Source organism: Seriola dumerili, unplaced genomic scaffold (genome assembly GCF_002260705.1).
Source record: "Seriola dumerili isolate Sdu_G_001 unplaced genomic scaffold, Sdu_1.0 BDQW01000068.1, whole genome shotgun sequence".
In the NCBI taxonomy this organism is placed as follows: Eukaryota; Metazoa; Chordata; class Actinopteri; order Carangiformes; family Carangidae; genus Seriola; species Seriola dumerili.
Window position 1 is genome coordinate 9,070,892 of NW_019174323.1, and position 50,665 is coordinate 9,121,556.

The 50,665-nt window shown below is 40.5% G+C and overlaps 2 protein-coding genes across 2 annotated transcripts in view; both read left to right on the plus strand.

Annotated features, from left to right (window-relative positions):
- med1 (mediator complex subunit 1) overlaps window positions 1-3,525 on the plus strand; it is an 11,150-nt gene extending 7,625 nt beyond the window's left edge. Inside the window, exon 16 of the mRNA XM_022743366.1 lies at window positions 1-3,525. This exon is cut by the window's left edge and continues 1,230 nt beyond it. Coding sequence (XP_022599087.1) covers window positions 1-2,671 — 2,671 coding nt within the window. The 3' untranslated portion in view covers window positions 2,672-3,525.
- A 15,027-nt stretch (window positions 3,526-18,552) lies between these two features.
- LOC111220151 (SH3 and cysteine-rich domain-containing protein 2-like) lies at window positions 18,553-42,207 on the plus strand. Its single transcript, XM_022743139.1, has 11 exons — window positions 18,553-18,943; window positions 30,421-30,796; window positions 32,202-32,296; window positions 37,357-37,441; window positions 37,724-37,836; window positions 37,951-38,014; window positions 39,015-39,070; window positions 39,238-39,326; window positions 39,990-40,041; window positions 41,560-41,697; window positions 42,016-42,207. Exons 1-11 carry the CDS (start codon window positions 18,854-18,856, stop codon window positions 42,112-42,114), a joined length of 1,257 nt encoding a protein of 418 aa, XP_022598860.1. The 5' UTR covers window positions 18,553-18,853; the 3' UTR covers window positions 42,115-42,207.
- Window positions 42,208-50,665: the final 8,458 nt, after the last annotated feature.

Here is a 50,665-nt window from a genome sequence, read left to right on the forward strand (position 1 = left end):
TGACTCAGCAGACATTTTCAATACCAACAGCAATGAGAATCCTTTCACGGACGCTGCTGATCTGATTGCTGAGGCAGCTGCAACTGCTGCCACTCCCACCAGCGATTCCTCTTCCACCAACTTTTTCCCTGACGCTGCCGACTTCAACCCGGACCTCCTGACCTCAGGCCATACCTTCTCGCAGAATTACTTCGATGACAGCTCTCCAAGCGCCGATGCAGACATGGACCTGGTCAAGGGTTTTGGGGGAGGCAGCCAGCAAAACACTCCATCAGGAACGCCTCAGAATCCCACTCCACATGGGCAGAGCACCCCAGAGCCCTCACTGAAGGACCCTTTTGATATGGGAATAGTTTTTGGAGGCAACAGTGGTGGTGGTAAACCACTTCTGGGGCAGGCTCCCGATTTGGGAGACGCACATGGCGGAGGGTCCCAGAGCCCCCTCATGATGGGCCTCGGAGCGGCTTGCGGTGACTTTAAAAGTGCAGAACCCAAAGTTAAACAGCAACAGGGACTCATGCGGCCAAAGGATGAGAATGGGGGTAGCGGAGGGAGCAGTTCTGGGATGGGAATGGGGAGCAGTTCAACAGAGGGCAAACAGGTCAAACGTAGCAGGACCCCATCCAGTGAGGGAAAGTCTAAAGATAAGCCTCCCAAACGCAAAAAGCTGGACCCTGATGGAAAGTCGCCCTCTCACAGCTCAGGGGGACGACCATACACACCTCCTAGTGGTGGCTCAGGCTCTGGGGGAAGTATAAGTGGAGGAGGCTCCAAGTCCCCTGGTAGTTCAGGACGTTCACAAACGCCTCCGGGTGGTGCCACACCTCCGATTCCCAAAATCACAATTCAGATCCCAAAAGGGACCATAACTGGGGGGAAGACTTCATCCCATAGTGTATACACCTCCAGCAGCTCAGCCACAAGCAGCACAGGAGGAACAGGGGGAACCAGCAGCAGCAAAAGCCATCATTCTCACTCATCTTCCTCAGGGAAGATTAAGTCCAAAGAAGGCTCCATGACACAAGGCAACAGCTCCAAGCCAGGAAGTGCCGGAGTAGGGGGTGGTGGTGGGCCATCCCAGTCTAAAGGCTCCTCCCAAGGAATGGGTGTTGGGAAACCCGGATCCTCCCCCATCACTAAACATGGACTGTCTGGACCTGGAGGTAGTGGAGGTGGGATTGGAAGTAGTAATAAAATTAAACCTCAAGGAGGGAAGCCTTCTGGGTCTCTTATGAATCCAAACATAAAACCCAACATCTCCCCTTCTCACTCCCGCTCCAGTAGCTCTGGTGACAAATTGTCCTCCCCTATGAAAATGCAGCAGTCCCAGGTTCCAGGAACCCCTCCTTCTTCCAAGGCTAAATCACCAATGGGCTCAGGAGGTGGCAGTTCAGGAGGGTCCAAGTCTTCTTCTGGTGGAGGCATGAGCTCCCAGAAGCCAATGGGTGGGGGCTCCTCCTCTGGTTCCACATCGTCCTCATCATCCTCCAGCTCCTCCTCTTCATCTGGTTCAATGACTTTCTCGGGAGGATCCCAGTCTCAGTATGGTAGTGGAGGAGGTGGAAGTGGAGGGGGTGGAGGAGGGGGAGGCAGTGGAAGTGGAGGCAGTGGTGGAGGGGGAGGAGGTGGAGGAAGTGGGGGTGGAGGTGGAAGCAGTGGAGGGGCTGGTCAAAACAATGCAAATAACCCCAATGCCAAAGGGAAGTCTCCCAGTAGAAACAAGAAGCCCTCTCTTACGGCAGTCATAGACAAACTGAAGAGTGTAGGCGGAGGCGGAGTGGGGGAGGATGGGTGTGAGGCTGGGCCACCAGTGGGGGGAACTGGTTCCTCTGCCCCTGGTGGTGGTCCTGGAAATGTTCCCAGTAGTGGACCTTCAAACATGGGTCCTTCCAAGCATGCCTCGTCCTCCCAAAGTGGGGAGTATAAGCGGGAAAAATCTGATAAAGAGGCAAAAGCAAAAGTGTCTGTTTCTGGAGGGAACAGTGGTGATAAAAAGCTGATGGACCCAAAAACAGGAGGGGTAAGCACGACTGGTCTGGCCAAAATTATCATTAGCAAACCAGATGGTGGCTCACCAAGCATCAAGGCCAAAGTGACCCTTCAGAAAGCAGGGGAGGGATCTGGTGACTCTATGCGTCCCCAAATTTCTAGCCTCAAAGCATCCCCCCTTTTCAGCGGCTCAACTCCCAAGCATGACCGCTCCTCCCCAAGCCACAGCCGCTCACCAGGATACACACCGCTCAACCACGACAGTGAGAGCGAGTCAGGCAGCAGCTCTGTGGCCGAGAAGTCCCACCAGAACAGCCCCAGCTCAGACGACGACCAGACCATGCGCCCGCTTCCCCCCCAGGACTACATGAGCTCCATTCCCCTCAGCTCAGGGGAGAAGCACAAGAAACACAAGAAAGAGAAGAAGAAGCAGAAGGAGAGGGAACGGGAGAGGGACAGAGACCGAGAAAGGGAAAGGGACAAAGAGAAAAAGAAGTCATCAATGTCCATGGGGCCGTCCTCGCATCCAATTAAAGCAGACAGTTGGTCTCGGTCACCCATCTCGGCTTCAGATTCATCTTTGTCTATGCTGGGCTCAGAGCGTCCATCCCGGCCCAGTCCAATGTATATGAGAAATGAAGATGATGACCTCATGGACTCGGCCCTCACTGGCAACCTTTAACTTTATTTAGAAACTCTCTTTATTTTAGTCTGTCGTCACATTTTTAACACAAGCCTTTTACATACAAATCAAACTTCTATTTATTTAAATCAAGCCACACATTGAAACTGGATATAAGAGTATTGTGGCTGTTTGAATGATCATTGACCTGTTAAAGCTGTATTTTAATGTTATATTTTACTGTTCGAGTGTCAGTGTATAATGTTGCCACACTGTAATCCAAATCCACCTCAGAATACCAACTTCCTTAAGACTTATTAAGGAAATGGCTTTAAACAGTATATTTTTGGAAAGATTGACATTATTTTTGTTTTTCCTGTGACGTCAGAACGTCTTTACTGTCAGTAAATTTTGCTTTTCACATTTAATACATCAGTCACTGTTCATACGTCATCGTTGTTCATACCAGAATGCCACTTATACTGTATGTTGTCAGAATAAGTATGATGTCTGTTTAAAAAACAAAAACAAAACAAAGTATTGTAAAGCAAGAAGGGTACAGTGTTCAGTTGCCTTGTTTTTTCAGATGTAACGGGGAATTTTTAGATTTTGATACATTTTAAACTGTTGATGTGTAAATTAGTGTAGGTAAAGAGCGCCACAGATTGTGATGATAATGGGGGAAAGATACATGCTGGTAATTTTTTAACTGTAGAAGTTTTGGAAGTTTGAAATAAACATTTCACTTCTGGAAAATGTTCCCTGGTAAATTTCTATCTTTTAGCAAACGTTTTTCTGTGATTCATATGTCGGGCAAGATGAGTGATCAGTGTGAGGGCGACTCCAGTAGTAATAAGGAAGGATTCTCATCTCTAATTATGGGCTAAATAAATTTCCTATTTATGTATAATTTCACTTCCTAACTGTTACATGAATAAGTAGAGATCTGAAGTACTTTTTCCCCCAGCCTAGCTGTCTGCAGCCGAGCTATGAAGTTACACTAGATGGCAGCAGTGTATCAGGCTGCCCAATGCCTGTTAGCAAAATTACATGGTGCTTTGTAATGAGTTGCACAGTCCCAGAGGTAATACTTGGAGGTTAAATTAAATTTCACGCCTTTATTCACCGGTGTTACAGAAGCAGCTTTGTGAATCATGATGCAGCAAGAGGGACCAAACAGGCAAAGGTCGAAAAAACATCATTTAAGATGGTTTCAAGAAATGTCGTCAATGAAAATAAAAATTAGATTTATAAACAATTGTAAGTCCTCAATGTACCATCCAGACAGAGATAACAAATGAGTAGATCAGAAAATCATTTTCTTATTGAAAAGATTTAAAAGTAACCAATGTTACAAATACAAATGTGACTCTTATTAAGTTGAATAGCAGTTAGCTGCATGTCACAGAGGCCCTTTGATATCTAAATCCTCAAAGCTACATGAGACAATTAATAGATGACATGAAAATGTAAAACAAAGAAAAAGCAGCAACAAAGAGCACTTACAACTTTAACCGATAAGTATATGATGGATGTATACAGTGTGCAGGGGATGGGCAGGCCACATAATGTGACCAACTTTAATAGCAGTGTTTTCAATTGTGATATATTGTTATATTCTTTGGTATTAGCTGTTTTTAAATATTGTTAATTACTTTTGGTTGCATCATTAAAGGATAATGGCCGTTCTGAAGCTCAGGAGTGAATATTAAATGCAAGGTGTGAAATCAATAACATGTATTCCTGTGTAGACAGAAGAAAGAAAGACATAATAACCTTTGTCCACCTTCATGTCCGAAATGACAACACATCAAAACAAATGTGGCTCCAAGCCTCCCCGTCAGCTGATCTTTTGACCCATAACCTCCCTTTTTTCCAGCCCTGCCGACTTGGCTACTTTTTCCCCCCCAGAAGCCCCTGCTAAACTGCCTATGAACGAAGTCTCTTAATGATAAAAAAAAAAAAAAATCTATTACGGAGTCCATTTCTCTGAAGAAACGTGACACTCAGCTGAAACGGCGCAAGTGTTATCATCAACCATGTGCACTTTAATAGGCAGGTGCTTGCTGAGGGCAGCTGCTTTGTAGTTGGTTCGCTTCCCATTCCCATCAGTGTCCCGAAGGGCCCAGCTGAAGGGCCTCTAGGGGAGGTCATCTAACCCTTTGTACTGTATGTACTAACTCACCCTGAGGATGGATGCAGAAAAGTGTCATATTCAGCTAAATAGTATACGACAACACTGCAGGAGGTTGCTTGAATGTCATCGCTGCTGCCACTGAGCTGCAGCACAGTCTGCACCTCAAGTCACCCAGAAAAGAAACGTCCCCCTCTTTTTATTTACATCTTTTTCCTTATGACTGGTATAAATTGAACTCTTGTGTTTTCATGACTACATCATTATTATCTGAGGCTGCTTTGATCTGTTGGTGTTAGTAATGAGAACTGCATATATTCCTTTGTTTGCCAAAAAGTCACGTGCTGTGTAAAAACAAATACTACTAATGAAGAGTATATGAAAAACAGGCAGTTTTCTGCATCGGTATCTGAAGTGTCATTGGTTGAAAATTACATTTAAGAGATAATTATTAGAAAATTTGGGAAAAGTTATGAAGCTGTGACAGAACAAACTGAACTTTAGGGTTAATAAGCCAATAGATTCACTTTACTGGCACACTAATATATTGTAGGCTATGCACTTTTATTTCATCTCTTACACACTATTCTCAGTTTCTCCTGCCTTCAATCCATTTTTACAGAAGTTGTAATAAACATAAAGTTTTTTGCATGTGCATGTACAGCCTTAAATGGTGCATGAAAAGGATGCAACTCACAGTGAAATCTGAATTCCAATATGAATCAATTTAGTCACATCTGATTGGCTTACATTAAAACGATAGCAGGATGTCGATTTTAGCTACTTTGGGTCCTTTAATTATTAAAAATGTATGGATATTTCATTTTTAAAGGAAGGGACAAGTCTGCTTTAGGTGACTCAGGACTAACCTTCGTCTTATGGTCTTATAGACTGATTCCTTAAAGTCTTTTCCACACAAGGACATACTTAGCTACTACCAAGCACTTCATTACAATCAATGTGCTTATTTCTGCCAGGCCTTTCCAACCAATTTGTCAAATGGCAGGAAAATAAAAGAAAGCCTGAGACCGCAAACTCCTCTCCTCATCTCTCCGTTCCGCAGCTCCTTGACTCTCTGCTCCCTGTCAACCTTTTCAAACTGCTGATCTGTGCTCTTCTTCAGCACAGCTAATTTCTCTATTGTCGACCCTGCCACTCAAACTTTTTGCCTGGCTCCAAACTCAGTCATACTGCTTGGAATACATCCACATTATTCTTTTTTTCTTTTCTTTTTTGTCATCCTTTCATCCTGCGCGTACTCTTTCATCATTCCTCAAACACAAGCCTGAGACAGGGTGACTCTGTGATGTTACCTGAGCCGTTTCAGATCTGGTCAGCTGACATAAATACTGCTTATTTTTTTAATAAACAACTTCGATTTCCTCTATATAAAGTCTGATTGTTCTCAGCATGGGTAGTCACTTTCTTGCATGTGCTCTCGACAGAAATAATTTAAAGTCCTGACATTTTCAAATTTCGTCGCAGAGTACCACCCAAAATCTGGGTGGAGAGTAAACTGTTTATTTCTATTTAAATCAGCTTGAACATATTTTTAACCGGGTTAGCAGCACAGTTTTATAGATGGTTATGTTGGTCTGAAATATCTCAACAACTATTAGATGAATCACGACTTTGGTGATTACCTGACCTTTCATCTAGTGCCACCATAAGGTTTATATGACCAGATATATTTGTGAAACTTTTTTCTATCAGCCTCAGTTGTACTTTGTTAGCAAACAATAGCATGCTAATAGGTCAGATAATAAACCTGGTAAATATAAGTATAATATGAATATAATAATAATATGTTGCGTAGCATCAGCATGTTAACATTTACAATGTGACCACGTTGGCATGCTGACATTAGCATTACCTCAGAGAACCATTGTACAAATAGAGTAGGCTACATCCTCACAGTGCTGCTAGCATGGATGTCTCCTGATCTAGTTTCTATATCTGTTTTTTTCCCCCCTTTTTAAAGCCATCAGGTTGTCATTAAAACCAGAACACTACCTGCCAAAGGTTATTGTAGGAGCCATGTATTTTCTTTGTGTGCTATTCCTCCGAGCAGTAGGGGGGTGTATGTGTATGCTTAAGCCCGAGGCTGTCCACCGGAAAATTTAAGCCACAAGGCAGTAAACACAGGTGTTGCTCGTTGTAAAGAAGAAAACAGTTTTTGACTGTTCTCTGAGAACTTCATGGCTGTTTTTTTTTGTTTAACTTTGTATACAAATCTAATAAGACATTATGGACATTGCAGTAAGTAAATGCATCTTGATACAAAGCATTGCTAAGGACTGGATATCATTATTGCGAGTACACATCTAAACAATTAGAGTTTTAGTGAGCAGCCGGCAGCGGGTACAGTCTAGGACTTAGTCACTACTGTTATTTGTTGGTTGCAATAGCTAATCTGTCCATTTTTCAGTTGTCATTTGCTTACTTGTTGCTCTTGTGTGAAATCCTCTGTGGCAGCAGAGAGAACATGCTGGAACTTGAAGTACTCAGATTCAATTTCACTTCTTACTCCATCATTATTCTTTTCCTTTTAATCTAACCACCGATTCCCACCTCTTCTCCCCTCATTTGATATCTTCTGGTTTCTCTTTCTTTTACTATCTCTTCCTTGCCCGCCTCTTTCTCCAGTGGCAGCTCCACATCTTCCCCACAGGTTAGTTTCGAACTCTTCTCTGTCTTCATAGACATAGGAACAAGTTGGCTATATAATAAGGTGCAGCCATGCTCATCAGTTTCGCTAGGTAGTGTGTGTTACAATCTCATTACTTTTCCAATCATTAAGTTATTGGGGTGTCGAGATTTATTACTTTTCCGGCATGTGAGCTACAAAAGATGCAGACAGCGAGTTGAGTTCAGCAGATTGCCGTCTCCCCTTCGGCACATAGGGAAGGGCGGCAGTTCATGACTGCTGATGAGCTGTATAGCATGGAAATAACCTCCCAGCTTATCCTGTAGATAAGCAAGCAAGAGGGGGGCAGTCATTTGCCAGTTAGTTAAGCTTTATAGCTGCACACAGTCAGCATCAGGGAGGCAAAGGAGGGAGAGGGGGAGGAGAAGAGGGGTGAAAAGAGGAGGAAGTAAGAATAAAGGCAAAGGAAGGAGGGAGGAGAAGAGAGCATAGATGTATTTTCAGCCTGAGAGTGCTGCATCCTTAAGTAAGGATATTATTATAGCATGAGAGCCACAGACATACTCCAGCTTATGCTCTCTGGAGTACAGCAGCAGCTTACAGCATGAAGGCACGTTTCATCCTCACTCGATGGTTGCCGTCTGAGTGAGTGGGGTTTTCAATTAAATAACAATTTTCTTGGTTTCGCTCTCCGCAATGGTAGAAATGCAACGGTGTCACTGTGCCACTAATTGTGTATTTTTACGTGTGCGTGGTCATGTCGATCAGCATCAGCCACTGAGTAATCCTTTCAGTTCCATCAGCAGTTTGCAATTTCACTTTCACTCTGAAGTTCCAGCGTTAACTGACCCCTTCATGACCTCACTTGCTTTGTGGGTACAGTTTCCGGTCGTGTGGCATTGCAGGTCTTTCTTAAAATGCTGCACTGAGGCAAATTCCCCTAACGGTATCAAACTTTAAAGTTATGCAGAGGCAAAGTGAAGGAAGTGGCTGCAAAACTGAATTGCGTGCGAAACGTCAGCAAAACTGAAGGAAGTGAAGGTCTACCTAAGTTCATGGCTGTGATGTGTCAACAAGGCAAATTCCTTGTATGTGAAAAACCTACTCGCCAATAAACCTGAGTCTGATTCCGACTTTAAGCCTTTTCCTTTGAGCATTTTGTAATTAAAACCACTGCAAGAGTTGCTTCACGTGTGTAATACGAACGGACACTTACATGCATGTCCAGTCACGAGCTATATATTACCTCAGTTGGAGAAATGCAGCATCTCCCTCCATATCTAAACCAAAATTGAAAAGTCGTTTAAACTGAAGGGCGATAGCATTTGTGCCAGGGTGGGTCGTTTGGCCTGTGTCCTCCACTCGTTTCTCCTGTCAGTAGCTGTTTCTCTGCATAATGATATGTCTGTAAGGCTATCTGTAGCACTCATTAAAAAGAAATGGGAGGCTATTGTCCTTATAATCCCTGTGGGGCCGGGGTGTGAGTCAGCGAATGGCAGTGCCAACCCCTTTTGGCATGTTGAACACAAACCCCAATGTCATTCTGGCCAACTGCCCATCCTCTCTGCCTATCCCTCTCTTTTTCCATCTCTCTCGCGGAATCATTGCTGCTGATAATCCATCTTTTTTCCAATGACTCTCCGAAAAAACATCTCTGTATATAACTCATGCAGACACTTATTGGGGTGTACTGTGAGGGTGTTGCTCCGTCCTGGGTTTATATAGACTATATTTTTCTTTATGGGACAACATCTCCCAAGAGTCTAATATATTACTTTTTAGAGGATTTCAGTTTTGATGTAACAGCATCTTGAAATGTAGCGCTGTTATAAACTTGCTTTAAAGGTGTCACTCTTTTTTTTTTTTTTTTATAGACATATTAAGCCTTGAGACTTTTCTGCTTGCCACTGCCTTTTACAATATCTAATTTGGGATTATTTATTTACACCTCGCATTTCATTTTTTAAAATTCTACTGTTTAATCAGTTTTAATCGACTCAATTTTATTTTTATGTCCTATTTTGTTTTACTCTTTTAAATCCTATTTAAATCAGTCTTTTTGTATTCCCTTGTGTTTCTTGTCTTTATGCCTTTTATGTCTTATGTAAAGCACTTTGAATTTGCATTTCTGGATATGGTTCCTAACCCCCAGGCAACCAGTGGTTTATATCCATTTCACTACAATATGAAAATTTACTTACTTACTTAAAACGTACTTGACACAGATTCATAATCTATGAATATTTTGTCTCTTTTTTTTATTGTTAATGTTGTTGTGTGTCATTGCAGTTAACAGAAGGAACTATTTCTGTGTCCAAGTGCTAAACCAAAATTAAGTGCAAAATCAGCTCAAAGCAAGATGCTGCTCAGAAGGTGGATTCAATCGAAAACCTTTGGAAAGGGTTCAGTAATGTGAAAGATATGTAGTTTTTTTTTGTAATGGGCTAAAAAATACAAACATTAGTGTGGAGCTATAAGTAATGACTGGCTTTGACCTGACATTATCCTGAAATTGAGAGTGTTCCACATCCACTCATAAACACTTTTCTTCTCTCAAAAATCATATATCTACCACTTGCACGCACAAATTCATGTGAAGTAGCTGTAGACATTTATAAGAGCAAAATCTCTTCAACGTGTGTTTTTCTATTGTATCGTCCAAAATGAGCGGGAGAGTGATTGTAATTGTTAATGTGGTGAATGTTCACTTAGATACAGCCTTGTTTAGTATGAAGAGATGCCATTTTGCTATTGTGAACAGTTTTCTCTTTTGAATGCATTCATTCCATAACCTTGATCCTAAACCTGTAAAGCAGCGAGGACCAAACCAAGAGGGTTGAATTTTTCTCACAAGAAGAGAAAAACAGCAATATGTGTATTTGTAGGCACTTAAAACTCTCTCATAGCATTCACCAAAACTATGACAAAAACTATGACAAACAGCCATATGTTCAGGCACACACACACACACACACACACACACACACCGTCAGACACCGACAGTCTGTGAAAAGACAACACTTGGCGCAGCACAATCTGCCTCTGGAGCTAAATATAGCCGTCACATTTGTTAGGCAAATTGTTTTGACTGTGGCTCTGCGACTGAATCTGGTTTTCTGTCCCATTTGTGTCAAAAATCTGCAAGAACTTTACGTGCATTAGTAAAAACTATATCTCCCTCTGAAGTGTAGCAGAACAACACAAAATGGAAACAAATGGAACAAAGCACAAATGCTCCGAAACTGTACTGAAGTAAAATGTGTTAAATACTGTACTATACTGTACCAACATTGATAACTTTCCACCTGTTTGTGAACACTGGCATTTTGTGTGACTTCATTCCTCCAGCAACACCATGAATTACCATTGAAATTACCATGAAACTGAGACTGTATACTTGAAACCAGCAAGTCAAAGGTGTCCAGTACTACATTCATTTACGACCAAATAAAAAAAAAACTGAACAAATAACATTCCCATAAATTGAATTTTTTCTTTGTGTTCAGTGCCAGTTAGCAAATGGTGAAAATGGTGAGCACACCAGCATGTTAGTATGCTCACATTAGCATTTAGTTCAAAGCACCATTGCGCCTGAGCCTCGCAGAGCTGCTAGCATGGATGTAGACTCTTATTCTTGCTAAGTCTCAGGAGTGTTTTGTTGTAAACAAGGCTAAACCCAAGGCACAGTTTCTCTTGTCACAGTAACCCAAATTGAGGGAGGAAAAAAAAAAAATCCACATTATGATACAGTCTAGTGTAACTCCCACTGCAAAGCTGACGTAAAAGCAAAACAGCAAAGAAACACTTTCTTGATAAATTTTTAACATATATAGTGTGTGTGAATTATAAACACTCCACCACATATAAAGGAGGTGTATCTTAATTCCAGTGTTATACAGTAGCCATGTGTTCGCCTTATTAACTACTGTGTGTTTATCTGTCTTGGACTGCCCTCTGAGCATGTAATGATGTTATGCAGTGCGTGAGGCAGCATGAATTATTTCCATATAATCAAGTTGAGGTCAGACAATTTGATTTCATGGTGTTATTGAGTTAAAATCGTTTTATTTTGTTCTAATCAGGTTAAAGTCTGGGCTCGTTTGCTCCACCTGTCTCTGTGTCTCACTGTTTACTTCATCGTAACACAAACATGTATTAAGACTCAATCTTTGATTTATCTGACAGTCAAATGTAACACTTACATCTTCTCTCCCATTCCTGTATGTTCACCGTGGCTTATGAGTATTGTTGTTTTTTTGTTTTTTTTACAGTTAATTCCTCAAGACAAAAATCTCTATCTTTCTTTTTCTACTCTCTTGGTTCTGTCTCCATGCTTTTTATTTTTCTGACACCCTGAATGCCTCGCTCGCGCAGTTCTTTCTGTCATAGCTCGCACCTTTATAAATTTCATAATTCACAGCTAACCTGTTGGAAAGGTTCTAACATCAGCTGTACAATAGGGACTCGGTTTTCACATTGTCATTGGATTCTGACAAACTGCAAATTTTTTTCTTTCTTGTCATGAGAAAAAGAGAAACACACATGAACATCTGAATAATAATAATAATAATAAAAAAGAACATAGATCCACCTCACACACACACACACACACACACACACACACACACACACACACACACACACAACAAATCCATGCAGACAAAAAGTGGGCCATGTATTCCACACGGAGTGGGCTTATGGTGAAAAACTCTTCAAAGTGATAAATAAAAAACAAGGCTGTTTCGCACATGAGCAAACGTTTGCTTGTTACATCATGAAAGAGATTTGTCTCCTATCAGGAATTAGTAGGTTAACGTTTGACCCAGATACAGCAGGGATCTGTGGATGTTCATTACATCAAAGAGTTTAAATTAAGCTTTCTCATTTAAATAGAAAAGGATCTTTAGAATAACATGCTTTTTTCACCTAGTGGGCTTACAGCTTCAAGTCAGGCAGGGTGACTTCAAGCTTTTTTTTTCCCTCATGAGACAACAAAAATATGTAGCTCGTCTTCTATTTTCTCATCCCTGGGTATTCAGATTTTTACTAATCTTTAAACACGTGTTGCACCTGGCAACTTACCATAATGTCAGCGTTGTTATTTCCATCACTTAACAGAGGAACATTACACCAGCATGTCAGCTTTTCTTTCTATGGACTTTGAGTCAAGTCAAATTTATTTATAGAGCACAAACAGTTTTAAAATAGTGTTGACCAAACTACTTCAAAGGGGACGGATTAGAACACAAGTTAATATTTTTGGGGACTCAAAAGCAACTAGGGTTAGTTGAGTTTTGATTATGGCAGCAGATGGAGAAGATCTGATACTGAGTGGCAATGGAAAAGGCTCTATCACCTCTAGATTTGGACCATGAATGTGGAACAGAGAGGAGCAACTGATCAGAGGATCTGAGGTGTCTGGATGTAGAAAGCAGGATGAGTGATTTAAAAACAAATAAAAGAATATTAAAATGAATTCTATATTTAACTGGTAATCAGTGAGGAGAGGCCTGTACAGTCTCTCTTCCTGCAGTGAGGAGTCTCACTGCTGCATTTTGAACTAGCTGCAGGTGAGCTAGGGATGACTGACTGACTGATTACTGACAAGATCATTTATTTCTTGAATTTTAACACAGAGTCGAAAATGACTCCAAATTTATTGGCATGTGTACAGACGTTTGAAGACAGTGGCCCAAGGGAGTTGGCTAAACCATCAGGGAATTTCTCAGGACCAATTATAAGGACCTCTGTCTTACTCTCATTTAGCTGAAGATGAAAAACAGTGTTTTTCACTGTGGTTCATCCTGAAACTTGATTGGTAAATGTGTTTTTCTGAGAAAGGGACAAGCTGTGAGATGACAACTTTTTCCCGGACCTTGGATAGCAATGATAATTTTGAGATAAGCCCAAAGTTGTTGAGTACAGTCGGATCTAAGTTTGGTTTTTCGTTTAATTTCAGCTCGTAAACACGTTTATGATGGATAAAATACTGGCTCAAATTGGATCTAACGTCTTGCTGTGTAGCTAACATGCTCAAAACTGTAGTGTATGATATGCAAGATCTAATATTGACAACTTTTTTACTACTACATGCTCCAGACACCAGACATTTAATGATATGACATAATCATGTTTTGTTCACATAAACCAGCTAAAACTACAGGATTGTGTACAGATTTGTCTGGATTCAAGTCACAAAGTTCAAATCCTGACAGCTCTGACTGCTCTGAGGCTCAATTTTGGAGGCAAGAGATTTGCATCTTAAACCCTTCTGCACACAACAAGATAAACTGCGGCGACTGTCCTCTGGGACCTGCCTGATTTCACACAAACTAATGCACACTCTCCAAGATCATGAAAGTCAGATGTCATGGCCAACTCAGGATTATAATCACAGTTTGAGTTATGCAGTTTGCTTTGGACTTGAGTACTGAAAGTGTCTGACACATGGACAACAGTCCTCTTCCTTTTTCAAAATCTTGTGCCTACAGTAGCCAAAGTGCAACTTGTCTGCCGACAGTTTGGACAGAGATTCAGGTGTGCTATGCTAGTAGCAGCTAATGTAGGCTCGAGCTGCTACACTAAGCAGAGATGAGGATCAACACATTTGAGGAGCCTCTGGAGCCTGTATTGTACGTATTGTACTGTACTGTATTTTTTCATATACAGTATGAGCAGTAGTACTTTTCCAAGACCTCTAAAGAGACTTTTTATGTGTAAAATTGATGGAATTCTCCTATAACCACACACCCAACTACTTTCTAGACATTCACAGAAAACTCAGTCATTTTTCCACCACGTGTTAAACAAGGATACAATCTATGTAAGGTCAACGTTTTACCCTTATGACCTCATTCTATTCAGAATGCATTTGTTTGAATGTTTAATTGATTGTTTTATATTGCATATATATTAGAGTCCTATGTTTAGTAAGACCCGTGGAAGCACCTAAATGCCAAGATTGTGGGTGCATTAAATGAGGATGATCGGCTAATTTAATTTGTTACAATCATCCATGGTTTGTTGCTTGTGTTCTGAATTGTATTATTTTCTTTGTTTGTATATTTCCTTTTGTCTGTGTCTTGTGTTTTAATGTGCACTCCACACAATAATTTTCTGTGAGCCAAGCCACCACCATTTAAGTAGTAGCCTCCTGCTGGTAAAAATGACTTAATAGCCTATATTAAGTTTATGAAGTACCATTCCTTCTTCACTTTATTTCAAATTTACCACTACATCACATTTATGTCTTTTTTTTACCATTAAGATATTTTCCTTTTGAGGCCGATAGCATATGTGAATTGCCAAGGTCAGCAGCTGACTGATGCATTTATGACAACTTGATGTTACCCGGGTGAATTCTGTGGTTTAATTTTGTTTCATAAAATCTGTTGGACCCACGCAGGGAAGATCCCTGAGCCTTGGGTGGGATGTGCATATACAAACTTTACTTTCCTGCACTTTCTTTTGAAGTTGAGGACAAGATGATAGTGAGATAATATTTGCATTGGCAAGGTCACACCCCGGTATTGTATCATAATTATGGCCTAGATGTCTCTTTCAGCAAAGTGAGAAAAAAAACCCCAGAAACCTTAATGTTCTGTTTTAAAAGATACTTTTTTATAATTATGATAATATTGAGACATATCTGTACATGCATCATATACAAGATAATGGCAGATAGATTGACCTTTTGCAGTCCAGCATCAGCCGCTGTAACCAATTCTTCCACTGTTATCACTTTTGAAAAGGATCCGTATTGTACTGTAACCAAACAGCACCACATGGGAACCTGTCGGACTCCAGATGAACCACAACACAAGCAGAACCAAACTAAAGCATCCCAAAGTAAAAACAAAACTCTCTGGCCACCCTGCGCTGAGAAAAAGCTGACGTCAGCTGCCTCACTGGACTGCATGCTGCGTCGTGGCTCCTTTTCCACTGGAATTAGATGGGAAACAAAGTTGGCATAGAGGACAGGCGATAACGAGCAAACAAGAGGGACAGTGCAGAGTGATGGATTTAAAAATGAGAGAGGAGAAGAAGGGAGGATAGATAGAGGGGAGGCACAGAGAGAATAGGGTTATGCTAATTTGAGCGGATGGGAAGATTAAATAGAGTCATATCAGGTCATGTGCCTTCCAGAGATGGGACCCTAATCCTCTGCTCTTGCTCCTGGCAGCTCCACTTTACACGCACACAGTACAAACACACACACACACTCACACAAATGCAGGTTCCTATAATTTAGATGGTGTGCAATGACTGGTGCAACGTATATTTTAGGTGACAGATGTGCAAATGCAGTAAGACACGAGCTGCAGGGCAAAAACTAAGACTGGAGGTGTAAGATAGGTAAAGTAAAAGATTTAGATTTTTGAAAACACACGATCCACTCTTTTGTGGCCAAAGTGACAATGTTTGTCTTTTGAAAAATGTTTATTTCCTCCATACTTACTGATCCTATAAGTACGTCTAACACAATTAGATGTCAAAGGTACACTGTGTCTGTGTTTGAGTATGTTTGCGTAAAAGAGGCAGAGAAAGAGAAAGAGAGGGGAGTGAGTGGATGGAGGCTGGTGTATTGTAAGTAGAGCGAAAAAAGTTCCCCCGAGCAGTTAATAAAAGATGATGCTGCAAAATGGATACCAGCTAGTGCTCCAACATGACATTAGAGAAAAGGATATCACAGTTTTTTTCCCTTTTTTTGTCTTCCATGTGCTTTGTTGTGAAAGATTGATAACGTTTTGTGATGTTTGTCAATGGCCAACAGTTATTAAACTTATATAATACACAAATGGCCATGAGGATGTTCGGTTGAATAAAAACATACAATTCAAAATGCTTATGTGGTTTTTAGTCTGACGAATGCAAAATGAACACAAATCAGATCTGTTACATGGAAACTAAAACTGTACCACTTTAGAGCATAAGGAAATAAATGTGCAATGAGAGCTGTGTGGATTTAGAGATTATATAGGCAGAAAGATACCTGGAGTAAGATCACACACTCACTTCACTTAGGTAAATTTTAAAGCTGATAGTAGCTCTGTCTCTGGTTCACGCACACAGTTACACTGAGAAGCCCTTTAGAAGTCCTTACCAGCTTTTTCATGCATTTATGATAAAAAATAATATGGTCTTTCATTTGCATAATTACCTGCTGCACCACAAAACAATATTGTTTCAGTGATGGAGAGTGGCAGAGGCTCTCAGTAAACTGTCAAGCTGCTCAAGGCCAAAACACTGGGAACACAGTCTAAAGACCTACTCTGTGTCTGAGAGAATGTCTCTCTCGACAGTTAAAGAAGGATGTACTCTTAGTTTACTTGTGACATCTCCAGAATGTTTTTTTAAAGAGTGTAGAGATAGAATCGTCCTGTTAACTTCACATATCTGCTTGGGTGAGAAGCAGCAATCATTAGTAGTCAGTGTCATTCCTTTGTTCTATACTTAGCTCAGTGTTGTGGAAGACACTTCACACAGGCTGTTAATGCAACAAGCAAAAATAAGATGCTTGATAAGAGGAATTCTATCATTAAAAATAAACATCATTTGGTGTGTGTAAAAATGTGCAATTTTACATGCGGGGAAGGCTGATAATTAGTGACACACACACACACACACACGAAGGCAGGCAGGCGGAGAGGAGCTGTCCTTGGTGCTGAATCAGCCACCCCTGCTTTGCTGTTGGTGCTCTTTGTGGACTGTTGCGTCTTTATAATCACCTATGGCCCTCAGATATTGTGCAGTGTACTTTTAATCTTTATATAATTAAATTAATTTCATCAGCATCAGTATGTACACTAAAAGGAGTTGTAGGGGCTATTCATTATTTGTTTTGGGCATTTGATTTATTTTAGATATGTGCATTATGTTTACAAGCTTAGGTAGGACTATTACCTCAGGTTAGTATAGATATAGGACCAAAAGAGGGAAACATGATTTCTTTGTTTTATTGTTTGCTTGATTTCCAAGGACAAATAAACCAGTAGAAAACTAGAAAAAGACTTAATTTTTGATATGTGAAGTTTGATTTTGATTATCGACGAATAGCCACCATACTAGATCAGATTCGGCTTTATTGTCATTTCATATAGTAAATTCAATTGCAGCTCAGCATCTAACCAGATAGTGCAAACAGCAACCAAAGTACATATATGTATGTATAAAAAGATAAAATGAATGTACAGCGTGATCATTACAGATAGATAGGTAGGAGGCCTTATTTCTCTTCCCACCCCTCTACTCGACTCCTTCAATTATTGAAATCTTGCTCCTAGGGAGTACAGAGGTTTCTCAATGAGTAAAGCAAGGGTTCAAGAGCTACAGATGGTGCACAAAATCAGGAAAAACCTGAATAAATAATGGGAGAAACAAAATGACTGCAGATGTTTCCAGTTGTGGGAAAAGTCTTGATTTATTTATTATATAAAAGTAGCAATATAACAGTGTAAAAATACCCCATACAAGTAAAAGTCCTGTTTTTTGTTTTTTTTAAATTGCAAAATGTTATACCTATAGCCTACTGCTGAATAAGATAAAATCTTACTCACGTAACAAGTAACAAGTAACAAGTAATTATATCGATCAAATAAGTGTAGTGGAGTATGAAGTCAATATTTTCCTCTAAAATGGGGTAAAATAGAAACATAAGACATGCTACCCACAAAAGGAAGAACTCAATTAAGGTAAATGGAGTAAATGTACTAAATGTGCTGAGTTACATTCTAACAAACCAAACGAGAGTTCATACTCCCAGTAGAGTGAGTTGCTAAAATGAAATACAAAAGCCTATTTGCTTATTATGGTGTGTCCCATTTATTACAGTTGTAAACAACAGCGTTTTCACAGCTGCATTGCTGAAGTTTATAGACCTCATCTGCTCTTCTTTGATACACCTGCAACTTGTGCCAACCAGTGCGTACCTGCGTCATCGTGTCTCAGCCAATCCCGACGCGCTCCACCGCATCCTGTTTGGCGTATTTTAAGACGTGCGGACCAATCAGGACGAGCCGTGCACTTTGTCACGGCGAAATCAAAGTTGTTGTAGAAGCGCGCGTGTGTGTGCGCGAGGGGAGGCAAAAGCTGGTGGCCGGTGCATGAGAGAGGAACGAGGCAGCGGAGGGAAGTGGGCAAGCCGACTGACTGCTGCTACTGGATATTTACCTCCGCGAAATACACGTTTAATTAGCCTGTTCTGTGTCAATTTAGAGTCTGAAACCCAAAAACAATAAGCACCATTTCGACGGAATATCTTATTACACTTAGAAACGAATCCCCAGATGGATGCCTCCGACGAAAGATGACTTGACAGTCGAAACTAGCTCTATTCCGTTGGATTAGAGACTGTAGCGATGTATAAACATCTGTGAGCTTAGTTTCCTCATTCCTCTGTTGAAGTGGACTCATCAATTTGCTCAAGTTTTGCAGCTGAAGGAGCATTTTTTCTTAATCCAAGATGACGGAAATCAGTGAGAAGGAGAATGAACCACAAAACAGGGACCTTCACCGACCCCAGGCGACCGTGCCCAGCCAACCTGAATCAAAGGTAACAACACACCTGTGCAAATAGAGGAGTTTCTCATGGTAAAGCATAGAAAAAAGAGGCTGAATGAAGCATTTGTGGAGAATTTTGACCAAGTTTAATCCTTATTTATGTCTCTGACTCGTTTTACCCGCTGCTCTGTGTGTAAATGAAAGTATTTCTTAATGGGAATGTCGACTTGCCCACACAACTAAGTTGTTTTCTCTCTTACGGGGCTAATTCTGTAGTGTATGCATGTCTTGCATAACAAGTCTAAGCCGCTTTACTTCTTGTAACTACGCTGACCTTAGAGTTAGAGGGCAAAGATTACATGAAGGTGCATGTGTGTTCTCTGTGGCATGTGTAGAGAATAAACAATATATTTGAGAAGCCAATTCAAGAGAGGGTTGTGGAGTTTTCATGAACTACAATGATGAATTTAACATCACTAACTACTATTATCCCTTACTGACTTTCTCCTTGAATCAGTCACCTAGTCTATAGAGAAAGATCTTCAGACAGAGGCACACAATGGAGATAGTGTGAAAGAGGCTGCAGTATAATTTACTTTTTATGCATAGGCTACTGCACAGTACATGTCACAGCATCCTATAGCAAAGGAGTTATGAGCCTGGTGGCCTTGCATATCCTCTCTGAGAAAACCACTGGGACCATTACAGAGCACAGGATGCCAAACATGGTAGAGGCATGACCGGATTAACCTGCTGTGGGACCCCAGGGCAAAAAATTAGCAGCTGGTTCCCTCTAATCTCCCCCCATGCTCTGTTAAATACAGTTTGTTTGTTTGTTTTTTACAGTTTTTTCTGATTGAATACTACTTAGTATCAGAGTTGTTGCAGGAGTAATTTGATCAACCATATTATTTTTGGAAATATGCAACATATAATCATCATCCCAGATCACAAGACGTACACTACACATCTACTGTCCCATGATGATTAAAGAAAGCATTTATGTTTTCTGCTCCAGCCACTTGGATAGTCTGCAAAAGGAATTTAAATTGTTGAATCTGAGATCTCAGATCACAGAATACAGGACTATTGTAAATCCTATGGTAAATGACGGACTTTATTTGTCTCAGATTCTAGCTAACTTAATTTTCGCCTTAGTTTGGTGTTGTTACCCATTTTTAGTGTAGTTTCATCCATTGTCGGATTTTGCATTGTTTTGTTTGCAACTGTTTCTGCGGCTATCTTGGCCAGGTCCCCTTCGGGTTTCCAACCTCAGTGGGACTTGACTTGTTAGGCTAAATAAAATGTATAGAAAATAGACACAAAATGAAAATAATAATGGTTTTAAAACTACATTTTGACTTTCTTCAGTGTGGCACCTCAAGATTAGAAAGTAAAGCAGGACCCACATTACGGCCTTTATCATGTAAGTTGATATTGTGCTTTAGTGGTGCATATTCACAGACAAATTTTCAATGAACTTAGCGCAAAACATTGTATTCTTGAAGCTCCCTGTAGTTCTTGTGTCCCAGGGCGGTTGCCTGCTTTGCTGGCAATCCAGAGGTAATAACCTCAGTTCAATTATGAACTATTTAAAAAAAAAAAAAAAAAAAATAGATGGGCTTTTTGTTGCTGACTGATCTTTCTTGATTAAAAAAAATCGAGCTGAACTTCAAACTAAGGCTGCTCTTTCTAAATTCTCATTTACTGACTTGACCTAAATCTCCTGCATCACAATTTTTTTTTTTTTTTTTACATTTTCAAATGAGCTTCAAGAACAGCCCTAATTGCAGCAGCAATCACAGCAAGAAATCACATTATGGCAATCCTTTTCCAGTCATCACCACAGGGACCTGGAACAAGCCCGACAGAGCAGGCCTCTTGTTGTTTCTATTTGACAACAGACAACACAATGGATGGTGGGCGTTAGGGGGCTGCGTGAATTTATGAGCCAATCAGCTAGCAGATGTTTGCTGTGTCTAGCTAGGGGCTGGGTCATAATTCACACAAATGGCTGTCCAGACAATACAGAACTGGGAGGAAACAGTCCTCCGAGCTGCGTCACCCATGTTGCTCTGTGTTTGCCAAGCCCCTGCTGGCAGCTATGACCGATTCACATCCCACAGAAGAAGAAAAAAGAGGAAAAGGGGAGGGAAAGATCAAATGTGTGTTACAACTGGGGTCTCTTTTATAGTAGTTTGCTTGGGGGTGTCTCTAGAGCTTCACTGGCTTCTCTCTGTCACTTTCAGTCTTCTCACTGCATATCGCTCTATTTATTTCATAACAATTTCCACTTCTTCTTCCCTCTTCTACCTCCATGTCTTTCTCTTTCTGAGTTCCACTTACTGCCTCTTTCTCATCTCTTCATCAATTCTCCTTCATCGCTCACTTTCCTCTCCCTCCTTGTCTCTCCGCCGTCCCTCGGCTCTCAGAGTATTTATTACAGTGCTAAGTGGGCCCACCAGCTTTCTAGAGTGCTTCTAATAGAGACTGTGACAGAGAATGGATAGTTATTCCACCTCCTCCACCTACAGGCAAGGTGATAGCTCCAAAAATATTATCATTCCTCTCTAATCACTTGGAGCACATGCCGTTCAGGTGTCTTGCATTTAGTGAGGTGCAGAAAATCTGATGATGACGAGGAATGTTTGTGTGTAAAGTGGAAGTGTGGAAAGACAAAGTAATGGTTAGAAGAATAGTTATACATTTTGAGAAATGTGCTTATTCACTTTCTTGTCGAAAGTCTGGATTAGGAGATTGACACCACTCTCATATCTGTATGCTTAACATGAAGCTGCAGCCAGTTAGCTTAGCTTATTTGTAAATTTGGTGTGCAGTAAAGAGTTATCAATCTTACAGATACACCTTTAACAGCACAGACAACACCAGGTGCACAAGGTAAATAAAAATAAATAAATAAATTATATGAGGGATGGATGCTGGACTATGCAGTTTTGGACTATGAACCTTTGTCCAGAAGGAAGAAGCTGAACTTCACTGTTCAAAGGGTGGGGGGAGTCATTTAAAATTGAGCCAGCTATCTGCTGTAAATGCCTGGTGTATAGGGACGCTAGATTTAAACTGTGACTCACCAGTCACCTTACCGGACGATTTAACAATTTGATTCAGAGAGTTCCTGCTCTTTAAAGATAGGTTTCCAAACCAGACAGCAGAGAAAAAGATAAAATCAACTCAACAAAAGCACAGTACAATAAGGTCATCATGCTCTTGTCAATGTGGAAATGGAACAATTTCCCCAGACACAACAATCACTGTTCCCCCTTCTTGCACAAAGCTTCATAATTTGTCTCAAAGTTTTGTGTCAAGAATTGTCGCAAGGTATTTGTAACATTGAACACATTCCACTGTCATCTTTAATGTGACTTCATATATGTTGGCAAGTCTTCCAAAATTATGTACTATCAACTATAAATGATCATATCTTTTGTCTTAGATATGTTTAGTTGAAGATAGGACTCCTCACACCACTTGACAAAGTCATCTCGGGCCTTGGCTGATCTCATTGTCCTGGAGCCGGCTAACAATAACAGAGTCATCTGCATACTTTAGGATGGTCCTGTTTTCATACCTATTCTGACACATTTATTTGTAGAGGATAAATAAATGCGGTGTAAGCTCACATCCTTGTGGGGAACTCCATTTACCCTCACTCAGGAGATAGTAGGTGGCTTTTGATCCTTGGACAGAGCAAGGCTAGCTGTCTCTCCCTCTTTTCAGTCTTTATGCTAAGCTAGGCTAAGCAGCTGCTGGCTATAAATTTCATATTTACCTTCTACACATAAGAGTGATTTCTCAGCAAAAAGTGATTAAGCATATTTCCCGAAATGTCAAATAGTCCCTTTAAGCTACACGATGCCAGAATCTGCCGCTACATAAAGTTTAATATTCACAAAAGACAGTGAGTTTAAATGCTGATAATGCAAGGTGGTGCTGTGGCCCGGTCCGCAGGGTCTTCACACGGCCCATCACGTTCTCGGCCAACACAAAGACATTTTTATGAGGTGAAATGATGGTAACGGTTTCTCTCCGACTTTGCCCTTCACACTAACTTCCCAGAGCTCTCTTTTCTCACTAACCTTCCTATCAGCATCCTTTCTCCCCTTCTTATCTAATTAATTTCTTGCTCCACACTTAGAGTATGTATTCCCTATCTCTTTTCCATTAAATGAAAACCAAAACCTTTTTCCACCTGCACTTCCCCCTCTCCTCATCTTTCTGTCTTCATGCCCCCCCCCCGGCGCAGCGCTGAATGACTGGCTGAGTGTTTGAAAGGGTAAAGATGATTTAAGAATAGGATGAGAATTGTGCAAGACCAGGGTTGCCAGATCAGTCCGTTTAACCAAACAACAGTACGCATTCTTTATTAATTAAGACTCAATTTCACACTTTATCTAGAGTTTTACTGACCTTTTGAAAATTATGCAAACATGAAAAGGGTCAAATTCCAATTTGTTATTTTTACAGTTCACTAAACAAATCGTTTTACTCAAATGTTTAGCTGTAAAACCGGAAAATGATGCTGTTATATTCAATTAATTTTGACAGTTTTGACATTTCATTTCCACTTGGCTAACTTCTCGATTCCTGTGTCAGTAAGTAACTAAACTTTTTTAATACAACTGCTGATATGTACCAGCATGTGTGTGTACCATTGATGTGATTATACTGTGTGTAGATGACATTTCTGAACAAAGTGTGTTCAGCCTCCTTGTGCTTGTTTCTTCCATATCACTGTTAGCAGGGTGGATACATCAGTCACTCAACTGACTTCTGACAGACCATGATATGTTTGTATCTCACCTGCCAGAATGATTGACTTGTACTGCTGACCTTTGAAACAAACTTTAGTCTGACTCTGAGAACAGATGAATGATTAGAGGGAGACAGAGGCAAAATGAGAACGATGGGGAGAGATGGAAATTTACAGTGACAAATGAAGTGAAAATACACAAAGAACAGGACATGAACGCTGCATCATCCGTGAAAGAACGCAAACTAATAAACCAACTTAATGTTCTATACAGCGTCACTGTCCTGCTCATGTGTCCAGTGTTGGCCCAGCAGTGTATGATTAATAGTGAAGTCATTGAATTACTGTCCTTGATTGAGATCTAAAATGCTGCTGATCCAGCAGAGTCCCTTGTGCAGTGTCAGGGTAAGAGTGGAGTAAGTATGTACTTTGTTTAGTCCTCCTTTTACTACTGACCTTTGGTTGCTGCTTTAGTGACAGTGATGTTATTTTCTCTCTAAAAGGCAAAGTTGTTGATTTAGTGCAGTTGAGGAAATAAAGTCATATAATGGATAGTTCTGATCTTCAGTCTGAATGACAGATTCACCTTGAAAAAACCTGAACAACTTTGACTACATTAACAACTAATGTTCATTCATAAAGACCTTCTGTTGCCTAGCAACTATGATGTAACTTTATTGTCAACTCTTCAAGAGGGTACTGCTAGCAAGTCACTGGCATTGAAATAACATTTCATTATTAATATTTTTTCTTAAATGACTTTCTCTCCAAGTGTAAGACTGTTTTATCAACTGAATAATTCAACCTGCGTAGAAAATGTTCTCCTTTTACATTTCTCCCTCATTTATGTGAGAGAGAGATTCCTGAACAAACCCAAGGATCGAAGTTATACTTTGAATACAGATATAATGATCTTGCCCTGCACCTCGCACCTCTCGATGTTTCTCTGTATTCTTGTACTTTAATTGATTCCCAAGGACTTTGAGTTTGGTGTGGGACTGTTAAACAAAAACCTACAGTGAATTAAACAAGTTAACTGACTGACAATAGTGACTCATTTAGATGTACCACAGAAAACAGGAAAATATACAAGTCACTTGTCTCACTGTATAACAGTCGGTATAGGGCTGCGCTTCAAATTAAAAACGGGACAAAGAATCACTATTTTATGTCTCTGTGTTTGTTGAATGTAAGACAGTACAGCTTTAGTGGGTGTAAATGATCATTCATTAATCAAATGTAAACAACTTGTGAGTCCCCCAATGAGTGTTGTTCTGTCACCATTGTGTGAACATCAAAGAGCCGTTGTGACAGTCACCTAATGCTAACTGCAAAAGCTCCTTGTGCAGTTAAGCCCTTTAAAGGGCTGGATTTGGAAATGCAAGCTCCTTTTGCTGCACACTCAGGCAGACAGCCTGTGAGCTGGTGGAGTCTTTGCTACCAAGAGGCTCATGCATCACTAAGAAACAGCCCTTCAAACAATAGTCTGATATTTGGTAGCCACACACAGAGCTGTGAAAGTGACAAGACAGAAGCATTGGAGAACATTTTACCTTGATTCACGCCTTGTCTTTCACCTAATGTATTGATATGCAGTGTAAAGAGGTTAGAGGAACACCTCAGGTTCTCTTCCTCATCTGCAAAGTCTTATTTTAGCTTCTCCGCCAATCTGAGTTTGTAAATTTCTTAATCTATTGTTGATAGAGTGTATGATATGCTTAGTCATGACATTGATTTGGTAAATAATAGGCTACAGGAGAAGTCAAGTATGTCTGTAAAAGAGCACACGAACCTCTGAAGTAACTTAAATCTATTACACATCAAAGTGTCATTACATCTGAATGTAATTATTAATACTATTTTTCAATAGCCATACTAAAAATTCACTTCACACACACAGTGCTTTTTGGGTAGTTTGAGAAGACTGTAAATGTCTCAGCTACTTAAAATCCCCCCAAATCCCTCTAGTAGGTCTACATAGAAATGGAGAGAGAAAATGTTATATTTACTGTACAGAAAAACTGTAGTTAAACTGTCGTTTTCACTCTGTTCAAGTGAGTTGTCAATTTGCTTCAAGCCCTATCGCCAGCAGTGCAGCTTGTGCAGTGAGGCCTTACTACTTTCTGTTGGCACAAAAGGTCGTTTCAGTGGGTGAACTTTTACCCAACAATGTCCCGCTGGAGCCGCGCCTAATGGGGTCACCTTTAATTCAAGGCTCAGGTCACTGCGAGAAGAATACCAAACTTAATCAGGTTCCAGTGTGTTCAGTAATACTTTGAATATCGTCAGAAGCTAGAGATGTCCTGAGAAAAACTCTGCAGTGGGCATGTCGTGTGCAATAGCAGGCAGACACTGGGGAGTGTGGGGAGTCGCTCAACTGTGTCCCAACTGCAGATAAAGCTTTTACAGAGAGGCAAGAGACCATCCTGGTCCATCCTTGACCAGATGTAGGAATAATAGGTAAACACTGAAAGATTATATATGCCACCTTTCCCACAGAAACTGATGTTCATTTATTATTTCATGAGTGAATTCTAACTAAATAAATCATCTTTGACACCATTTTTAGGGGAGGTTCCAGAGAAGAAACAAATTGTGTTCTCTTTTAGAAAGTTAAATTGCCTTTACTGAGTATGAACAAGGCTAAACTGAACTTGACTATTAAACTTAAAGATGTGTTGAAATCTATAACTGTTACTGGAGAGATTTGATTTTCTTTCATGATGCTGTTCCTCAACAGACGCTGCACCGCATCTCCTCCATGTTGTAAAAAAAAAAAAAAGACAGTGTAGAAAAACAAGGGGAGTTGCCTTTGCATCGTAGTGGCAGCAGGATGACTTTTCGCCTTTCACAGGCATCTTGTGTGAACACGCACCCACCCCACTTCTTAATCATTAATTTATCCAGGCACTCCTCACAACAGCCTATTTATAGAAGCCTTCACCAAACATCTCTCCGCTCTGTGCTCGTTTTCAAACAGCTGAAGAACAAGGCCGAGACGTCGGCGCTGTCTCTCCACTGTACCGCTCGTACCGTGTCTGTCAGAGCGGTGATCAAGAATGGCCCCGGTGCATTATTGGGCTTTCAAAGACAAGGGTGTTGATAGTGGCGGTGTGGTATTTTCAGTCAGTTAACTCATCTTTTATTATATTTTTCTTTCCATTTCTTCTTTCTGTTTTACCTATCTTCTTCCTTTAACTGCCCCCATACTTTCCTTGTCTTTTATTCTTTGCTTCATCGTCTTCCTCGAACCACAGTCTGTTCTAGTGCACTACACTACTTGCACTGTGATGAGCTAATTGCTGTCAGTAGTTCAGCGTGTGATGGGTCTCCAGTTCTATGATCCATAAATAGACTTTTCTAAACCTTTCGGAGAGACACAAGAGAACGGAGAAATATAGAGATTTGCATTCATTAGAGCTTTGCTTTTGACTTATGTTCTGCTTTCAGGGAAGGACGTTATGGGATATAAGAGAAAAGCTATACTAACACACATTATAACACAAAGCCATGCATATATAATAAGAGTAATCACAAAGGCTAGGAGATAATTAAAATAGTGGTTGTGCAGCTCCAAAATTTCAGAGGCTTGGGCAGCTTTAATTATATTTTTTGTTATATTTGTAATTGTACTTTGCACTTACATTGAATTAAATATGAATGACTGGATAAATTTAGTTCTTCTCTCAAGAAACTTGCCTAAATGTGTTAAAGACCACAGGTTTTTATGATCACATCCCCTTAACAGGCTTTATAGGCTCTGTAGGCTTCACCACAGTGGAATCAGAAGGCCCTCTGGTAGTTATTATAGAGGATACTATATTACTATATGGCTTGGATGTAATAAATTCAAATTACAGTGCACAGTTACAGAGCTTGTTAGAGGGCAGAACATTTGTGAAACTGTCAGTCAAATACACTACTGTTAGTGGCATTCGTTATAACACCATGGGATTTCTCACGCCTCCACTCTTCTGGGAAAGCTTTCCACAAGATTTCTGAACCTGGCTGCAGAGATTTCTCTCAATCAGCCCCATGAGCGTCCCTGAGGTCGGGCTCTGGTGTTGGCTGAGAAGGCCTGGATTGTATCCGGCGTTCCAGTTCATTCCAAAGGTGTTGAATGGGGTTGAGGTCAGGGCTCTGTCCATGGAACACCGGTCAAGTTTTTCTTGGAAGTTTTCACTTCCAAGTTGGGTAAACACTTTTGGGTAAAATACGGTGTCATTGTGTGCCATAATGTTTAAATTTCCCTTAACTGGAAGTATAAACGTCATTTTCTAGCAACAAGTTTATGTTATTTGGAATTATGAGGGGCGGGGGGAGTAGTTTCTTTCCTGTAAAATATAAGGCTTAATTCCTTTGAGTTTCTGTTGTAATCTTGAGCAGCTGCTTCGCACACCTGTAAAAAAGACAGAGAAGAAGAGTGTTGTTATGCTGAAGTAGTGCGGTGGAGCAAGTTGTTTGTAAGGCAGTCTCCTGTTCATCCTTCAGATGAACACAGAACAGTATGAAGTACAGATAGCAACGACAGGATGTGAGGGGCCAAACTAAAACCTTTTATTAAAAAAAAAAAAAAAAAAAGGCCCATAAAAAGCGACACAATTTGACGAGCATTCACATTCTTTCTGCCGTATTCTGCATTTTATCTTGGGCTAATGCTGAACTATGAAAGTGTCCAGAACAGTTGCCAAGCTGCAAAAATTATACTGCATCTTTGTACATGTGGAGAACAGTCATAAAACACTTTTGCTGGTCTATTTCTTTGACAGCACTTAAGCATAAACTTTATAGGATCGGTTAAATGGGATCATGTAGATAGAGAAGCTGTTGAATAATAGGCCCACTGATGAACTGTATAAATACACCCACTTACATCTTATTCACGTAACTTTTATTTATTACTTTCATTCTTGCAGACAATATAGATTATGATGGAAATATTGTGCACTGCCTCCTGTCAATATAATGTAGTAGTGCCCAATTATATCTAAATCTACAAATTACAAAATACATTAAGCATTTAACTATTATATTTTAATTTTCACATCTGCCTAAGTTAAATCCCCATTTATGTCTTTGTTCCTTTAATCTTTGTAAAAGCTCAGGGAGGTATATTAGCCTATTGATTATCAGCCATGTGTGGCCTAGATTGTAGCTGAGGAAATTGTTCCTTTTTCCCTTGGAACTGAAGCAAAGCTAGGCCTTCACCATAGGAAGATTAACAAAGCCAGGCAAGTTAAAAAAAAATCTAATAGAGAAGAACATCCATTACTGAATGGGCCACCAGTCGAGCCAAGAAGAGGCCATTAAGGAAAGCATGGACTCAGCTCCCTGTAGAAAACATTTATGAGAAGCACTCACTAATGGGTCAACAGAGAGGACTCTTTTCATCACTCAAACTAATTGGCATCTGTGAATCTGTAGCTTAAAGAAGAAAAAGAGGAAGCTGCTCAATGCTATTGATCAAATTTTGTGCGAGGGAGTGCAGATGGGCGATGTGGTGGCTTTCAAGGCTCAGAGGTGCAATAGACATGATGAGGATGCTACCTTCATCCATATAACACACATAAAACTGACAGAAGGATATACAGTTAGCTTTTCTTGCAGAGGAAACATCAGTTTTTTCCTGCATTGCTACAAACAGAAACATATTAATGCCAGAAAAGTAAAAGAAGGTATGAGGCAGGACTCTGATTATCATAACAATGTCCTTAACCCAGTCACAAACATAGGCAGTTAATGAGCTCTGTGTAAATCGAGGTGGTACTCTACCGTCTGAGGGACCTATTACATCCATGCCCTCATTCTCCAGGCCATTCTTAAGTGTAGGAGCAGTTATTATTTCCATATATTGGGTCCCATTGCTCCTAAGTCTCTGTAATTGTTTGTCATTATCAGTTTCCCTTTATTGGTGCCAAGAGCACTGGATGGCAAGCATGTGGGAAATGGAGGCAGGCACAGTCAAAGATAAACACGACGTTTGCCATGCATCACTGACAGCATCAAATGCGAGGGTGCAGGCCGCTCAATAAAACTAATCAAATGTGAATTTTAAGGGGTATTGACTCCGGTGGATCTAAAGAACAAGGGGTGGGAAGAAGAAGATGGAAGATCAGAAGCCAGCCTGGCAGGGCAAGGGCAGTCAGAGGGTAGAGCAAACAGACTGATTTTTAACAGACTGATTTCTCAAACACTGCACAGCCCCTTGAGTCGGGCACTTTTTTGTCATTTCTAAAGCCACTTCTATAGTGCAGAATGTCATAAATAAAAGAAAGGGTTGGACTGTCTCATGTTGTAATGAATCAAGTCACTTTTGTCACCCCAAAAAAAATTGAAGGCTGATGCTGTTGCTGCATGTGGATGTGGATGTGGAAATAGGCAGCTGCTTGCTAACACGTTTGCAGTATCAAGTTAGAAGGTGATAATTTGTCAATGTTGTGTTCATAGCTTGTTTCTGCTGCACCTCACTGGCCTAAAACAGCACAAAATAACATCCTTAATTAGTATTTAGCACTCAAAAACTTCACCACCTGTGTGTGTGTGTGTCCGTGTTTTGTTTTGTGTGTGTGTGTGTGCGCACACGTCTGTTCATCAGATTTAATTGACAGTGTCAGCAAGCAACCCCAAAATCTTGTGTACATGTAAAGAGTCCATCACTCGGAGTAGAAATCTGACTGAGAAAATGGTTTGTAAGGCCTTTGTGTGTATTGTCATTAAATATGACATTGCCCAATTATTATCTTCCTGTTTTCTTTCAGTTGCAGCGGCTGAAGCGCTCCCTGTCCTTCAAGTCAGTCATGCGCAGCAAGAGTGTGGACAACTTTTTCCAGCGCAGCAATGGCGAAACCCGCCCACCCTCAGGCCTCATCACTACACCGCCACCTCCACCATCTCCTCCCCCCTTCTCTGAGTCCCCCCTGGCCTATGAGCGCTCTCCCTCCCTGTCCCCGACAGTCAGTCCCAACCCTTCATTGTCCTCACACTCACCGTCTATCAGTCCCTCACTGTCCGTCACCTCCAAAACCCAGCCAAAGACTCAGGCCCTGCCGGTGCAGCCGGTCAAGACTCACTGTTTCCAGGAGCATGTCTTCCGTAGGCCTGCCAGCTGCCAGCGATGCAAACACATGATCCAAGGTAGGTTAGTTAATCCAGTTTACGACTGGCCCAGATTCTTTGAAAAATTAATATTTCATTCATGGAAAGGATGCAGATGTTGGCAAGGTGTGTTGAATCACTCACACGATGAAAGTGAATATGTTCCAGGAGGAATTTCTTACAAAATGCGGAACTAAGCCAATCATCAGATACTGTTTAATGTTAGTAGTTTTGTTGGTGAGGCAAACATAGTGAATATCAAAGTGCTTCTCTGGCTTGGATTAACATTTGCTTTAAAGCATCAGTTTAAAACCAGAAAACACAATACAGTATATGCAGACATTTCTGCTCCTGGAACTTCTGCCACTTTACCCAAAACAATGACACAAATTTTATTTGTGGTTCTCAAAGGACTGTGGACATTCTGTTTCTTCAGCACAAAATCATCTCAATGAAAATTCTTGACAGCAAGCTCTGTGGTCCAGTCTTTAACCGCCTACACTGGGAGTTGTATTGCCTTTTCCAACAACTGATATATGGACATTTCTCAGCTGTGCTGTTCGTAAAACAAAATCAATTGGACAGTTCATTTGTCTTACTAGCTCCCATTAAAATGGGATGGCTAGTTGCCTCTCAAAGCTTAATAAAAGAATTTGTTATTCTTTATGTCTTGGCAGGACATGTTCCTTGAATCTAAGAGTTTATTAATCAGTTTTAACCCAAAAACAAACTTGGAAAGACACGTCAACTCACATCTTAGAAATACTTCACATTTTAATGTTTCTCAAGTCCATGCTGTGCTTTTATAATCCTCTTTTGCTTTGGCAAATTGACACCAGAGAAACTGTTCCTGATTTATAATCCATTGTAGAAAGAAGCAAGCATGTGGCTGGGTATAGAGTAATCAGCTGGTTTCAGTCGTCAGATCAGTTCAGGATTGTTATTGTGTACGAGGGACACACTTGTGAACTGTAAAGCTTGAGAAAAAGTTTTCGGCTTCCTGACCAGTCTTTAAGGCACATTGATCCGTCACAATTCATGGCCAAGTCTTAGTGTGCTTTCAGTATTGTGGCTCATATGCTCTAGATGAGACTTTATTCAAACAGTTTCAATTTATACAGACAGACCATTTCTTAATTTGTTTATTGTGTGTGAAATACATATTAGTTGCTTTATTAATTAGTAAAACATTTTGTGATATTTGCTCTAGGAAGGAACATTTAACATACTGTACCTTGTGACATACAGGTCAGTCCACAGAAAACATATTACACACAGACCTTGAAGCATGCAAGTGTCAGAACCGATATTTAGACAGTTTACTTGCAGTGCGGGTTCCACATGTGAAACACACGTGTGGTACATTTACAGAAACATTGACAGCCATCAGTCTTCAGTGGACAAATAGGGCTGCGTGTTAAAGTGAATGTTGGTGTCTTTGCAGGGAACTCAAAGCAGGGGCTGCGCTGTAAAGCCTGCAAGATGGCGGCCCACCTCTGGTGCTCATCAGAGCTCTCCCAGCAGCCCTGTATTGGCAAGGTAAGAACTCTTCGGACTGACTTACAGTATCGTCAGGTTTCACTGCCTGGAACTATCCATCTTTATGAATCTAACAGCTTCACCCTTCTGCCCACATAAAATAAATGGTATCACAGACTTCTGACACCTAGCTTTCTGGAGATGTTCAGTCATGTAGTGTTAACATGGGTGTGAAACTGTCTTGGATTCTCCTCAAAGTTTCACGAAAGTAGCTGGTTTTGCAGCCGTACCAGTGACATACATTTAAGTGATTAATATTGTTTTATTATCATCTTTCTCATCTGTATTTTCTCATTCCATGAAATCTGTCACTGTCTTGGGGAAGGGAACAATGTCACCCTTGAGAAGACAACTGTCATTAGGATAAAATGCTTAATCACCGGTCAGGTTGGCTTTTTTATTAATTAATAATATTAAATTCAGTGCACTTCACTCTGAGATTATCGGTTTACTGTGGTCAAAAATGTGTCTTACAAAGTTTTTTTTTCATATTTTGTGTATTTGTTTTTAAAATGCACTGGAAACACACAAGTTCTGTAGAGCAGAGACTAAGCCAGAATGCATTGTGTCAGCAGAATTAAATAGCAACTGGATGCTGTAATTGTCTCTCTCAGTCAGTTGGCATAGCTTTTAGTCCTGGTAATATGCTTAGCCTCAAAGCCCCCATCTTGTTAAAGGAGGATAAATCCCTTTTCAAACCAGCAGACACACAAAGGTAGGGGTTATAAATGGAATGTGGATTGACCAGAGCTTTGAAAAGTCGACCAAGACACAGAAAATGTGTGAAAGGGTAGCAATGGGATAAAATGATCTTCCAACTATAAATGCCACAAGAGGAACAAAAAGCTGAAGAGGATGACACTGATAAAGTTTCAGTGGCCAGGTCCCAACATTTTTTCACTCAGCCTTTTTGTCCTTCCTGTCACATGTGCTGCTCTTCTCAAATAACACCCTCCTCTCTTCCTCTGTCTTGTCTGGGCGCTACATTTCCTCCCCCGGCCCCCCTTCAACTCTGTTGGAAAATCAATATCTCCCTGTACCAGCTGGTCTGGCTAATTCAGTGTGAAATTCAGTGTGTTTGAGGCGCTCACAATCCCTCGAGGATATGACACGGCAGGCTCTCGCCAAGCCTTCGGCAGTGTCCTTTTCGATCACTGCACACTCATCAAAGCAAGGATTAGGCATTTTACAGAAACCGGATGGAGTTCGAGGCTACTTCTTGTAAATCTACCTAACTTAATGTCTGGGGTTCACTGACACCAGAGTGCGTCATCCAATGTGTTTGGTTTGTGTGCAAATAGTTTACTTGTGAAATTTTACTTAGATTGCATTTTAAGTGCCGCTATTATTCAGGTGCAATTTTGAGATTGTGGAATACTGATCATACAGATTTGAAAATCAAAAAGAAATGTAGAAAAAATGGACTGTAGAGCTGTTTTAAGGCATCAAATGTCCCTATAGTTGCAGAAATACTTGGGCATCATGATGATATTATACATTTAATCCATGTGATTGGTGGGGAAAACTAGCAGAGTCGAAATGCCAGTCACACTCTTGGGATGACTGGAGGCCAGACAGAGCAGCGATGTAGTTGCTGCAGGGAGGAGAGAGGAGAGTGTCAACCAGCAGCAGAGTCCAGTGAAGACCAGGAGGAGCAGTTCATCTCAGTGTGACTAACCATGAATATATCAGTGCACATATGATGTAAGTCATTCACAGTGCTGTACCTCAGTACACTTTTCAGATACCTGTACTTTACTCAAGTATTTTTATGTTATGCTACTTTACACATCTATGTAGGGAGGCAAATATTGAACATTGTCCTCCACTACGTTTATATGAGAGCTATAGTTACTGGTTAGTTTGTAGAGTGTAACATTTTACTTACTGCACAAACTGCAAAAATCTCCTTATTCTGTTGTCTTTCAAGATTCCCACACTTATTTCTAGAAAATTCTTGATACAGGTTGATTTCTATAGGAAACAGGTAACTAAAAACTAATTACTAATTTTCTGATCATCATATAAAGTAGTTCAAATAAGCTCCAGTTTGGCCAACTCCAACACTGAAATGCTGCTTAAAGGTGAATGCATAGATGATTATAAGCCTATAAAATGTCATAGAACAGTTAAACAAAAAGAAAGAGACAGTTCTTCATAATGAGGACTTTTACTTAAGTAACATTTTAATAGATGACTTTTCCATGTAACAGGTATTGGCACAGCGTGGTAAAAGATCTAAGTACTTCCTCCACCTCTGGTCATTCATAACAAACAATAAAAAGACAAATTTGAGCAGGCTCAACTTCCACAAGCCTGTGTTTATGTAAAGTAGAGAAATTAAAAATGAAAGGGGAATATCGATGACGACAGGTCATCTGGCTTGCACTCAGCTCATTTGCTGAGTTCGCTCATATATGACCAATTGTTTTAAAATGTCCTCAGAATCGAGCGGCTTTAAATGACTTTGGAATCATGACAACCTTTTGCTAATCGATGTTAATCAAACTTAAAGATGTATTACAGTTTGATTGAAGAAATAAGTCTGCTGAGCTCCGCACAAAATAATTACTCCTGCAGAAAAGCCACACACACACAAGCAAAGTGTGAAATTTTCTCTTTCCTCCTGTCTTAAAGACCAACACTCACCATTACTAATATGCTGAGATATAAACGTAAGGGTAGCATTTGGCTATTTGGTGTGAAAGGGAAGGTTTCTGATGAGGAGGAAATGATTTATCTACCAGTTCTGAGCACATTAGTTTGTTTCAGTTTGGAGATGAGGCCAATCGTCACTCATTAATTAGCATAATTGGAAGTGAGTGAAGCATCTGCCCAGTTTGTTTACACAGAGCTCTTTTATTTTGTTTGTGTCCTGTGTTTCCTGTGAAGCACTTTGTGACAAATAGATTAAAACAATGATAATGAACAATATTCATATAAAAAGCATCACAAACTTGGCCAGAGCTGTATGTCTCTGCTGAGCTGCAACAATTAATCGATAGGGCCATCGACAGTATCATCATCCATCCTTCCATCTATTTCTTTCATTTGTCCGAGACAAGCATCAGATAAGCAACTATTTTAATGGTTTATTAATTGTTGTCAAATGCTGGATATCATTACAAATGTTGCTAATTTTGAGTTTGTCATAGTTTCATATCGTCATTCAAGTGTAGAGGTTAAGTTTCTGCTCTGTGAGCGAGATGAAGACAAGATTTTGGGCAAATGCTTTTCTGTCAGTCTGACAGCAGCCACCACACTCCCTCAGTACCTCAAAGCAATGTTTCACTTTTGAATGACTTCTGTACTTTTCAGAAAGTCTACACTCACAATATCTGTTATATCATCATGGCAGTCATTTTGATTCATGTCCTTGACATTAATATATTCCTTTACTCTGATTATCAGACACTGCTGATGTCATTGACAGTCTATAGATAAATTATTTATAAATGATTTCTCACTTGTTACATTATGTAGCCTGTGCAGAATATGTATTTTACTTTTTTTTTGCAGGGAAAAAAGCAACAAGTTTTACATGAGGGATGTTGTCAGCAAAATAATACATGACCCCATAAATGCTGTTTTATTTTGATTTTATTTTGATTTATTTTGAAACTAATTCAACCACTGAACGTGTCACAGGATGGCAGGAGGATAATTCAAAGATTGAATTACGTTTGTCTTATGTCATTTTCAACATGTATCACTTCCTGTAAAACAGATGAAAAGAGATAAATAAAGCTGAGATACTATCTTTATAAACTGTTTCTATTTGCAGAACACAAAATAGATTTATCACAGCCCCTCTGTCAAAAACAGGACTTTGTAATGTTATCTCTTAGTCTGATGAGTCATGTACTGTAGCTAAACATATTTCTCCTGCTAAATAAAGAAACACGATCAGATATCAAAGCTTGTACAGTACCAGATCTGCACTCCTCTACAGTGTGACAGAGACACACCTTTGTGGTGCTTCAGTATGCACAACCATGCGGATAAATTAGCTTGAAGGCAGAGAAGAAAAAAAGTTGTCATACTCCATTAGGCATACAGCAGTGTTGGGGGACATTTCTTCAGGTATTCAGTGTTAAAACTAATGGTGAATGTATTATTGCCACCATCAGTGGGCAATAGAGCCAGTGCAATAATGCAGTGATAAATCATATCATGTGATCTAACCTACATGTGTCAAGATGGGAAAAGTGTGTCAAAGGGATTCATTTTGATTCCCTCTAGCACTGAAACAGTTTGCATCAGTATATCAGGTGATTAGAGGTTGAGTCGTCACTGTCTGGTTATGGTTTCTGTGAAATTATGACTTCTTTTCTTTCTCCTACAGTCCATAAACTGAGGGGTTCGGATGAGAAACGACCACAACACAGCTTGATGTAAAAATGAGCAAAATGTTCTTAGAAGTAACCCACAAGAGAGGCGGTGCAGCAGCCCTGCTGCCTCCTACAAACTACTTTCATATGCAGCTTTTCTGCATTAGTGATTTCCTTTCAGTGCCAGAAAGAAGTGTGAAATTCAGTCATGTAAAAGTAAAAAGTAAAGGGTATGGAGGTCAAGATGGAGAATGGGCATTAGTGTTTTCCTTTGACAGTTGTCTTAGTTTCACACCCTGTTCCATATTAATAAACAGCATTGCCTTTTTCATTATTTAACCATGACCTCAGTGTTCCCCTTACTGTAAAAAAGTGGATTTACAAGCCTAAACTTCCCTTTACTGAAAGCATACATTTACATACATGCACAGATATTGTAGGAATAACCAAAGATGTTTGGAGGATGTGTACCAAGAGATGACAATAAGCAAAATATCTGCATCAGAATGATTTGTTGGACATTTCAGTTGAGCTGAAATACTGAAAGAACACCCAGCCTGCTACTCAGCTTTCATCACACATATTGTAGGCTCACCTCTCCCAGATAAAACCACAGGTATTGTCTTACATCTACCCATTTGTCTTTTTTTTCTGCCTCAAGTCAAATTTCTCCTTCCCCTGTCCTCCCATTTCTGTCCCTTGACTCCCCGCCTCACTGCCGCCGTTCAGTCAGGAGCTTTCAAGAGAAACTTCAGCTCTCCTCTGCTAACCATTGATCCGTTGGGTGTGGTCAGAGAGGCTCCTGCTGCTCAGGGTGAGTGATGGAAACGCTGGCTGATTCAACACAGCACCAAACAACAGAAATCTCAGGATGACTAATGACCACGTCTGTGGCCTTCAGTCCTTGATGCTTGACAGGTCACTGTGTATGTGTGCAGGGGCGTGTGTGTGTGTGTGGTGTCGTGTGTGTGTGTGTGTGTGTGTGTGTGTGTGTGTGTGTGTGTGTGTGTGTGTGTGTGTGTGTGTGTGTGTGAGTATAGTATCAGCTATAAAATTGCACATATGTTGCTCTGTTCCACATTGTCTGGCTGTGTAGAAGCAGATAATGGCATTGTCGACCCTGTGTATGAGGCACTGCGCTATGGGACGTCGCTGGCTCAGATGAGCCGCTCCAGCTTTGGCAGTATCTCAGAGTCGCCCTGTCATGAGGTATGAAAACACACATACACATAAAATACAGGGACAACACCAGTCATTCATTTCAATTCATGCTGACATCAGTTATACGTAGAATGTTTTTGGTTTTGCTTTTCTTTTTTCTAGCTAGAAAAACCTCAAGACAAACTAGAAAATCAGCCTATAGCTGAAGAGGAGCACATCCCAGGAAGTAAGTCAAATCATTTTCCTTTGACTGTCTAACTGATAAATGGTCGTGATGTAAGATGATTGTTGACATGCCATTAGATACTCTTCTCACTGTTGGACATCTTTCATTTGTGATGGTCAGTTAGATTATATTTTTGCTTACCCACCTGTGTCATCTAATTCCTGTTTCTGTAGTAATGTCTTACATTTTCCCAGACTTTTGTCAACCTAAAAAATATCAACACTACTTTTATCTATGTGGAAAGATTGCATTCTGGTCTAGCAAGGCAGCAATTCGGAGACATCTCTGCCTTTCCTGCAGTTCATTTCTCCTCATATGAGGCTTTCCTCCTGTATCCAGTCTTTGTGCTAAGCTAAGCTAACAACCAGCTGGTCACAGCTTCACATTTACCCTACAGACATCAGAATGGTGTCAATCTTCTAAACTAAATAAAAGCAAATAAGTATTCCTTTAAATGTCATTGTCATCCAACATTTTGAAAGAGAAACAGAAATTTAGACCAACAATGCAACGATCTCAGAGACGGATGATTCATCGTCAATGTATTGTTCATATTATTTGTTTCCTTTAAAGTCCTTTGCAACATGTTTCTGACAAAGGAGCAATGCAAACCATATGTCCAAGAGTTAAAGAAGCGTATTACCATAAGACACAGTACACTGTAGAGGTGGTGTGCTTTTGTGTGAGTCTACCCAGTACTTTTCCCTCTCTGTCTATAGTCCCAGGAGAGCAGATCATCTCTGTTTGTAGTGCTGCCACTTTACAGTTAATGACCTTGACTTCGGCCTTCCTTCTGTTTGCAGCACAGTGACAAGGCCTCTCTCTCTCTCTCTCTCTCTCTCTCTCTCTCTCTCTCTCTCTCTCTCTCTCTCCTTTCTCTTGCACCCCCTCTCTTCCCCCCGTTTCCGTTGTCTTGCACGTGACCTTTCTTTCTCTCTCACATATTGTGTTTCCCTCTCTCTCTCCCTTTCTCTTTGTGGTTATACGTCTGTCTCTCCAGTGCTCACCCCTCCTGAAAGCGAGAAGGCTGATTCAGAAGACAGGGTCAGCCTGAAGGTGTGTAGTCAGCATTCCTATCATCTTTCAGCCTTATTTTTCTTGGTGAAACTGCACTCTGTCAACCCCCTTCAAACTCTCCATCCCTTTCACTCAGTTTCAGACACACGAGGAACATATCGATAACAATCTTTAAATTTCACTCTTTGTATTTGTGTTTTTGTCAGACTCCCAAACGAGTAGAGGTCCACTCCATCCACACCTATGTGGCTCTTTACAAGTTCCTGCCTCAGGAGAAGAACGACTTGGAGCTACAGTCAGTCCAGTTTCTTTGTATACTGTATTTCAGTGTATGAGAGTAATCAGTTGAGATAGGAGGAAATGTTCACCTGGCCAAATTTTTACTGACACTCACACACCATCTGCCTCCTCAGCGGGATGATTGTAGGGGGTTGAAGGGTTCGGGGTGGGAGGAGGAACGGTGCTGGGAGGCCGGGAAGGACAAACAGCTGCGAGTGTGTGACAGAAGAGAAAGAGTCTGTATGTTAGTAGGTGCAGGAAACCGCTCAGTGTGGTATGACACCCACCACTAGTTTGGAGGATGCTGTGCTAGAAGACAGCACACGAGGCGTCTCTTCACATGGACAGAGCAGTCCGGTTTCCTCAAAGAATAACTAATTTCACGGTGACATTTACAATAGTATATGTGAAACAACATGGGACAAGAACTCTTAAGAGTGACATACAGTACAGTGATGAGTGCTTCCTGATTAAAGCCTAGTCTTCTAACTTATATGAGATCTCTGTTTTCTAGAGGAGAAATGGTGATAAATATCTTGTTCATGTGTTGTCACTTCTCACTTCCGCAAACAAGACTCAAATCAGAATTATAGCTTGATATGAAAGCAGTAGAAATGCTATTTAAAGGGTGCTCACTGTAGCATTAATTGCTTTGTTTGTCTGTCTGTTTTTCCTCCAGGCCTGGTGACAGAGTTCAAGTCACAGATGACTCCAACGAGGACTGGTGGAAGGTGGGGAAAAATCTTTTCTGTTCAGATGCACTAATTTGTGTCCGTACATTTTCTCTCCACCCATCTTTCGTTGTTTCTTTGTACTAAGCCAGTGTGTAGGTGAGTAAAATACTCTCACCATGACTCTCAGGATTACCTTTGAATAGATACACACAGTCCCACACATATAACCTTTACTTCCACAGTCAGAGCCTCAGTTGAAGTCGTTCCATTCAGCTTATCATAGACACTAAGACAGAAGAGTCGGTGGATGTGCTTGAAGGACATCGGTTGTGGATGTTAGCAGAGCTAGTTAGAGGAAAAGAAGAGGAAGACAGATTGCAGTCTGTGTTTAATGAGGCAGCTGAAGATCTTAACCTTCACCTGCCACAGGACAGACAGGTCTTTACATAAACGAAGCACCAGGGAAAAGTAGAGGGATATACACTTCAGTAAATGGCAGGAGACATATTTCTGCTGGTAATTTTGCTTTTCTAAAGAGTCTCAGTATGAATTTAAGAGAAAGAACTTTTAAGTGATTTGAATAAAATGTGCAGATACTAAACACTTTGTTAGATTTAATGTTTTTGCTGCTGGAGCCATAGTTCAAACCAAAAAAAAAACAAAAGCCACCTCGTTGTTCTTCCCCATCTCTAAGGCCATTTTAGTGTTAGACAGTTCATACTTAAATGCTTATGGTGAAGGGACAAAATATACTTTATTTGATGATCTAGTACAATATTGAATTCAAATATATGTAAATTTATGTAAAATGACACAAACAATACAACTGTTAATGTACTGAGATTAACTGTAATTTTAAACCTTGCAAACCCCAATTAGAAAAGTCACATTTAAACGCCACAGAAATCTGCTATTTCACTGCAAACATGTCTTTGCTTAATGTGGAGGGGCCAATATCTTGATATAAGCAAAACATGTGACTCTGAAACTCATGGGCTTTGTACGCTTGCTTGCCAGAGTCTCTGAAGAGAATAGAGGGGGATTAGGGATCTGCAAATACAGATGCTTTTTGTTCTTGTACTGATGTTGCTAATTAGGGAACAAAACCATTTTCCTGCTAATTGTACTGGTTCATTCCAATTTCATTTTGTAACTGTGATAGAAATGTGATGCATATTTAGGCAACTGGTCAAGTAAACAAAAATGAAAATGCAAAGTATCTCATTGTGTATGCGCAGGCAAGGACTGTCAAGGACTGTGGTGGAAGCTGCCTGTGTTGGTTTTGCTGTTTGTGTTGAAACATGAGCAGCAGATGATTGAAGTGTAGTGGTTTCTTTTTGTCAAGAGGGCAGCAAATTGTGGCGTGGGATTGTGTAGAGGATGAGTTTTACTCAGACTGTGGGAGATCATCATTAAAGGTTTTTGTACTGTGGTTCAAACAAAGCAATTAGGAACATTTTTTTACAATTTTAGTCGCCTCAGTACAGAACAGAAAATATCTATTTATACTTCATCTGTCAAAGACTGACCGTGTGTGTGTTTGTGTGTGTGTCCATATTTGGGTGTGTTAACCAGGGTAAAAGCAAAGACAAGGTAGGATTTTTCCCAGCCAACTTTGTGCAGCGGGTCCGCCCTGGTGAGCGGGTGTGGAAGGTCACCACTGGTTTCCACGGTAACCGAGACAAAGGCCAGATGACTGTAAAAGAGGCCCAGGTGAACACGCATTAAAATTCACACTATTTCTCTCTCTCTCTCTCTCTCTCTCTCTCTCTCTCTCTCTCTCTCTCTCTCTCTCTCTCTCTCTCTCTCTGAATTCATTTTAAAATGTATGCAAATTCATGCAGAAAACTGCTGAGATTACAGAGGACAACATGTTATGGCTTCCAATGCAGCTCACTTTTAGCCTCAGTCCACAAACTGTATCACATCACTGAATGTCACTTGCACCTCCTCCTGCTAAATATTCTTCACTCCCCCTCCCCCCACCCCACCCCACCCTTCCCTCCCCCACTGTTGACACCCCCTCTGCAGATCTGTGTGGGGAAGAACGAGGAGATTGACGGTTTCCTCCGGCTGACTAGCGGGAAGAAGAGAGGCTTGGTCCCTGTGAAGTGTCTGCTAGAAATATGATGGCGGCGCACTTCCCCTTGACCCTCAGTTTGATAGAGAAGTTCACTATGACGGAGGAATACTCAGGAGTGTTTACCCAACACCTCACTGACCGCCAACCACCCACCCCAACCCCTCCAAAATCTGGCAGTGAAGTAGCAGCTTGAGTGGACGATGATCCACAACTTTGCTTTTTACTGCAGAGGATTTTAAAGGTTAAGACTTAAAGGAGGGGGCGGCTTCTTTAGAGTTCTTTAGAGCTACTTTTCTTGTAGCACAACTTTACTTTGTGTTGTTTTATACACATTCACAACAGAAATGTAGCATCATATAGCAGAGGATGAGCGCGCAGGAAGTCTGGCTACCTCACTAGCCATCTCCATTAGCCGTCCATCTGCGAAAAAGGGGAGAGGACTACTTTATTATGATGTCAATGCGTGTCCAAGCCTAAAGGACTTTGTGAGCAAACTGTCTTCATTTCATTGTTCGTGTAGAGACATAAGAGATTGTGAAAGATTATAGCTGTTTATCGTAGTTGCTTGTGCCAACATGTTTTGGTCGGTTGTTTCAAACCCTTTCACAGATTTGCTTTAGTAGATTCAGCTGAGGATATAAACTATGACTATCCAGTTTTGGATGTGCAGGCTGCAGCTCACGATGTGCCCACATCTGCTGGTGTGATATGGATTCATGATGTGCATATGGTTCACTCATGCTCTGACTAGAAAATGATTCAGGTATTACATTATGTAAAAACCCAAAAGTCTTCTCTGCTACAATTTGGTCAAATGAAAGTCATAACACACACACACACACACACACACACACACACACACACACACACACACACACACACACACACTGGGGTTTCTGTTTATCAGACTTCTCTCCAGTGATTAGATTACAGTACATTTTTGCTCTTCACAGCTCTGATGTGACAAATGCTTTCCGTGCACCTCGGGGAGCCTCTTTCTCAGTATGCCCTTCAATCACACCCTTTCTGCACACACTAACACACACAGATTTTATAGCTCACTCCGCTCCATGTAACTCTAAAATCAATCACTAGAATCTGCTTCCTGTCATTGTACTCTCAGCGTTGTTTATCCGTATGTAATGTCCAGTAATACTCGCTGTCATATCTGGTTGTGTGCTACAACGTGAGGACGGTGTGCTGTCTCGACTGTCTGATCTACATGCTTTTTCTTCCAGGGAAGAGCAGAGCAAAGAAATACTGCAATTCAGGATGATGAATTCAAAACCAAACTCAGTGTTTTTCTGTCAAAAAAGTGAGAAAGGCTGTCAAACAAAGCTGTCAAAGACGTGTTGAATTTTTGATGAATGGCTACTTTTTCTCCCAGCACATGTGGTTACTTTTAAGTAACACTTAGGGACTGTTAATTGTTGCTGTAATTAAAGGTGATGAAAGGCAAAATCACCTCACACCATCTGATTTATTGCTGTCAGTATAAACCATAAAGCAGTGACAAACTGCCTTTGTTGCAGCAATAACTGTAAATAAAAATATGACAGTATTTGTAAATAGCCTTATGAAGATACTATATATATTGGCTCTGAATAGCACTCTGAGCAAGAGGTTTGCAGCTATCCAGGAGCCAACTAAGGGCATTAACTTCACAGTTATAAATTACAGGAGATTATTGTTTATGGTCCCACTTACCAATGTATGCACCTCTATGCTCAATTAACATCAAGCCCTGTCAGCACAAATCTTTTCAAATACTATGCACAACAGTTCTAGTCACTCACTTTATTTTGTACTCTGCTTATTTCCAGCGGCGCCTCACACGGATTAGTGTAAACTTTTGCAGTGTGGCTAAAGATTTGAATTTGAACTCCAACTTCCAGGAGTCTTGCAGCTTTTACAACGTGTCCATCTCGGATCAGTCTGCACCATGCTTATCCTAAACATTACCGTCACTGACTAGAACCAAGATTGGCTCAGGATCAGTATTACCCAGGTGAATTCCCTTTCTCACTTTAATGCACACGACCAGGCTAGTTCTCTGCATGGCCAACTGCCCTGTGAGCCTCACATCTCTCAATAAAGTCAGATGAACTCTCAAGCTGTGTGCTCTTTGTAATTCAGAAATAATTCATACTTTGTTCCTCGGTTGTGTGCCTTGGTTTTTTTTTTCTCTGTCAAGAAGGCTGAGAAGGATGAAATGAAGATTTGGTTTGCAAAGAGCTTATGGCATTATCAGTAAAGGCAGTACATTGCAGCTTTAAATCTGTGCTACTGTTATAAGTCTGCACTCATGATTATTTCCTCAATTTTGCTAAAGACAAAAAATAATGTTTCTCCTTCTCAGTCCAATGTTTAGTTCTGAAGACCATGACAATTAGGAAAAGAGCATTTCATTTGTCAAATCTTGCTGCAATGTTCAAATGTCAAAAGGCAATTGAAACCTTAAACTGTTTTTTACCTCATAAATGCTGGAACTTCTGTAAAAACATCACATTTTTACTTAAGTTAAGGTACAAAAGTATTAGCAACAAAACAAACTTGTTTGACAATTATTAAGGAATTGACATGTCCAGTAAGTAGAAATTTGTTGTAGCTGGAGCTAATTTGAACTTACTTACTTATAACAGTGTATCATTAGTAAAATATACAGAGTACTTGAGTAAATGTACTTGGTTACCTCCCACCACTGTATGGGACACACATGGACTGGTGTGGAAGACTGAAGGCTCACGGTAGACTAGTAACGAGTTGCTTCTTCTTCTGTGTCCTTCACCACTTCCAGGGTTTTTTTTTTTTTTTACCCCATAATCAGACAGTGGCCGTGGCTAAAGATTCATTAGTAATGTTGTCAACCACACTTCTTCATGAGTTGACGTGTTTTATCAGTGTGTTGAAGACATGAACCTGGACAGTGACCTCACAGTGATGGCAGCTTTTTTCCTCTACCGTTTAATAAAGGATATTCCCTGTTACAGAGCAACTACAACAGCCAAACAATGTTGACTATTGTAGTTTAGCACATTAGCATGCTAACATTTGATATTTACCTCAAACCACAAAGCTGATGCTGATGGGAACCTTGAATTGACCCAAAGTGTCGGACCAATGGACACTGAGATCGGCAGACTGTAGAACTGTAGAGCTGCTAGCATGGCTATAAACACTATGACTGAAACATGAAATGCCCCTTTTTCATCCACTAACTTTTGCCTCGCTAATTACTGAAAAGCATTAATTTTAAGGCCAAAAGTCGGCACTTGAGCCTCGTATTCAGTGTCTAATTTCACACCTAAATTCATAAGCTGGAGAATCCAAACAGGAAATGTCTCCCTTCATGGCCACGAGATTCAAGTACACTGAGATCTTTTATTTGAGTTGACAGTGCAGAGCCTGAAAAGACTGCTCGTTCCTAATGACCATAAATAATATGATTAACTCCCAATAAAATTAATTGGCAACGGAGGAGCTGGCTGGCAGGCCGTAGACTAAGCTGGCAAAGAGAGTGTTGTGTGTCTCTGTGTGTGTTATGCGCGTCCCTGCTGTGGTGAGAGGAACATTTCTCAAATCATGACCCAGTTCTGTTATCAAATTGAATCAAATGTGATTTTTGTCTCTGCAGAGAGAGAGACAGAAATGTGTGCAACTGGCAGTACATCAAGCTACCCGTACATTTTATAAAATTGCTGACTTTGGTGCTCAAGATGGCGTGGTACTCTCCACTTCCTGTGCCACTGAGCGCTCGCTCTCTCTCGCTCTGTCTCTCTCTCTCTCTCTCTCTCTCTCTCTCTCTTTCATGACAATGAGCAGAGGAATTTGAAATCCTCTGAAATTCTCTTTTTGTGGCTCAAACAGCAGCTGGGTTATAGTCTGTTCCTTAGCAAATCATTTTCACCCTTCTTTCACGCTACATCCATCAACATCATGACAAGACACTGAAGCGTTTAGTTTGAGGCAACAAATCTTAACCAAGAGTATCAAAGAGACTGGTCCTGAGCATATCATGCCCATACCAGAAAATGAAATAAAATGGCTCATTAAATGTGTGAATTGTTACACATTCATTTCCTGTCCTATAATGTTAGCACTCGCATCCTTGCATCGCTTGGAATTGAGCAGCAGCTGCTGGACGGACCCACAGTAGGGGTGATGATCGCAGCACAAAGGGCGTTAACAGGCAGCAGAAATATAGCAACAATGCAAATTCTGGAAGAAAATCCATGCTCAAAATAGCACTTGATTATAGGCAGGGAGAAGAAGAGGAAAGCACTGTCAAAGGAAAATAAAGCTTTCTGGTGCTTGGCAGAGAAAAAGAAACAGACACCTCACAGACCCCTGAATCAAAAACATGCAAATAAAAATAATCTCCTGTCCCTCACTTCCTCTTACTGTCTGTTTTTCCTGTGAGAGGATATTACTCACAAATCTATACATGGCTTGTAATATGAAAATCTCACTTTATGGGATACACATTATATGGATGCAGTTCATTTAATCGGCTCACAAGGCAAAGATTTATTATGTAAACATGGGTTTGTAAAGAACTGATGTGTGGTGGTTAGGCTGTGACCTCGTCACTCCCGGCAGGTATGCAGAAAGCTCAGAAAAACACAGATTGGGGAGTGACGATGATAAACTTCCCTCGGGGGGAATGTAGAGCCAGCGGGTGGATTCTTGTTGGTTTTATGAAATGCTATATGAGCAGCAAATCATTAGTGTAGCAGCAATATATCAAAGAGACAGTGGGGAGAGTACTGACACCTTCAAATTACCCTTCTGCAATCTTGTTATCACACAGTGGCTTACATATACATCCAGCAGAAAGTGAGCAACATTAGCATTCATTTCGGTCCTTTATCTGACCATCGGGCGGATGTAAGTCCAATGTATACTGTCATTTTACCTCTAGTCTGGTCTCCAGCAACCCACTGGGTGAAATATCTGTTTCTTTAGCCACTAAATGCTCCACTGTGTTCACCAACTACTCTGACGAGAGCAGTGAGACTGAACCTAAACCGGCCATGAAATTAAGACAATAAGTGCTCCCTCGAGCTGAAGGGAACTGCTGGTTGGTCACTACAAGCAACGCCTTTCACATAAACATAGTCATTTATTTGATTCATCAGTAATAATAAAATTAGTTTACTTCAGCTTAGTCTCCACATGTATAATAGTCTTTCAAATGAAAGGGAAAGAACTGTGAAGCATTGTTCAGCTTTAGTTCTGAATAGCTGTTGTCACCTTGTGTGTTTTTAATCACTCTTACACCTACAAGGTTTGTGAGTATTGTTGTAATGATGTGTGTGGAATGACTTTAATGAGTTTTTGAATGGATTCAAGCCAATCACAGCTGCGAGTTAATTGCCAACCCAGAGGAATTATTAGTATTTATTTGGTTGACTCATTAAAATGCAGACACCATCAACACGTCACGCTCCAGCTGTAGCCTTTGATGGCCACACCTGAGTTCTGGACTTTTGAAAAGTGTGAGGTGTTACTTGTCACTTCCTCCACCTCTTCTTATGTCATCACCATCCTCAAGTTCCTGTTATGTTTACATTCTTCCAGACCCCTGGCCAACTGGACCATTAAAAATGAAGAAGGTACACGGAGACGGCATGTTTAATGCATGGTCTCATCTCCTGCCGCTGAGGCTGCCTCCGCTTTTTCAGGATGCTGTTTGCACAAACACACTCTCTGTGACAGGAATGAGCACTACATGGCACAGGCCAGAGGTAAAAGATGGCACTCTGAGTTCCAGGGCTTTGAGTCTGAATCGCAGAAAGCTAGCAGGTATCCTCTGGGTTGATATTAGAGGTTGAACAGGACAGAGAAACTAGGCCCCGGGGTTGACACATGAAAGATGTCTTTGAAGCATGCTACACTGGGAATGGTAGATTTGAGGAATCACATATGCTTCTTTGCTTCTATAGAATAAGTATTTTAGGGGTGGCCCTGGGTGATTTACTATTTATTCTTACACACAATGAAAAGAGATCAAGAGAGTTTTATTTATGAGGATGGATTAGCTTCAAACCATCTGAACAGTTTCAAGGCTCATCCTTCTATCATAAAAAGTCATATAATAAAACATTTGTGGAAAAGGGTGACACTGAGTAAAGCGCTGCAGAATTAGACAACCTGCAAGAAAATTCTTCATTCTTCTCGGTTTTCAATCAGAAGTAAAGCTCAAATTAATAATGTGGTAAAATACTGTATATATTTATGAGTAAACTGGAAACATAAATTTGATACTTTCAGAATGTTTTGATGGTTGGATCTGAATAACTTTTCAAAACCAGTATTTAAAGTAACACATCGAAACAAAGTGATATTAGAAAAATCCTATTGGGCAAGCTCAATTCATTTTGCACTTCAGGTATAATATGATGTCATGTGACACTGGAAATTTGTGTGTATGTTGCTGCCAAATTAGCTCTTTAGCAGACAGAATTGGCTGCGTTCTGAACTATATTCAGAGAAATATAGAGGATATATAGGACACTAGTTTTTACAGCCTGGATCCAGTCCCAAAAATCACATTTTTGTTGCAAGAGATAATCCACTAATTTACTAAATGACCCTTTAAATCATTTGATTGGTGGAGTGGCTATTTTGTCATCCTACAATGACATCTTTAAAGCTGCTTTCCACCATTGTTTAGGTGAATGTTATTTTCATTTGATTGTTCAAAGCAGATCACTGCCAGACGTTTGAATGGCAAAAGTGAAAATTTAGGAAATTATGGGAATGGAAGTGTTTCCTGTTTTCCATTTCCTAATGTAAGTTCACCTTTGTTAAATGTATATTTTAGAGTCAAAGTACCTCAATATTTGTTGTAATGAAACTATCGCTGTACCCTAATCTAATAATCTGAGGTGACACAGGAAGTTGGCCTCGGTGCCAGATGGCTGTTTCACTGGTTATCACAGATGTTTCTTTGAATTAAGCCCATGACACCTCATGAAAACACAACACTAAATTCCAGTCTCGCAGATCCACTCCACCTCCTCACCTGCTCTCAGTGCTTTCACTCCACACAGCCACACCACAACTCCAAACTGCAATCGGACTAAACTCCACAGCACTTCACCCAGTGGACCCTTTCATCAGTGATGACCACTTACATGGTTTTTCCCTCTCCTTACTCTTCCATCTTTAACCTTTCAACCATCACTTCGCCTAGCTTGGATGTTATTGTTGGCCACTTTACTCAAAAGGAAAATCAAGTGAGGTCAAGCAGAACAATTAAGGGACAAGGTCATGAGGATGTGACTCTGCTGAAGAAGAGCTCTCTAGCTGCTTTACTGTTGCTTTCATCAAGATGGTTTAAAATGTTAATTTGCTTTAGAGCTGTTTCTTGTTAATTAATGACTGTGGGGCCTCCGGTGATTTATCTCCACACCAGGCTGTTACTTTGCATTAGTTACACAGTCAAAGTAGAGTTTACATGTCCCTAATCGTTGTGTAAACACACTTTTTGTCACTTAAGTGAGCTGGTTTCCTAGTTACAACTGCTTTCTAGTTAGATATTCACACAACCTAATACAGGCTACCCTCTGAGCACAGCGATGTAAAGTCAACATGAGCATTGTTGTCTCCCAGTTCAGGGGTGCATCCTTCAGTAGCTGCATTTTGAAGACTGGTTGCGTCACAGCAGAGCGACTAGCTGTCCCATTTCAAAGGCTCCTTCAAATGCAGCAGAGAAATACGGCCTTCTTTGGACTCTAATGGACAGGTTCAAACCATAGGTGTAAACTAATGAACTAGTAAATTAATCTTTAATTCAAATATGCGATTAAAAGTTTAAATTACATGAATTCCCCAAGGGTGAAAACCTGCTTCTCTGCAATACTAGGCTAGTTAGCTTTTAGTGGCACAAACTGAAGTAATAACATGTTGGATCATCAAAATAGAATATTTAACATTTAAGTAGGTGAATTTATCTTTACCCTATATATATATATATATATATATATGTGTGTGTGTGTGTGTGTGTGTGTGTGTGTGTGTGTGTGTGTGTGTGTGTGTGTATATATATATTTACCAGAAGATAAATAGCTGTGGCTGTATTTCACCAGATTACTGTCATTTAGCGTTCTTGCTTTATAGGTGGTAGCAGCAGGAACTGCATTTGACTTGACTTGTACATTTAAGACAGAATAACTGTAGACCAGATCCTCTCTGCAGCATCCTTGTCTCAGCTGGACAGTTGCGTGTTTCCTCTCAGGCATACATGATTGGAAAGTGTGTTGCCACAGGTTCTCTTTATGCCTTACCTCCCCAACCTCAGCAGTCTATGACCTCAAATGGTTTCCAAATCCAACATGCTTTAAAATCTTGAAAGCGTACTTCAAAATCCATTAAGTCACTAAGAAAAGGATTTGAAATCCAAGGGAGAGGTTTTCTTTACGCTCTCTCTCCCCACGGCTCATATCACGGTGCATTTGTGGATCTGAAGATATTAATTTTTCAACTACTCCGCCTCAGCTCTTTTCTCTGCCTATATATAAATATATATAGATATACTGTATATGCAGACACACCTCACATTCCACCAGTCTATTGTTTTGTCCTATTCCCACA

Coding starts and splice junctions, on each gene's coding strand:
- LOC111220151 (XM_022743139.1), top strand. CDS start 18,854: ATGACGGAAATCAGTGAGAAGGAGAATGAACCACAAAACAGGGACCTT. Junction 37,442..37,723: donor AGAGGCTCCTGCTGCTCAGG/GTGAGTGATGGA, acceptor CTGGCTGTGTAG/AAGCAGATAATGGCATTGTC. Junction 37,837..37,950: donor CAGAGTCGCCCTGTCATGAG/GTATGAAAACAC, acceptor TCTTTTTTCTAG/CTAGAAAAACCTCAAGACAA.